This window comes from Chiloscyllium plagiosum, unplaced genomic scaffold, assembly GCF_037043375.1.
Source record: "Chiloscyllium plagiosum isolate Xiang-an unplaced genomic scaffold, Cpla_swu_hap1 HiC_scaffold_13, whole genome shotgun sequence".
In the NCBI taxonomy this organism is placed as follows: Eukaryota; Metazoa; Chordata; class Chondrichthyes; order Orectolobiformes; family Hemiscylliidae; genus Chiloscyllium; species Chiloscyllium plagiosum.
Genome location: NW_028270151.1, coordinates 16,519,323 through 16,580,270, shown reverse-complemented (window position 1 = coordinate 16,580,270; position 60,948 = coordinate 16,519,323). Strand labels below are relative to the sequence as shown.

Here is a 60,948-nt window from a genome sequence, read left to right as displayed (position 1 = left end):
GGAAGGTATAGAGGAGACGCCAGAGGTAGGTTCCTTACAAAGAGAGTTGTGAATGCATGGAATGCGATGCCAGTGGTAGTGGTGGAAGCAGTCATTTGGGACATTTAAGTAACTGCTATACATGCACATGGACAGCAGTGAATTGAGAGGTGCGTAGGTTAGGTTATTTTATTTTACATTAGGATTAATCCTCGGCACAAAATTATGGGTTGAAGGGCTTGTTCTGTGCTGTACTTCTCTATGCTCTATGAAATTGGAGATGTAGAGTAGAACTACTAAGGGGTACCACCTATGATCCATTTATAATATATATCAATGGTTTGAATGAGGAAAGTTTGATTAGTTTGGACAGGATGGGATGAAGGACCTTTTTCTGTACTGTAGAACTCTGTCTCTATGACTCTATGAGTGTGCTATAGCCAAATCTGCAGATGGCACAAAAAAAAAGATGGGGATGACACAAAGAGTCTGCACAGGAAAAGTATTTTTGATTTTTACAGGATACAATGCTTTTATGCACTATGAGTTCATGTTGATGAATAAGGGCAGGTAAGTGGAGCTGAGGCATGAAAACTTCAGCCATGATCTTTCTGAATGGTGGAGCAGGCTCAAAGAGTCAGATGGTCTACTCCTGCTTCTGGTTCATATGTTCTTTATGACTTATACACCTTGGTCAGTCTTCTCTCAGCCTTGTAAATTCAAGGAGAAAGTGAGGGCTGCAGATGCTGGAGATCAGAGCTGAAAATGTGTTGCTGGAAAAGTGCAGCAGGTCAGGCAGCATCCAGGGAACAGGAGAATAGAAGTTTCAGACATGAGCCTGAAGAAGGGCTCATGCTTGTAAATTCAAGTCAATACAAACCAAATTTAACCAACGTAACTGTTTTAACTTTGATATTTAGTTCACCCAAAAATACTTTGCAGTTTTCCATTTTAATGTTGGCATAAAGAGTGGATGAAGTCTCAGCTTTAGCACTATGACAGCAATGTGTTTTGATCTCAGTTTTAGTATTTTCACCTCCCCACCCACACCCTCCTCTAGCTTATCTCTCCACCCTTCAGGCTCCATGCCTTTATTCCTGATGAAGGGCTTTTGCCCGAAACGTCGATTTTACTGCTCCTCGGATGCTGCCTGAACTGCTGTGCTCTTCCAGCACCACTAATCCAGAGTCCCCAAGAGAGTAATTTTAAAAAAAATTGTGAACATCTTTCACAACATCATTCTGCTGTCACGATGCAGTGGACTCATGCAGGAAATCAAGCTCCATTATTCTTGGAATTGTCACAGCACTTGCTGTGTTTTTCACTTCCTTGCAGAAAGAACCTTGTGACGCGTTCACGAGTTACCAAGGTTCTGACAATTTGCTTAAAAACCACAGCTTACAGAAATGAGTGAGTACATTACTGAAGCGTGTGCCTGTTGGTGAACATTGAGAACTTTTGTCAAAAGGCCTTTTGCAAAGGCGCTGGTCAATTGTCCCTGACATCAAAAGATATCCATTCATACTTCATCACTAAATAAAAACGAAGGGTAGGATGTATGAAATCCAGAGCTTTCAGAAAGTTTCTGAGGGCGGTCCAATAAATTTAACCATGCCTGGCACTTTTGAGAGAGGCTGAATAGGCTGGGGCTGTTTTCCCTGGAGTGTTAGAGGCTGAGGGGGTGACCTTATAGAGGTTTATAAAATCATGAGGGGCATGGATAGGATAAATAGACAAAGTATCTTCCCTGGGGTGGGGGAGTCCAGAACTAGAGGGCACAGGTTTCAGGTGAGGGGGGAAGATATAAAAGAAACCTAAGGGGCAGTTTTTTTTCACACAAAGGTTGGTACATGTACGGAATGAGCTGCCAGAGGAAGTGGTGGAGGCTGGTACAATTGCAACATTTAAAAGTTATCTGAATGAGTATATGAATAGGAAGGGTTTAGTGAGATATGGGCCAAGTGCTGACAGGTGGGACTAGATTGGGTTGGGATATCGGGTTGGCATGGACATGTTGGACCGAAGGGTCTGTTTCCATGCTGTACATCTCTATTACTCTGTGATGCTATGACTCTACATAGGCAGGTTAATGGGCAACAACTTGGCATTTTGAATATAATGTGGGAAATATGAGGTCATGCACTTTAGTAGGAAGAAGAGATGTTCTGAGTTGTTTAAATGGAGAAACACTGCAGAAAGTGCAGAAGGGATTTGGGAGTACTCATCCATGAGTCACAAGATGGCAGCGAGACAGTGGAGGAGGCATGGTGGTGCAGGTGCCATTGATGATAAACTGGTTCAAGACAGATGGACTTGTTTTGAGTTCTTTTTTTTTTCTTATTCTTAAAACTATTCAAAATGGTGCCAGATCGTGGCAACAGTGGCAAAGCTTTTCACTGAATTTTACTGTTTTTCTTACTGTAAAATACATGTGACAAGAAAATCATTCATTCATTCATTGAAAAGCTAGCATCCAAGTGCAGTGGGTAATAGGGAAGGCAATTGGAATGTTGGCTTTTATTTCAAAAGGGATGGAGTATAAAAGTTGGGAACATTTTCCTAAAACTATACAAGGGACTAGACAGACCACAGTTGGAATACTGCGTACAGTTTTGAGCTCCTTATCTCAGGAAAAAATATAGAGTAGAGGCAGTATATAGCAGTAGAGGCAGCCAAAGCAGGTTGACCAGGCTAATACCAGGAATGGAGGGACAGTGTTATGAGGAAAGGTTGAGTAGTTAAGGCCTGTACTCATTGTAATTTAGAAGAATGAGGGGTGACCTTATCGAAATATTTAGGACTTTTAGGGTTTGTAGCAAGATAGATGCAGAATTAATTGAAATGGATAGATTGTTGCTGACAAGAATATTAAAAGATATGGAACCAGACATATATATTTCTATATATATTTATGTATGTGTGTGTGTAATATATCAACCATGAGCTAAATGAATGGAGGAACAGGCTTGAGGGAGTGAACAGCTTATTCCTGTCCTTAGGATTCTATGGGTTGATGATTCATTCTTTTACAAACAAATAAAGTACTTCTGTGTAATATGTCAGACCAAACAGCCATTATTTCACTGTGAATTTCAACTTTTACTCCAAATGAATGTCATTTTGCTCATCTGCTCATTCAGTAAGTGGGGAACAGGATCATTATTTGCACTTCCATGGGTCTGAATTAGTGAACCTGATAATTTGAAAAAAGCAAATTAACACTAACAGGAACATTTAGTTGCCATTTCTATGGTTACTGTCAATGATTGACAATGGCAATGCTATTTGGCTCCTTTAATGACTCTTAGGGTGTTCTGATGTATTGTGTGAAATAAAGAATAGAACTTGCATTTAGATAGAACTGTTCTTGATCTTGGACCATCTCAAGATACTTTACAATGAATGAAGTACTTTTTGAAGTACAGTCAACTTGTAATATATCAATTAATTTACTAGGAAAAAACGTAAACTTTTACATGCTATTCATTGTAATGTTGTAGTCATCTCTACTCTTTCTTAATATTCTTTCCTGAAATATAAGGTTCTCTGGGAAGGCCCGCATTTGTTCTCCATCCTTAACTGCCAAGTGAAACAGGTCTCTCCTGTCAACCCTATCTCCCCCCTTCACAATTGTGTACGCCTCAATCATGTCACTCCTCAGCCTTCTCTGTTCAAAGGATAAAACCCAAATCTCTCCAATATCGTCTCATTGTTGCAATTCTTCAACCCTGGCAACAGCCTAGTAAATCTATTCTGCAGTCTCTCAAGTGCAGTTACGCCCTCTCTATAATGTGGTGGTCAGAATTGTACACAACACTCCATTTGTGCCCTCACCTGTGTTTTAGACAATTTCATTATTATATCATGGCTTTTATATTCTACACCTCTGCCAGTGAACGGCAGCAATACACATGCCTTCTTTACAATCTTATCTACTTGTAGTGCTATCTTGAGGGACTTGTGCACTAGTATACCAAGATCAATCATTTCATCTGCCCCTCTCAGTATATTCCTATTTATTGTGTATTGCCTTTCACTGTTTGACCTTGACAAATGCATTACCTCACAATTTTCAGAGTTAGTACCCATCCATCAATCGATCTGTATAATTGCACCTTAAATGCGTTATCTGGGCCGACATGACACCAACTGTTAAAGTTAATTTTAAATGCTCTGCTATTTACATATGAAAGAACTGAAACCAACATTCTCATTTTTAAAAATGAGAGACTTAACAAACAATCCAGGTCTTTTTCGATATATAATTTCAATTCCATCACAATGTAAACTTTTGCTATGCATTCTGTGTCTTACAATCTTATACTTGATGAAGGAGCAGCACTCCGAAAGCTAGTGCTTCCAAATAAACCTGTCAGACTATACCCTGGTGTTGCATGATTTTTAACTTAAATCTGTATAATTTGGAGCCTACAGCTATCCCCTACACAATCCATGAGACAGCGTGTTTTTGTGTCGTCTGTAAATTTTCCAATTGTACCCTAACATTCAAATTCAAAATGTTAATGTATAAAACAAACTGCAGGGGTCCCAACACTGAGCCTCTAATTCCCCACTTCAAACTGAAATAACTCCACAGAGGCTGGTATCCTGTCACCAAGTCACCCTTTATTTACACATGGAGAGTTCTTGACACAGCTCCAGCTCCCTCAGAGCCAACTCTCAGAGTGAACAGAACCTTTGACACTCCTGTTTATATCTGTCATCCACGGATCTCTGAAAGGACCAGATTAACAGCCCAATCAGGGAACTCAAATATATAAGGTCCACCTGGCTGACCTTGTTACAATCACCACAGAAACAACATTTCATTCTCAAGCATCGACCAATACTCTTTGTTTCCTGTTAGTAAGCCAACTTTGGATCTAATTCAACACATTACCCTGTATCCCATGAGATTTTAGTTTTTTGACCAGTCTGCCATCTTTTCAAATGCCTTACTAACAACCATGTAGACAATATCCACTGCAATACCTTCAACGGTCTTCCTTGTCACGTCTTCAAAGAACTCAATCAATTTATAATGCATGACCTTTCCTTACTAAAGCCTTATTGTTGATTCCTTTCTAGTCCATGCCTTTCTAAGTGACAGTTTATCTGATTTTCCAAGATACTAACAACTAGACCACAACCAAAGGAAGACTAACTGGCCTATAATTGTTTGGTATCTTATTTGAACTCTTTTTAAATAACAGAACAACATGTGCATTCCTCCAGTCCTCCAGTACATCAACTGTGTCTAGTAAAGATTGGAAAATGATCCTCAGAACATCTGCTGTTTCCTCCTTCAACATCCTTGTGAACAACCCATCTGGCCCTGGTGGCTTATCACTTTCAAGGATTTCAATTCCTCAAACACTTTTTTTTAGATTAATTTAGATTCCCTACAGTATTGAAATAGGCCCTTCAGCCCAACAAGTCCACACTGACCCTCCGAAGAGTAACCCACCCAGATCCATCCCCCTACCCTACCCCTGACTAAGGCACCTAACACGATTGGGCAATTTAGCATGGCCAATCCACCTGACCTACACATCTTTGGAAATGCGAGAGGAGACTGGAGCACCTGGAGGAAATCCACACAGATACGAGGGGAATGTGCAAACTCCAAACAGAAAGTCGCCCGAAGTGGGAATCAAACCTGGGTCCCTGGCGCTGTGAGGCAGCAGTGCTAACCACTGAGCTACCGTGCTGCCCGTAAACTCACTCATTATGAGTATTTTGTCCACTATTTCACAGTGTGCCTTTTGAATTACTTTATCCCATCATCCTTTGTGAATATGGAGATGAAAAGCTCATTTAAAATTCTTCCATATCCTCTGCATTTTCATGCAAGCTCCTTTCTTTGTTTCTAATAGGTCACACTTTGTCCATAGCTATACTTTTGATCTTTGAACACTGGACTTGCCATTATCTTGCTTGCTAATATTTTTTCATGCCCTTTCTTTGATTTCCTTACTTTTTTAACTTAATCCTGGGAGTCAATGGCCTAGTGGTTTAATTCTAGACTATTAATCCTGAGACCAAGGCAGTGTCCTGGGCACCTAGATGCAACTCTCATTACTGCAGATGGTGGAATTTGAATTCAATAAAACTCTGGATGTAAGAGTTGAATGACCATAAACTGATATTAAGGGAAAACCCATCTGGTTTATTCATATTCTTGAGGGAAGGAAACTGTCATCCTTTTCTGGATTGACCTACATGTGACTCCAGACCCACAGTAATGTGGCTGAGTCTTCAACTGCCCTCTGGTGAATTAGTGATGCGTAATAAATGTTGGCCTAACCACTGATGCCCTCATCCTGCAAATGAATTCAAGTCCTCTACTTTCTAAATTCCTCAAGTCAATCTGCAGTATTGAGTTTTTGTGACTATCACGAGCTTTCTTTTTCTGTGTAATCTTCCTTCTAGGCAACCATGGGGGTCTATATTTGCCAGTACTATTCTTATTTTTGGAGGCGACACGTCTGCTTTGTGTCCATAGGATCTCACTTTTTAGCGCTTCCCATTGGTTTTACCACAGATTTGTTTTTTAGCAGTCCTGTCCAGTCAACTCAGCCAAATCATTTTTTCAGTTTTGTACAATATGCCCCTCCTGCCACTCAGTTAAAAAGTTTTACTCCTGATTTATCTCTATCCTTTCCCATAATAACACTAAATTGAACCAGATTGTAGACATTATCTCCGATATGGTCACCCACCGTCAGTTCACACACTTGCTCATCTTCATTTCACAAAAACTAAATCCAGAATTTCATCGTATCTCATGGGGCTTGTCGCATATTGGTTTTTTTTAATTCTGGTACAGTATTTTATTTTTTCACTTTCCTTGCCCCTTACATTGTTTGAAACTCATTTGCTATTGGGATAATTACAGTCTCGGCTGAAAATGTGTTGCTGGAAAAGCGCAGCAGGTCAGGCAGCATCCAAGGAGCAGGAGAATTGACGTTATGGGCATGAGCCATTCTTCAGGAATGATTCCTGAAGAAGGGTTCATGCCCGAAACGTCGATTCTCCTGCTCCTTGGATGCTGCCTGACCTGCTGCGCTTTTCCAGCAACACATTTTCAGCTCTGATCTCCAGCATCTGCAGTCCTCATTTTCTCCTATAATTACAGTCTCCTCCTATTATTGCCCTTTTATTTCTACAGGCAAATATTTATTTACATATATGTTATTCTACCACCCCTCACTATTTGGAGGTCTGTAGCATGATTCGAGTTGTGTGATTGCCCCTTCTTAGTTCCTACCCTCAATTCATAAAGCTACATTTGTCAACGTGTTTAATACATCTTCCCTTCTCACAACTTTAATCAATTCTTAAACCAATACTGCTGCCCACCCCTCTTTATTTGCAGAATTCTGATTAGAATCAGTCTGACCATTGTGGCACAGACAGTCTCACACAGGACAGCTCACACATTAAATACATTATCTGGGCCGACATGACACCAATCGTTAAAGTTCACTTGAGAATGTAACTTTTAAAAAAGTTCTGCGATTTACATCTGATAGAACTGAAACCAACATGTTCATTCTAATAGATGAGAGACTTAACAAGCAATCCAGGTCCTTTTTAAAATATAATCTCAGTTACATCACACTGTAAACTTTTGCTCTAAAGTCTTCATCTTACAATCTTATACTCCACAACCACCTGATGAAGGAGCAGCGCTCCAAAAGCTAGTGCTTCCAAATAAACCTGTTGGACAATAACCTGGTATTGTGTGATTTTTAACTTTGTACACCCCAGTCCAATACTGGCATCTCCAAATCATGACCCATCTAAGCCTACATATCCATCTGCCATACGAGTTTAAGACCTCACTATTTCTGTGAAAATTAGCATGTTAAATTATCTATTCTTTCCTCCTATCTGCTGGGCTCTTTTAATCACTTGCAATGTCTGACATATTCCCAAACAAAGTTAGTTTTAGTACATAGGACCTGTGTTAGCGACTCATAATGTGATCAAAGGGCTTTGGTGAAAAGACATTCAAGCCCCTCAGCTGAACCTATTCTGCACTGAGGAGAACCACTTGATCCTTCCATAGGGACAATACAGCACAATTTTGATCTACCGAAGATAGGTGATTAATGAAAAATCCTTTTAAAGCAGCTTTGCACTCAGAAATCACATTCATTAACAGAAAACAGATTGTATTCTTGTCAGCAATGAGATACAGTTGGATTTTTTTTTCATCTTTCTGTCTATAGTTGAATCTCTTGAGGCCATTTCCTTCCTATTTCTGTCCACAGTTTTTAAGAGTGCCTTGTCAAAGTAAATACAAGTTGGTTGAATTAAGTTTGGAAACTTAAGTTTGGAAAGGTCAACAATGACCTAAATCTGGGCTAAAAAAAGGTCAGGGTTTTTAGGTTCATAGGAAGCTATTCACTCATACAAATCCACTCCATCATTTATTTCGATCACTTCAGATCTGAATCTCAACTTCATTTACTCACCTTTGACCTGCAATAGACTTGCCTAATAAAATTCTCTCAATCGCAGCTTTTAAAGTTACAAATTAATTTTATTGATTCATAGTACGTGGGTCTCGCTGGTTTGGCCAACATGTATTGACCATACCTGATGACCCTTCAGAAGGACTTAACACACTAGTTTCTTTAACTGTTGCAGTCCTTCAAGTGTAGGAACTCTCCCAGTATTGGTTGGAAGGAACGGTAATATATTTCCAAGTCAGGACAGTGGGTGGCTTGGAAGGGAACTCGCAGGTTCCCATGTATTTGCTGCCCTTGCCCTTTTCGATGGCAGAGATTCTGGGTTTCGAAGATGGTGTTGAAGGAGTCTGGTTGGCTTGGCAGAGAAATTTGCAGATGACACACTTATGGATGTGCATCATTAGTGAGGCATGATATTTTGAATGCAGTGGATAAAACATTCCTAAAGTGATGTACTGAAAATAGGTTGATTGACCTCCAACAATCCATCATCCTCTTTAGTTTGGTAATGAAAACCTACAGAGAGTTCACCCCTGATTCCCATTGACTCCAGTTTTGCTAGGTCTCCTTGATGCTCTACTCAGACAGATATTGCTTAGATGCCAGGGCCAGTGGCTCTCACCTCACATCTGAAGTTCAATTATTTAGTTTGGACCAGGATTGTAATGAGATCAGGAGCTGACTGTCATTGGTTCAACCAAAATTGAAGACCTGTGAGCTGCTTGCTGTTTGAGAGCAGTATTGATGACCCCTTACATTATACTGACCCAGTTGGCAATCTTGGACCAGGTTGGCATGGTCTGTTCTCATGCCATTGCTGCTGGTCCTGTGGAGGTGTGGACTGCACTCCTCTGCACCATCTACACTTTGGTAACAGTTTCCCCTTAAGTATGTAAGTTAGCTCACTGAGCTGGAAGATTTGGTTTCAGACATTTCGTCACCACGGCTAGATAACATAATCACTGAGAGCCTCTGGTGAAGCAGTGAAGTTTTCCCTTCTCTGCATCTCAACACCAAATGCCACAAAACACGTAGGGCAGCTTCAGAATGCCAATGTTTTTCTGGGATCAATGTGGCGCCTGACACTAGGGATGAGAATCCATTCCGGATATCCTGGCAGTGCCGAGTTCTTCCAGTTCTTGCATTTGGTAGAACTGAGCTAACATTGGATGTGAGGAGTACCATGGTGGTGTGGTAGATAGGTATTAAGGTGAGTTTAGGATGAACATAGAAGAAAAGCTAGACCGCACAGGGAGAAAGCCTTCATGAAACTTAATGAAAAAAATTACACTTTGCAAAAATGTGGTAAGATTTAAAATGAAGAGCCTTTTTACGTTTAACAAGATATAATTCCTTGAAGCTAGCAACCATTTACATTGATATGTTGGACGTTATTTTGGAGACACTAAAGCGTGTTAGGTCTCACTCCTTCAAAGATCTAATTTTTTCTCCCACAGCTTCAAATTATGTCATCAATGCGGCTGACGTTTTTACATGGAAACGTAGAGACGAGAAGCATTCAATATGATCACTACTTAGTATTTATATTTTCAAATGCCTTCGTGCTCATATGGAGCAATTGAGAGCAGTTGGCTGGGTTGGATTTGTCCTGCTTTTTGTGGGTACAGCATAGCTGGGTGCTTTACAAATTTTATGCATTGATGCTTAGATGTCAATGTTGCAATTACATTGGAGCCATTTGGCTAGGGACTTAGCTGGCTTTGCAATGCAAGTCTTCAGTGCCATTGCCAAAATGTTGCAAGTGCCCATAGCCTCCATTGTATCCATCATCTTCAGCCATTTCACAGAATCACAAAGTGTTATGGTGCAGAAAGAGGCCATTTGGTCCATTACATTTGAACCAGCTCTTCAAATAAGCATCATTATCTACTGCCAATCTTCTGCTTTTCCCCAATATCCTTGTTTCCATCCAAATAATCATCCAATGTCCTTGTGAAAGCCTCAAGTAAACAGTTTCTTGATATTGTGTGGAGTGAATCAAGCTGTTGAAACTTGACATATGCAAGTCTGGGACCTCAATTCCCAGTACACCAGCTTTTTGGGGCAGACAGAGATTGAGATTTTCACTATTTTTTGTGTGAACAATTGTCCCCTGGCATCATTCTTAAAAAGCCTAGCTCTAATTTTTAGCCAAACAAAATCAGAAACTGCTGGAGAAACTCAGCAAGTCCTCAGCATCTGTAGAGAGGAATCAAAGTTAACAGTTCAGGCCCAATGACTCGTCTTCTGAAGGTGCATTTCAGATTTCCAGCATCTGCCAATTTTTGGGGTTTTTTTCTCCAATTTTAATCCTCCTGTTTCTAGATTTCCCGTCAGTGGGAATACCTTCTTTCCTTCCCACGCCTTTGATTTTCTTGCAGCCATATCTAAGATAATATAACATCACTTCTGCATGACAAGGTTCCAGGCTTAGTTTCATACAATCCTAATAGTGTGGAAACAGGCCATTCAGCTCAACCCTACCCTTCGAAGAGTATTCCACCCAGAACCATTCCCCCACCATTCTACATTTCCCCTGACTTTGCACCTAACCAACACATCTCCGGACATTATGGGCAATTTAGCATGGCCAATCCATCTAACCTGCACATCTTTAGACTGTGGGAGCACCCGAAGGAAATCCATGCAGACACGGGGAAAATATGCAAACTCCACACAGTCAGTCACCCATGGGTGGAATTGAACCTGGGTCCCTGGCGCTGTGAGCCAGCAGTGCTAACCACTGAGCCACCGTGCTGCTTAAGTCTCAGCTCAGGACTCAAAACACAGAGACTGACATTCCAGGGTAGTATTGAAGGAAAATTGCACTTTTGGAGTTGCTATCTTTTTGATGAGCCATTAAAACTAAAGTAAAAGCAAAATGAAATAAAACTAAATAGTGGGCAGGAGGGGATGGAGAGAGATCACATGAAGGAAAATGTGGTAGATTAAAGGGAAAAGCCAGTCTGACAGAGCAAGGTAGAAAAAACAATAATGTTAACAGAGTGTGCAAATACAGCATATAAACTTAAGAATGTACCAGCAGATATGGCCTGAGTGGATTTAAAATTTGTAAACGCAAATAGACAAATTGATAGGGGCAGCACGGTGGCTCACAGCGCCAGGGACCCGGGTTCAATTCCCGCCTTGGGCAACTGTCTGTGTGATGTTTGCAAATTCTCCTCGTGTCTGCGTGGGTTTCCTTTGGGTGCTCCAGTTTCCTCCCGCAGTCCAAAGATGTGCAGGTTAGGTGAATTGGCCATGCTAAATTGCCCATAATGTCCGGAGATGTGTTGGTTAGGTGCAAAGTGTTAGGTGGATTAGTCAGGGGTAAATATAGGGGGATGGGTTTCTCTTCGTAGGGTCGGTGTGGACTTGTTGGGCCGAAGGGCCTGTTTCCACACTGTAGGCAATGTAATGTAATAACCTAAATAGAAATAAATATATCTAAACTGATCACCGCTATAGACACGTAAATGCCAGTGATAAACGCTGGAACCTAAATATTCAAGGATTTTGGAAAGTTCAGAAGACAGAGACATTGATGGGGTGGCTCTGTTAATTAAGGATGGCATTAGCATAATAATGAAAGATAAAAACCAAAAGAACTGCTGATGCTGGATGATTGGTTCTGAGGAAGGGTCGCTCGACCAAAAACATGAACTCTGATTTCTCTCTACAGGTGTTGCCAGACCTGCTGAGATTTTCAAGCAATTTCTGTTTTGGTTCTTGACGATGAAAGATAACCTTAGTTCTAAAAATCAAGATGTAGAATCAATGTTGGTGGCAGCAAGATAAAGCAAAAATACAAAGTTATTTGTTGGAATAGTTGATAGGTGACGAAACAGGAACTATACTGAAGATGGGATATTCAGGAAGGAAGCGTTGTGGCTTGAAGATAGGTTTTGTAATGATCAAGGTGGTTTGAATCTGCATTAACACTGGTTAAATCAATTTGATGAAGATAGCCTAGAAAATGAGCTCAGAAGGTACTTTGGGTCAATTTTACAGAACAGCACGTTCGAGAGCCGACTAGAAAACTCTAGTAGGATATTTTAGATTTGGTTCTGTGCAATGAGACACAGCGACACAGGAACGTATAGCTAGGGATGATCACAGTATGATTGAATTTCACAGTCTGTAGTGAGAAGAGTGAATCTGAGACTAGTGTTATTTTTACCCTCAGGTCTATATCCAATTCCCTTTGAAAGAGAGTTTAAGATTGAATCTACGTTGCCATCCTCTCAGCAATACATTCCAGATTGAAACCAAGGCTATAACATGAAATTGCTTCTCCTCACAACAACATTAAGCCCATTGTCAGATACTTTCAATAACTTTGCTCTTGTTCTCAACCCTTTCACCTAGAAAGCACTGATCTTTGTGTCACTGCACAGGGACAGTTTGTAGATAGGATCACATAATACTCACCAGAAGCATCACATCCATTTCCTCTTATTGGGTGTCATATACTCTTTGCTTCCTCTCTTGTTCAGACGCACTGTGAAGACTGAACTTAAACGCAACGGGACTGTAATAGGAGCTGATCTGCAGCGATCCTGGAGTAACCTGATAGTGCAGGGATCCTCTTCTGGAGTAGTGAGTAACCCTGTATTGCCTGTTCTACTTGGTTGACTTTACATTTAAAGTACTGAAAGAGACATGGGAATGATAATTCTGCTGGAAATCGGGTGCAGAATTCAAACTGTTGAAGACTTTTAATGCAACTTGCTGGAAAGCAAAGACTTGCATCTTCCACAACCTCAAGGCACTCTTTGTAGCCAATGAAGTCCTTTGAAAACTGAATCATGGTTGCCATTATGACAGAAATATTCTATAAACAGCATTGCAATCATAATAGACAATAGACAATAGGTGCCGGAGTAGGCCATTCTGCCCTTCGAGCCAGCACCACCATTCATTATGATCATGGCTGATCATCCTCAATCAGTATCCTGTTCCTGCCTTATCCCCATAACCCTTGATTCCACTATCCTTAGGAGCTCTATCCAACTCTTTCTTGAAAGTATCCAGAGACTTGGTCTCCACAGCCTTCTGGGGCAGAGCATTCCATACACCCACCACTCTCTGGGTGAAGAAGTTTCTCCTCAACTCTGTTCTAAGTGGCCTACCCCTTATTTTTAAACTGTCCTCTGGTTCGGGACTCACCCATCAGCGGAAACATGCTTCCTGCCTCCAGAGTGTCCAATCCTTTAATAATCTTATACGTCTCAATCAGATCACCTCTCAGCCTTCTAAACTCAAGCATACACAAGCCCAGTCGCTCCAATCTTTCAACGTAAGGCAGTCCCGCCATTCCGGGAATTGACCTCGAGAATCTATGCTGTATTCCCTCAATAGCCAGAATGTCTTTCCTCAAATTTGGAGACCAAAAATGCACACAATATTCCAGGTGTGGTCTCACCAGGGCCCTGTACAGCTGCAGAAGGATCTCTTTGCTTCTATACTCAATTCCTCTTGTTATGAAGGCCAGCATGCTATTAGCTTTCTTCATTGCCTGCTGTACCTGAATGCTTGCTTTAATTGACTGATGTACAAGAACACCTAGATCTTGTTGTACTGCCCCTTTACTTAACTTGAGTTAATTTAGGCAGTAATCTGCCTCCCTGTTCCTGCCACCAAAGTGGATAACCACACATTTATCCACATTAAACTGCATTTGCCATGCGCCTGTCCACTCACCTAGCCTGTCCGGGTCACCCTGTAATCTCCTAACATCCTCCTCCCCATATCATTTCCCCATAGTGATGTTGAGCAAGTGATGCAGTATTTAAAACATTAATTTATGGGATGTGGGCATGGCTGGCTATGCTATTATTTACTGCCCATCCCTAATTTCTCAGAGGCAACCATAAGTTTGAAGTCAGATGGAGATCAGACAAGGTAAGGATGGAGAGTTTCCTTCATAAAGGGCAATAATTAACCATGTATTTTTGTGATGATTGACAGTGGTTACAGGGTCAGTTAGACCTGCTTTATTTTCTCTTGTTCAATTCTGAATTTTAAATCTGCACCTCATCAGTTCAGGGTTTAATCCTATCTCCCAAGCCTATTAGTTCTGGGTTGCTATCGCAATAACATTACCACTGTACTACGCCACCCCATGTTATATATGAGATTTAGAACCATAGGGTCACTGCAGTGTGGAAGCAGGTCATTTGTTTCAACAAGTCCACACCAACTCTCCGAAGAGTATCCTACCCAGACCCATTCCCCTATCCTATTAGTCTACATTTTATCCCTGACTAATGCACCTAACCTACACATTTCTGAATACTATGAGCAACTTAGCATGGCCAATTCACCTAACCTGCACACCTTTGGACTATGGGAGGAAACTGGAGCACCCAGAGGAAACCCAGACAGGTACGGATGGAATGTGCAAACTCCACACAGACAGTCGCCCAAGGCTGGAAACCACCATGCCATAATTTAGAGGGGTCAGAGAAATTCAAAAACTGTTTCAAACTCTGAGAATTTTGGAATTGCTCTAGTGCACCTGAAGGCCATTCAGCCCATTCTGAGCATGGTACAAGAACTGGGGGAATAGTGACGGGATAGACTGAACATTTTGGAGCTCTTCATATAATTGAGAAAAAGGCCAAAGGTTGATTGAATAGAGAGCTGAAAGTTGATGAAAGCTTTCAATAAAATAAAAATAGGGATTATGTTTCCACTTGGAGAAGGGGTTGGGTGACAGCAAAAACAGACCAAGGGCCTTTAGTCATACACAATGATCACGAATGATTAGGAACTAAAGGGGAATATATTTACAAACAGAGCCATTAGACTGTAGAACTCAGTATCACAAGAAATAGATAAGGTAGCACAGATACTGTTGTGGGGAAGTTAGATAAACAAATGAAAGAGGAAGGAAGACAAGGATATGTTGTCAGGGTGAGATAAAAAAAATGGTTGAGAGGTGGCTTACGTGGAAATAAACACTCACAAGGAACTGGGAGATAGTGAACACTGCAGATGCTGGAGAGCAGAGTCAAAATGTGTGGTGCTGGAAAAGCACAGCTAGTCAGGGAGCATCCGAGGAGCAGGAGAGTCGACGTTTTGAGCATAAGCTCTTCATCAGGAATGTTCCTCAAGGAGCTGTAGGGCTGAATGGTCTGTTTCTTTGTAACTTTTTACCAAAATGCTGGTCATCTACTGACATATTGCAAGTAAGATCAAACTTATCCAACATGACATCAATATAGAGAACCTCCTGAAAACTGTGCATCTTAACCCCTGATTTCATCATCTCCAGCTAATCACTGTTATTATCTCTAATGGTGCACAAGCTTGTTGTTCTAAATGATACTAAGCTGAACTTCAACAGCCACATGCTAGACACTATAAGATGATCCATTTCCAAACCACAGTTTGATTTATTCCAGCAAAATCCCACGTGCACCAGCACTGACACCCTTGTTAATCTTTATTCTGGGTTTAGCTCAAATGCCCTTCCCTGTTGTAATTCTGAGCTCCACCCCATATAAATACAACAGTCAATTCAAAAGTTGATCATCCCATACTAACCCACATAGGGTACTCTCTTCCCATCAGCCCTGTCCCTGTTGTGCCGTCTAGCTGCGTTTCTGTCGAAGTATTACATTCAAAAGCCTCCTTGTCATTAACAAGTCTCGAAGTGTCACACTACTCTCTGCCTGCAATTCACCTCCAGTCCTATACGTTATCAAACACACTGAGCCAAGCCAGATTCACTCACTTTAGCATCACTTCACTCTTCTGGCATGGGCATTTCACTGTTTAAAACCAAACCCTCTAGAATTCCACCCCCACCTGTCTCCAGACTTTTTAAAACCCTATCACATCGACCATACTTTCAGTCACTTCCCAGTGATCATTTCCTCCTGTGGTAGTTTTACATCAATTGTTTAGCCTCTGCAAAATGCGTTGCATTTTTCACTACATTAAAGGCTTGTTACTTGTAATTGTAGAAGCCACTCAGTTTAGCTGATGAGACAATTTGCGTATGGACCAGATTCATGCCAACACGACAGAGTTGGATCTGTGTCCCAGCTGATATAGACCCAAGGTTTGCTTTCTCACTGCATCTGTTGTAAAATTCAACACTAATCAGTGACTCACCCTATTTGGGATTAAAATTAATGAATATGTGTGATGATTGGTAGGACTGCCATTGTGTATCAGAGGATAATGGTTATTGGATGTGCTTGTTGATTGTCTTAAGACCATAGCTATAGGCAGATATCACATGACACCAGATTACTGTCCAACAGATTTGTTTGAAGTCACAAGTTCTTTTGTCACACTTCGAGGTATGGCAACTAGTATCATTTTGCCTGCTATGTAGATGAACCATAATTCAATATTCCACCACTCGTGTCTTAATCTCTGAAACCTCCTTATTGTATTGATGCACCAACATTTCCTGTCAGATTTTCTCTGATGTGGATGCAACACGAAACCACTATGTGCTCTTCTGGTGAGACCATGGAGAGCATGATCTGTCATGGATCTGACAGCAATTTTTATTTAGCAGCAGGAAGAGTGGGAGGGATGACCAGGGGATGCTGGGAAAGTGAATCACTGATTTGAGAACTTATATCGTGAATAGACAGCATACACACTGAGCAGGAGTGGACACCGGACCGCTGGGTAAGTGAAGCAATATATTTGGGTGGTTGTGTTACCCAAAACACTAGTTAGGTAGTGTGTCCCGCCCATTCTTCTCACATAACCAAGATAAAGATTCTGTGCACAGGATTAGTAAGGTAACTAGATTCTTATTTTTTTTATTTTTCAGTATCTCTTTGGGAACTTAGAATTGTGGGAATGGAGGTGAGGGCAGTTGAATGTTCCTCCTGTAGAATGTGGGAGGTAAGGGTTACCACTAGTGTCCCTATTGACTTCATCTGCGGGAAGTGCACCCAACTCCAGCTCCTCGAAAACCATGTTAGGAAACTGGAGCTGGACCTGAGTGAACTTCGGATCATTCAGGAGGCGGAGAGGGTTATTGAGAGGAGTTACAGGGAAGTAGTCACATCTCAGGTACAAGAAAGAGGCAGATGGGTTACAGTCAGGGGAATAGAATGGGAACCAACAGACAGTGCAGGTATCCCCTGTGGCTGCTCCCCTCAATAACAAGCGTACCATTTTGGATACTGTTTAGGGGGCAACTTACCAGGGGTAAGCCATGGGTATAGGTCTCTGGCACAGAGTCCAGTCCTGTTGCTCACAAGGGATGGGGGGACGTGAGCATAGCTTTAGTCATTGGGGGCTCCATAGTTAGGGGGACAGATAGGATGTTCTGTGGGAACGAGAGAGACTCACAGTTGGTGTGTTGCCTCTCAGGTGCCAGGGTTTGTAATGTCTCGGATTGTGTTTTCATGATCCTTGAGGGGAAGGGGGAGCAACCCCAAGTTGTAATCTACATAGACACTTACAACATAGGTAGGAAAAGGGATGGGCAATTAAGGCAGCAATTCAGGGAGCTAAGGTGGAGGCTTAGAGCTAGAACAAACAGAGTTGTTATCTCTGGTTTGTGACCAGTGTCACGTGCTAGTGAGGCGAGGAATAGGGAGAAAGAGGAGTTGAACATGAGTCTACAGGGATGACGCAGGAGGGAGGGTTTTGGATACCTGATAGTTGGGACTCATTCTGGGGTGAATGGATTTCTACAAACAGGATGGTCTTCAACTGAACCAGAAGGGTATCAGTATCAGGGGTGGGGGGAGATGTGGATATTTGCTAATGCTCTTCGGGAAGGTTTAAACTAATTCAGCGGGGGATGGGAATCTAGGTGTCCAGGAGGATGACAGTAGTGAGGTGTCAGAAAGAAGGCTTCAAGGTCACAAGAGTGCACCAGCAAGCAGGAAGGTGGTTTGAAGTGTGTCTACTTCAACGCCAGGAGCATCTGGAATAAGGTGGGCGAACTTGCAACTTGCAATTGGGTTGGTATCTGGGACTGCGATGTTGTGGCCACTTCAGAGACATGGATAGAGCAGGCACAGGAATGGTTGTTGCAGGTTCCAGTATTAAGATGTTTCACTAAGAACAGGTTAGGTGGTAAAAGAGGAAAAGGTGTGGCATTGTTAATCAAGGACAGTATTACAGTGGCAGAAGGGACGTTTGAGGACTTGTCTACTGAGGTAGCATGGGCTGAAGTTAGAAACAGGAAAGGAGAGGTTACCCTGTTGGGAGTTTTCTATAGGCTTCCGAATAGTTCCAGAGATGTAGAGGAAATGATAGCAAAGATGATTCTTGATAGGAGCGAGAGTGACTTTAACTTTCCAAACATTGACTGGAAATATTACAGTTCGAGTACTTTAAATGGTCAGTTTTTGTCCAATGTGTGCAGGAGGGTTTCCTGACACAGTATGTAGACAAGTGAGGTCTGCAGATGCTGGAGATCAGAGATGGAAATGTGTTGCTGGAAAAGCGCAGCAGGTCAGGCAGCATCTAGGGAACAGGAGAATCGACGTTTCGGGCATTAGCCCTTCCTGAAGAAGGGCTAATGCCCGAAACGTCGATTCTCCTGTTCCCTAGATGCTGCCTGACCTGCTGCGCTTTTCCAGCAACACATCTCCATCACAGTATGTAGACAGGCTAATAAGGGGTGAAGCCACATTTGTTTTGGTACTGGTAATGAACCAAACCAAATGATAGATTTGTAGGTAGGTGAGCACTTTGGTGATAGTGACCACAATTCGGTTATGTTTACTTTATTGATGAAAAGGGATAGGTATACACCGCAGGCAAGACTTATAGTGGGGGAAAGGCAATTATGATGCAATGAGGCAAGATTTAGGATGCATAGGATAGGGAAAGAAACTGGAGGGGATGGGCACAATTGAAATGTGGAGCTTATTCAAGGAACAGCTACTGTGCGCTCTTGATAAGTATGTCCCTGTCAGGCAAGGAGGAAGTGGCCGAGCGAGACAGCCGGGAGGGGACATGAGAAGTCATTGGCAGATAGGATCAAGGAAAACCCTAAAGACATCAGGAATAAAAGAATGGCAAGAGTAAGATTAGGGCCAGTCAAGGACAGTAGTGGGATGTTGTGCGTGGAGTCAGAGGAGATGGGGAAATGCTAAATGAATATTTTTCATCAGTATACACACTGGAAAAAGGCAATGTTGTCGAGGAGAATACTGAGATACAGGCTACTAGACTAGATGGGATTGAGATTCATAAGAAGGAGGTGTTAGCAATTCTGGAAAGTGTGAAAATAGGTAAATGTGGCCAGATGGGATTTATCCTCAGATTCTCAGGGAATTAGATTAGATTAGATTAGATTAGATACAGTGTGGAAACAGGCCCTTCGGCCCAACAAGTCCACACCAACCCGCCGAAGCGTAACCCACCCATTCCCGTACATTTACCCCTTTACCTAACACTACGGGCAATTTTAGCATGGCCAATTTACCTGACGTGCACATCTTTGGACTGTGGGAGGAAACCGGAGCACCTGAAGGAAACCCACGCAGACACGGGGAGAACATGCAACTCCACACAGTCAGTCGCCTGAGGTGGGAATTGAACCCGGATCTCTGGCGCTGTGAGGCAGCAGTGCTAACCACTGTGCCACTGTGCCGCCCACTAGTCAGGGAGGAGATTGCAGAGCCTTTAGCTTTGATCTTTATGTAGTCATTGTCTACAGGAATAGTGCCAGTAGACTGGAGGATAGTAAATGTTGTCCCCTTGTTCAAGAAGGGGAGTAGACACAACCCTGGTAATCATAGACCAGAGAGCCTTAATTCGGTTCTGAGTAAAGTGTTGGAAAAGGTTCTGAGAGATAGGATTTATAATAATCTAGAAAGGAATAAATTGATTAGAGATAATCAACATGGTTTTGTGAAGGTTAGGTCGTGCCTCACAAACCTAATTGAGTTCTTTGAGAAGGTGACGATACAGGTGGATGAGGGTAAAGCGGTTGATGTATATCGATTTCAGTAAGACATTTGATAAGGTTCCCCATGATAGCTATTGTACAATGTACGGTGGCACAGGATTGAGGATGATTTAGTGTTTTGGATCAGAAATTGGCTAGCTGAAAGAAGGTGTTGGTTGATGGGAAATGTTCATCCTGGAGTTTAGTTACTCGAGGTGTAGCACAAGGATCTGTTTTGGGGCCACTGCTGTTTGTCATTTTTAATAAATGACCAACATGAGGGTGTAGAAGGATGGATTAGTACATTTGCATATGACACTAAGGTCGGTGGAGTTGTGGATAGTGCTAAAGGACATTGCAGGTAACAGAGGGACATAGATAAGCTGCAGAGCTGGACTGAGAGGTGGCAAATGGAGTTTAATGCGGAAAACTGTGAGGTGGTTCACTTTGGAAGGAGCAACAGGAATAAAAAGTACTGGGCTAATGGTAAGGCTCTTGGCAGTGTGGATGAGCAGAGAGATCTCGGTGTCCATGTACATAGATCCCTGAAAGTTGCCACCCAGGTTGATAAGGTTGTTAAGAAGGCATACGGTGTGTTATCTTTTATTGGTAGATGGATTCGAGTTTTGGAACGATGAGGAGCTGTACAAAACTCTGGTGCGGCCACACTTGGAGTATTGTATACAGTTCTGGTCATCACATTATAGAAAGGATGTGGAAGCTTTGGAAGGGGTTCAGAGGTGATTTACTAGGATGTTGCCTGGTGTGGAGGGAAGGTCTTATAAGGAAAGGCTGAGGAATTTGACGCTGCTTTCATTAGAGAGAAGAAGTTTGAGAGAAGTTTAACAGCCTTTTTTCCTCGCATGGACATGGCTAACACGAGAGGACATAGCTTTAAATTGAGGGGTGATAGATATAGGACAGATGTCAGAGGTAGGTTCTTTACTCAGTGAGTAGTAGGGGTGTGGAACGGCCTGCCTGCAACAGTAGTAGACTCGCCAACGTTAAGTGCATTTAAGTGGTCATTAGATAAACATATGGAGAAAAATGGAATAGTGTCGGCTCGATGGACTTCAGATTGGTTCCACAGGTTGGTGCAACATGGATGGCCAAAGGGCCTGTACTATGCCTTAATGTTCTATATTCTATGTTCAATGTCTAATGTTCAGTGTCTCGGCCATCTTACCACTGTTCCTTCACTTCCTTCACAATTTACTCATTGCATATCCTTCTTTACTTGCGCAGTCATAATTATTTATTTTGCCTCACTCAATAGAGCTAGATTAACACATTTCCGCCTTTCCATTGTATCGCTTACTGCTTGTTAAAATGCTAATCTCCATTGACTAGTAATAAATTGGCCTGCTCTCTATCAGCAATAACACACACACTGGCTGGATGGGAGCCACAGTCATTTACCTTGATAAAACTGTTTAAAATCATCCACAAAGGCAAACATCATTTGTGCTCCACTTTCAGATTAGTCACGTCCTGTGAAAAGTGCTGACTGTCAGTTCAGAAAAACACAGAACTGCCAATGCTGGAGGACCTTGCAAAGGAGGAGAGGCTGCTCGTGAAATTTGTTAGGTTTGGTTGCATGCGCAGAGAGAGACCCAGAGTCTTCTAGGAGCCTGAATGGTATAGGTTACAGTGGGAGGAGTGGCATTATAGAGTGAGAAGTGAAACAATGCTGGGAGCGGCTTGCTGCAGCTTTTATCAAGATTCTGGGCGTCGAGGTGATATTCTCACTCAGCAGTGGTGAGTTGCCCATTAAGGGATTATCGCTTGTTTATGACCTGACTTACTGCAGTTCTCACCTTATTCATATGTAGCTTTCTACCTTGCATTCTGCCAGCAGAAAACTAGATGCTGAGAATGCTTGACATGGGAGTCACCGCTTGCTCCAAAGGACCTCCAAAGGTACTAACATCTCTGGAGGTACTCCATGAGCACTTGCTATATGCATCCTATGTCTATGGAGACTGGTATCTGACATGTGCTGGTCTCTGAACCTTCTTGGCACATCTTCACTACTGTACAGGTTCTACTCTTCAATGCTACATCTTATTGAGGTGTATAAAATCATGAGGGACATTGATAGGATGAATGCATGTAAGGCTGGCATGGTGGCTCAGTGGTTAGCACTGCTGCCTCACAGCACCAGGGACTGGGGTTCAATTCCAGCCTTGGGTGACTCCTTGTGTGGAATTTGCATATTTGCCCTGTGCCTGCATGGGTTTCCTCTCACAGTCCAAAGATGTGTAGCTTAGGTGAATTGGTCATACTAAATTGTCCAGAGTGTTCAGGGATGTGTAGGTTAGGTGTGTTAGTCAGGGGCAAATATAAAGTAGATTAGATTAGATTACTTACAGTGTGGAAACAGGCCCTTCGGCCCAACAAGTCCACACCGACCCGCCGAAGCGCAACCCACCCATACCCCTACATTTACCCCTTACCTAACACTACGGGCAATTTAGCATGGCCAAATCACCTGACCTGCATATCTTTGGACTGTGGGAGGAAACCGGAGCACCCGGAGGAAACCCACGCAGACACGGGGAGAACGTGCAAACTCCACACAGTCAGTCGCCTGAGGCGGGAATTGAACCCGGGTCTCTGACGCTGCGAGGCAGCAGTGCTAACCACTGTACCACCGTGCCGCCCACCCTATCTAACCCAGGTAAGGGACTGGGACTGGGTGGGATACTCTTCAGAGGGTCAGTGTGGACTTGTTGGGCCAAAGGGCCTGTTTCCACACTGTAGGGATTCTAATTCTAATTCTTTTTCCCAGGATAGGGAATTGAAAACTGGTGGGTATAGGTTTAAGGTGAGAGGGGTAAGACTTAAGAAGGTGCTGAGGGGCAGCTTTTTCACATAGAGAGTGGTGAGTATATGGAATGGGCTGCCAGAGAAAGTGGTTGAAGCAGGTACATAAAACATAGAACATAGAACATTACAGCGCAGTACAGGCCCTTCAGCCCTCGATGTTGCGCCGACCAGTCTGAAGCCCATCTAACCTACACTATTCCATGTACGTCCATATGCTTATCCTGTTGCTCCTTCCAATGACGACTTAAATGTACTTAAATTTGACGAATCTACTACAGTTGCAGGCAAAGCATTCCATACCCTCACTACTCTCTGAGTAAAGAAACTACCTCTGACATCTGTCCTATATCTATCATCCCTCAATTTAAACCTATGTCCCCTCGTGCTCGCCGTCACCATATTTGGAAAAAGGCCCTCCCTGCCCACCCTGTCTAACCCTCTGATTATCTTATATGTCTCTATTAAGTCACCTCTCAACCTTCTTCTCTCCAACAAAAACAGTCTCAAGTCCCTCAGCCTTTCCTCGTAAGACCTTCCCTCCATACCAGGCAACATCCTAGTAAATCTCCTCTGAACCCTTTCCAAAGCTTCCATATCCTTCTTATAATGCGGTGACCAGAACTGTACACAATACTCCAAGTGCGGCCGCACCAGAGTTTTGTACAGCTGCAGCATATCCTCATGGTTCCGGAACTCGATCCTTCTATTAATAAATGCTAAAACACTGTATCCCTTTTTAACAACCCTGTCAACCTGGGTAGCAACTTTCAAGGATCTGTGTACCTGGACATGAGATCTCTCTGCTCATCTACACTACCAAGAATCTTACCATTAGCCCAGTACTTTGCATTCCGGTTACTCCGACCAAAGTGAATCACCTCTCACTTGTCCGCATTAAACTCCATTTGCCACCTCTCAGCCCAGCTCTGCAGCTTATCTATGTCTCTCTGTAAGCTACAACATGCTTCGTCACTATCCACAACTCCACTGACCTTAGTGTTGTCTGCAAATTTACTAACCCACCCTTCTACGCCCTCATCCAGGTCGTTTATAAAAATGACGAACAGCAGTGGATCCAACACCGACCCTTGCGGTACACCACTGGTAACTGGACTCCAGGATGAACATTTCCCATCCACCACCACCCTCTGTCTTCTTTCAGTAAGCCAATTACTGATCCAAACTGCTATATCTCCCACAATCCCATTCCTTTGCATTTTGTACAATAGCCTACTGTGGGGAACCTTATCAAATGCCTTGCTGAAATCCATATACACCACATCAACTGGTTTACTCTCATCTACCTGTGTGGTCACCTTCTCAAAGAACTTTTTTTTTTAATTTTCGAGTTTCCCAATTACTTTTTAATTGGTTTTACACAGACACATTTCCATCAAATTGTCATTAAATTTATATTAAATATAAAATAAAGTGCAGGGTCATCTTGCTAATAATTAAAGTCTGCAAATTTTTGAATAATCTTACATGAAAAAATGTTACAGGAGATTGAACTGTAACTATGTTAATCACACACAACTTGGAAATCAATTCTTTCAACAGCCTTCAGCTTTTGTGTAGTTTGATACAATATTAATTATTTCAATAATCATTCCCTCCTTTTGTTCTTTATTGATTACTTTGTGGAAGAACTTCTTGAACACCTGGATACTGAACTCAAAACACTCTCTTGATCATGCTCTTCGAAGTATTGTTGCTCTATTCTTCTGCAAAACTTGATGAGATTTTCATAATTTTTTACTTTTTCACAAAGTGTATCATCGATCAGCTGAATTGTAAGGATGGTGAACAGATGACCAAACACCAATGCATCCAGTTCTGTTGACTGTTTAGTAAAGAGGTAAGGTTGGGTTCCCAGCCTTTGGGAGAGAGCTTGACAGCATTGATCCACATCTTCGAGCACTTGCTTTAGAGATTTTCCACCCCATCCAATTGCTTTCATCTTGCGCCTTACCTCCCATTGTTTCTGATAGGCTAATATATGGTTTAAAGGCCAAGGATATGGTGAACCATATCTAGAATGAGTTATTTTTGCCAATGTACTATCATCACACCACTGAATGTAAAGCTCTGCTGTCAACAGCATATTATTATACAGTAGCAACATGCAAAAATCATTTAGATAGGTAGATGGATGGGGAGGGTTTAGAACGATATGGACCAAATGCAAACAATTGGAACTGAGTGGGCACCATGGTCAGCACGGAACAATTTGGGCTGAATGGCCTGTTTCCATGCTGTATTACTTTATGACTCTCTGACTCTATCTCAGGGCATAACAGCAACTATCATCGTAAAGCTGCAATATGGGCACTTTGTACTCAGGGACAAAGAAAGGTTGGAAGGGCATTTAAAGACAAGACAAAATAGCATATATAATTCTAAAAGGGGTGCAGAAGGAGAGGGTCTGTATTTGCACAGATGATTAAAGGGCACAAAATAGGTGGAGAGTGTAGCTAATAAAGCAGCCAGTGTTCTCAGCTTTATTAATGAGTACAAGAGCAAGAGGTGAAGTTTATTTGGTATAAGACAGTCGTTAGACCTCAGCAGCATACTGTGTAAGGTTGTGGGTGCCATGTTATAGGAAAGATGTTCATGGATTGGTGAGGGGGCAGACACAGTTTGCAAGAACACTTTTAAGAAAGAGAAACCTCAACTATGAGTGCAGATTGAAGGGGTTAATACTGTTCTTCTTGGAGAGAAGGCAGTTGAGAGGGGATTTGATAGAGGTTTTCAAAATCATGGCTGAATAGTGTAAGTAGAGAAAAGCTGTTCCTGCTTGTAAAAGAAAAAAAAAGAATGAGAGGGCATTGATTTGAACTGATGTGCAGACAAAGCAAGAATGATGTGAAAACAGCACTCAGTGAGTAGTTAGGGGAAAAGTAATGGAGGCAGGTTTATCTGAAGCACTCAAGAGAGAATTGAATGATTATTTGAACAGAAACGAAAAGCAGAGCTTTGGGGGAAAGGTAGGAGATTGGGTAATAGAACTTGTGCAGGCACAATGGGCTGAATGGCCTTGTTCTACAATGTAACAATTCTGTGAGTCTTAGTCATTCTGTGACAATTGCTCAGCTCATGGAATGGACCAGGCTGGTCACTTGCACTCTCAGTATTTAATCATTGTGAACTGACCTCGGTGTACTGAGCAAGGATTGGCTCAATTTTAAACTTTAAATTTTAAACCCTCGATCAGGGCACCAAACTCGTGGTACTGTTGTCTTGCTATGGCTTTTAGTGCCACCTCAAAAAAAGGGAGATTGCCATGGTTGCCACCTCATTCAAGTCAAGGCAGATAGTCTTCAGATGGATGTCCAGCGGGGGTAAGTCAAGGGCAGCCTGTGATACCTGTCCATGGGCTTGGACGCAGTCAGTCAGCCTATTGGGGCACTCACTGTCAGGGATGAGAAGTCAAATGTTGTCCCTCAGCTGGCATTTAGAATCATATAGTCATAGAGATGTAGAGCATGGAAACAGACCCTTCAGTCCAACCCGTCCGTGCCGACCAGATATCCCAACCTAATCTAGTCCAAATTTTCATTCCAAATTTCTGTTGAATTCAAGCCCATACACCCTGAACATTAGCCTGAGGCAATTGGGTCAATAACCTTCCACTTTGAGTCCAATCTGATTCTCGTTCAGAACTGAAGGGGACTGAAGAAATGGTTGGTTTGTTGCTGTAGGAAAAGAGAGGGAAGGGGGAACAAGTGGAACAGATGGTATGGTCTGTGCTTATCTCCTTTCTTCATGGTATCTATGCTGCTTATCTGCTGATACTGTGCTCAACCAGGTCTGCTGTGAGCCACTGAACATTATAATCTCTAGCCTTTTTGCAGAGATGCAGCGTGGAAAATTTCCCAGTCTTTATCTTGTAACTTGGCAGCAGGTTCAGGGAAATTCCACTCTCACCGGGAGTCCATGATTTAAAAAAAATTCCATTTTATTGTCTGCATTATATATTATAGTCAAGAAGGGAGTTAGGTATTAGAAAGGTGTACTATGCTTTTAGTCATACATATTTCTGAAATGAGGACACAAACCAATAATCGTATCAAATTTTAAAAATATTCAGCTTTTACTGAAGAAGTTTAGATTTCATGAACTCATCTCCACCTCCCCCAATAAATGTTTTTGGCAGAGGCGCATAGTAACTATTGTTGGCAGCTGGCCCATTGCCCTTTACACAAATCCCCTGCTCAGTTCCTATGATATAGACAGCAGGTTAAACTCCCACGCACCAGCCAAACCCTCAGCTTATTGAGAGCTCTTATGGTCCTCAAGCTGCATTTACTGGTGTAAAATACTACGTAGTGAAAGACATGCCAGGGTGAAAAGGCTTCTTGTCCATCCATATTGGTGAAAAGGTGGGAATGAAAGGTGGCACATTCTTTACAGGGTGTACTGTATGCATCAAGGACAATCCTAACTCACTCTGTGCCCCTCCTGCTCTGTGACCTCCCACCTGGACTCGAAAAACCCTCAATTCCTTCGCTGAAGCACTCAATCCCTCTGTACTCTACAAATTGAGAGATACCTCAATCCAGTCACCGCCATCTCATTCTCAGGGCCTCCTTCAAGTCTCAGCAGGATGGCTGGTGCTGACTGTCAAGAGCTTTCAAGGAAAAGACTCCCTTCCATGATGAGAGAGTGACCTGACCCCCAGCTCATCACTGTCATCGACAGCAAGTTAATGCTGGGGGTGGGGGTAGGTGGGGGGGGGGGGGGGCGGCCTTATTTAACACTCATCAGTTTTTCCACTAGGGGTGGACAAAGAACATGTATCTTGCTGTCCCCAATCCTTGTACAATCCAGTCCATTATTTCAGAATAGAGTGGTTTAAGATTCTCTACAGCATGGAAACAGTCCTTCAGCCCAACAAGTCCACACTCACCCTCTGAAGAGTGACCCACCTAGATTCATTTCCCTACATTTAACCCTGACTAATGCATCTTACACCGTGGGCAATTTAGCGCAGCCAATTCACTTGGCCTGCACATCTTTCTGGAATGTGGGGGGAAACCCACGCAGACACGGGGAGAATGCGCAAACTTCACACAGCCAGTCACCCGAGGCTGGAATTGAACCTAGGTCCCTGGTGTTGTGAAGCAGCAGTGCTAACTACTGAGCCACCGTGCCGTCCTACACGGTGTTGCTTGAGATTATACATCGTGACCCAGTCCTCAAGCAGCATGACTTGTGTGTCAGATTGTCCAGAAAAATTTCAGCCTGTACAGATGTAAGAAATGCACTTTCAAAAAATCCATGCACTCCAAGATAACGTGACCCTGACCTCGAATATGGCTGTAATGAATGCTTTTGTTCACTTCAACTGTGTATTGACTCACTCACTGACTCCAAATATTAGTAATACAGAAAAGTAAGTGCAATTACATGGCTACTTCTCTGAGTAGGGATGTAACATTCACTGAACCTTTCATTCTTGTTAGCCTCTACAAATTGAGAAAGAAAGGTCAAGATCTTTATAGTTCTCTAGTCATGAACACCGTCCTAGATACCTCATTATGGCATAAGTATTATTGAGCGTAAGACCTCCACAGATGGGGTCATTCCTATCAAACACCAGATGTTCATTTTTGTCTTGTTAAACAAGTAACTAATCACCTCGGATCTATTATTCTGTCTCCTAGCTCAAGAGCTCTCAAAGTTTTCCAACACATTCACATTGTTATCAGACGCTATGCAAACAGGCATCAAACTCAGTTACATTTCAAATTAATGCTTTACAACATCATAACATTAAACATCAGGACAAAAATTCACCATGATGCCCATCAAACCAGGTCCACCATTCAATCCAATCACGAAATAGGTGAAAGGTCACATTGGTGCATGGAACAGTCAGAATTCTTGAGGAACTGTTCCTCCAATCACACGCTGTAGCTCTCCTGTAACTCTTCCATCTCTCCCATCTTTTGCACTGATGTATTGGGCTCCCCTGTCACTGAAGATAGAGATATTTGTGGAACCTCCTCTTCCAGCTACTTGTTTAATAATCCTTTGCCATCCATGACCAGTTGCTACAGGATATTAGATCTGATCCATTGGTATGGGATCAATTAACCCTGTCCATTTCTTTTTTCACCTATATATCACCCTTTTGATTGACCCTTGTGTATTTGAACTCTAGAGTGGATGATCCACCTAGTCTTCGTCCTGAAATACCCAGTCTTATAGATGACAGGGAGAAGGTGATGGCCCAGTGATATTAATCAATAGACCCAGATAATATTCTGAGGACATAGGTTTGATACCTGCCATGACAGATGATGGAATTTGAAGTCATCTAAACAAAAAATCTGGAATTAAGAATCTAATGATGACCCTGAATACTTTGTCGATTGTCAGAAAAGTCCATCCGGTTCACTAATGTCCTTTAGGGCAGGAAACTACCATCCTTACCTGTTCTGGCTTACATGTGATCCACAGCAATGTGGTTGGCTCTTAACTGCCCCCTGGGAAATTAGGGATGGGCAATCAATGCTGCCTAGCCAGCGACACCTTCATCCCGTAAATGACTTTAAAAAAACTATCTTCAGCAAATTTAATTCGCTGTATGTGATATCAAGAAATGATTGAAGACTCTAGACACTGAAAAGGCTGTGGGCCCTAACAATATTGCAGCATTCGTCATGATAATTGTGCTCCAGAATTAGCTGTGCCTGTTGACAAGCTGTTTCACAGTTTCTACATTGTTGGGTATGCCAGTGTTGTAGCTCATAATGTACCAAGCAATGTGGCAAAATTGCCAAGTTATGTCAGTGCTTTTGACAACATAATACAAATTTGACCAGTTTAAAAACCATGCTATCTGTGTACTCTTGATCATTATCAAAGTGAAGCAAGGGGCCACAGACAATGCTGTATTTGCTCAGCAAAAACTTAGTTTGGATTCCACCAGAGTCATTTCTTTCTGTTTTCTTTATTCTTTCTTGAGATTATGATCATCATTTTCAAATCCTGATTTGTTACATATCCCTAATTGCCCTTGAAGCTAAATGGCTTGCTGGATCACCCGAAACTTCTCCATCTCCTGATGCTGCTTGGCTTGCTGTGTTCTTCCAGCCTCCTGCTTGTCTATCTTGGCTTCCAGCATCTGCAGTTTACTTTTTTTGTCTCGGACCAGGTCAGGGGTAACCACGTTGTATGTAGGTCAGCAATCACATGGACACAAACCAAGTAAGGGAAGCTGATTCCCTCCCTAAAGGACTCTGGTGAATCAGATGGGTCTTTATGCCAGTCAAAGATAGCTTCCCAATCACTATCTGAAATCCAGATTGGTTGATTAGTGGTTATCAGCAGATATTTCTATATATATGTTGCTCATGTTTGACGTGAAACCTTGGGAACACATGCAGATTAGACATGAATATTCAGGATGCCTCAGGCAACTCCTTCCCAAATGTTTACCAGTGTAATGACACATCTAGTCAGTCTGTCTTGCTAGGGAGACAAGATGTACCCAGACACGGTGAAGTTGGTGTCAGGAATATTGTCTGCAAGGTATGGATTCCATGATTGTGATTATGTCAAGCTGTTTCGTGATTTGTGTATTGGACAGTTCTCTCAACTTTGGCACAAGAAGCGCAAGGTTATCAAGGAGATCTTTGCTGTGTATATAGGGCTGTATACCTTCATTTCTTTCTGACATTGGTCCAGTAGTTTGATACAACAGAATTGTTCTGAATACCGAGTACAGGAGTTGGGAGGTCATGTTGTGGCTGTGCAAGACATTGGTTAGGCCACTGTTGGAATATTGCGTGCAATTCTGGTCTCCTTATCGGAGAGATCTTATGAAATTTGAAAGGGTTCAGAAATATTTACAAGGATGTTGCCAGGGTTGGAGGGAGACGTTGAATAGGCTAGGGCTATTTTCCATGCAGGCTATGGATTCAACTGTTGTTTACTTTCCACTCTTCCAACAAGCTTGGCTGTATTACACACATATCTCAAAGAACAAAGAAAATTTACAGCCCAGGAAATGGCCCTTTGGCCCTCCAAGCCTGAGCCGATCCATATCAACTGTCTAAACCTGTTGGTCAATTACTAAGCATTTGTATCCCTCTGCTCCCAACCTACTCATGCATCTGTCCAGACGCATCTTAAATGAATCTACCATGCCTGCCTCTACCACCTCTGCTGGCAACACATTCCAAATGCCCACCACCCTCTGTGTGAAGTACTTGCCGTGTGTATTCCCCTTAAACTTTCCACCTCTCACCTTGAAAGCGTGACCTCTCATTATTGAATCCTTCACCCGGGGAAAAAGCTTATCTCTATCCACCCTGTGTATACCCTTCATGATTTTGTAAACCTCAATCAGGTCCCCCCTCAATCTCCTTTTTTCTAATGAAAATAAACCTAACGTACTCAACCTCTCTTCATAGCTAGCACCTTCCATACCAGGCAACATCCTCATAAACCTTCTCTGCACCCTCTCCAAAGTGTCCACATCCTTTTGGCAATGTGGTGACCAGAACTGTACATAGTATTCTAAATGTGGCCGAACCAATGTCTTGTACAATTTTAACATGACCGGCCAGCTCTTATACTCAATACCCCGTCCAATGAAGGCAAGCATACTATATGCCTTCTTGACCACTTTATCCACCTGTGCAGTAAACTTCAGGGTATAATGGACCTGCACTGCCAGATCTCTCTGCCCATCAACTTTTCCAAAGGCTCTTCCGTTCATTGTATAATTCACTCTAGAATTAGACTTGCCTAAATGCATCACCTCACATTTGTCTGGATTGAAAACCATCTGCCACTTTTCTGCCCAACTCTCCAGTCTATCTATATCCTCCTGTATTCTCTGACAGTCCTTTATGCTCTCTGCTACTCCACTAATCTCCTCATCACAGTTATTGATTTTATACTATAGATAGCTGAACCCCAAGTACTGATGCTTCCTGTACTCCACCAGTTGAAGCCCGCTGCGTGGAGTTTGCATGTTCTCCCCTTGTCTGCATGGGTTTCCATCGGGTGCTCTGGTTGTTTCCCACAGCCCATAGATCTGTAGGTTACACATATTGGCCATGTTAGATTGCCCAGTAATGTTCAGGAATGGATGGATTAGCCATGGTAACTGAAGGGTCATGGGGATAAAGTAGGGGGTTGTGTCTGGTGGCGTGGTCTTTAAAGGGTTGGTGCAGACACGATAGGTCAAATGGTCTCCTTCCACATTGGAGCCATTCTATGAATCTATTTCAGAATTGAGCCATTTATTTCTTCTCTGATTTCTGTAGATTAGTTAATCTTTGATTCTTGCAATGATGTTACTCCTAATATACTGCCTTTCCTTGGATTGCCATCTCGGTATGGTAGAGAGGCTTGAGTGTCCCATTGATCCCGAGAGTGATGCTGTCAGGAGTTCTCAACTCCTGTCAGGCCCACCATGACGGTTAGACCAGAGATGAGGAGCCAGACAAAGAGCAATTTGAAACAAGTCCTCAATGATGATTGATGTGGAAGATGCCCATTGACATAAATATCTGTGGTGGCAGATGAAGACCTCAGCAGTAGGAAGGTCCCCACTGATTGAAGTTTCTTTGCTGTTGCAACCAGATGTACCTGTGTTGGCTGCTATGCAACAACATTCCCACGTGAAAAGATATCCCCTATATGGTGTCTATCTAGAGGAATTCAACACCCTCCACCCTCCCACCAAGCAACACAAGCCCTACAGTGATCAGTGAAAGTTGATACGAACAGGATTATGATCTCTGGAAGTCTCTAGCCTCAGACTGGCTCTTAGGTGGTAGAGTTTGACTCAATCATTTCTCTCTTGAAATTAGCACGGGAGAGCTTTCTTCAGGATGCACTCTGCTCATCTCTGCACTATCCCTCACCTTCAACCCCCAACCCCCACATTGGAAAGGAGCTGGAAAAGGTATCTTAAAAATAGTCTTAAAAACCACGTCCAACAGGCTCATCTACCTATGATCTGAAAACCAAAGTAAGACTCAATCTCAGAACCTAGGAATGTATGAACCTTTATGCTAACGAGCAAGACAAGTATCTGGTTGGAGAACTGCCTATTGCCCGTGAACTCAGGTATATCAACATTGATATTGCTGCCCTACAGGAGACTCGAAGACCCGCCAAAGGACAGCTGAGGGGAAAAGGGTGGTATTAACTGGAAAATCAACCCAGGATCCATGGATTTAGTTTGCCATCAAGAACTAACTTGACAACCAACTCTTGGAGCTTTCTGTTGGTATTAACAATTGCCTCATGACTCTACATCTGCAATCTGCCAAGAGCCAGCAGGTAATGGTCATGTGCGTCAATGTCCCAACCCTTGATGCCATTGACGAGTCCAAAGAAGATTTTTATTCCACCCTGGATACCATTCTCATCCCTAAGGATAATCCTCATTACAGACTTCAATGCCAAGGTTGGAAAGGACTCCAAACTCTGGAAAGGAACCACCAGAAAAAGGAGTCCGGAATTGCAACTCCAATGCGATTCTCTTGTTCATCAAATGCACAGAACACCAGCTGGTCATCACTACCACACTGTTCTGCCAAAAGACAACTTCAAGACTTCTTGGAGGCATCCATGATCAAACTACTGGCACATGATCATTTGATCCCAAGAACAAGGAGATGATGTTCTCATTATATTGAATGGCGGTGCAGGCTCGAAGGGCTGAATGGCCTACTCCTGCACCTATTGTCTATTGTCTATTGTCATTACCAGAGTGATGACCAGTGCAGATACTGCTGGAAAGATCATGGCTCACCCAACCAGTGTCACTAGAGGCAGTTGAAGATAAAGAAGCTACTTGGAAAAATACTCAATGCTGACCAGGTTCAAGAGCAAACCTCCAACAATGTCTTCACAAAAATCTTCAAAGAGTTCATATAAATGGAGTGAAGGAAATCTGGAAAGAGCTAAAGACAGCCACCATCTCACGTTGAGAAGAAAGCATCAGCTACAAGACCAGGAAACACCTTCTCAACAAGAATGACCACATCATCCAAGACCACATTGACAATATAAGGAAATCTCTCCGTGCCTGGAAAAGTAATGTTACCAGTGAGACAAAGTGGAGAACTCATCAAACTATGAAGGAGGAGAGTCTTCGATGACCATGACACTTGTGGTAATAACAAGATCCTTGTGTGTAAAGCAGTCATAAGGTTGACTCTTCTACAAAGCTCCAAAATGTGCACTATATATAGATACCGTCATGGCCCTGGAGAAATACCATCTGTTTGAGGCAGATTCTTGGCATTGGCTAGGAAAGGAGGGTTACTAACGTTATCCTTGAAGCAGCCAATAGCACCTGCAACCAGGCCATGATTATTTGAAATCAACTCTGCTGAACTATCTACATGCTTAAGATGTCTGAGTTCCAACTCCCAAAGCAAACCTTTCTCACCAGCTCAAAGGAAGCACTCAAGCAAAACAACCACGAAATAAATGCTTCAAAGAATCCCTGAAGGTTGACCTCAAAGGATGCAACATAGATGTCAACATATGGGAGACCATCACTTAGTAGAAACTGATTTGGAATTTCCAGCTTCCTGTGTGAAAAGACATAATTCTATGAGAACAAGCATCGACATGAGGAAGTATGGATAGGAATCCTGAGAAAGAAATGCCAGCAATACCAAGGGTATGGACCAATTCTGCTTCCTGGAAACACCTACAAATGTGCAGATGGAGATGTGACTCTAAGATTGGGCTCTTCAGTCACACAAGGACCGCCAGAACCCATGACTAATGACACGGAATTTCCTAGGAAGACAACTGTACTTGTTAGTGAGTGATTGCTGACAATTACCCTGAATGCCATAAGATTAATCTTGTGTAAGGAAAGCTTTGGTTTCTCAGGGGATTAGTGCATCAGACAGTTGACATGGACTTTATGGGCGACATGGCCTCCTTCTATTCTATAAGCTCCAAGTGTTCTGTGACTCGAAGTTGATTAAGCTGCTTGTGGGGATGGAACGTCTCTCAATTGTCCTTCTCTCCATCACATGAATCTGTCAGTTGAGTAATGACAAATAAATGGGACATTGTTAACACTGATATAACAAACATAGGTTAACATAATTTTACGTGTAATATCACAACTATTCCTCTAAAAATGTAAGATGGTCTTCTTATTAGGGGGAGTCAAGATTAGAGTGATTCTGGAAAAAGCGCAGCAGGTCAGGCAGCATCCAAGGACCAGGAAAATCAACGTTTCGGGCAAAAGCCCTTCATCAGGAATGGCTTGATGAAGGGCTTTTGCCCAACACATCGATTTTCCTGCTGCCTGACCTGAGGTGCTGTTCCAGCACCACTTTAATCTTGACTCTGATCTCCAGCATCTGCAGTACTCATTTTTGCCTTATTATTAGGGGGAAGCAATAGCCAAATGACATTATCACTAGATTATTAATCAAGAGACTCATGTAATGTTCTGAGGAGCTGGGTACGAATTCTGCTATGCCAGATGGTAGAATTTTAATTTAAATGTTAAACATGGCAGTGAGCCCTTCTGTTAATTAAACCAAACACCCAGAAAAGCTCACCACACCTTGTAATCGGTTAAAATGAGTGAGAGAGAACTCCCAAAATCCACAACTTAAAGAAAATTTATTCCTTAACTCTAAAAGTGAATATTAAACAACATCTTTTCACAAGACTAAGTGCCCTTTCTCTTAACTGCTTATCTGCCTCCAACTCTCTAACAATATACTGTTCCACTAAAAAAAATACATATTAAAATTACATCAACTTAATTTCAAAATCATACAGCGGTTGTCATCATTGGTGTCTGTCTTCTTTCAGCTGAAGATCCCCCGAAGATGTTTCATATGAGAAAGACCTTTGATAAAGAATATTTTTGAATGGCAATCTTTCTCAATGTTAGTTACTCTCTCGATGGTAGTTGCTCTGTCTGACTTCCAAATGTTTTTTTAACAGAGGAACCTCGATTATCCGAATACCAATTATCTGAAAATTGGATTATCCGAAGAGATCTTGAGGTCCCAATAGAAACATTACGTCAGAAACGTGTTTCCAACACTGATCGCATCTTTTGTTTACAGTGATTAAACAGGCACCGTCTCCAAATGACTGACCTCCCCGCCCTTTCTCTCTCCCCACACTTTCCCTGAGTTCTACAGAGGGGTGTACACTAAAGCCCCCTTCCCCAGATAATCTCTCCAACATTGTCCTGTACAGAGCAAATGTGGAACCTCTGTAAATGTTGCAGTAAAAGGGTGTGTGTGTGTGTGTGTGTGTGTGTGTGTGTGTGTGTGTGTGTGTGTGTGTGTGTGTGTGTGTGTGTGTGTGTGTGTGTGTGTGTGTGTGTGTGTGTGTGTGTGTGTGTGTGTGTGTGTGTGTGTGTGTGTGTGTGTGTGTGTTGGAGACTTACCACACAAAGGCAGCTGCAGCAGCAGTCTTGTTGTTGGTGTACAGTCAGGCTGCCCTGGAGAGGGGGCAGGGATGGTGTTGGACAGGGTTGGGGGGTGCAGAGTTGGATGAGTTTAGGGGGCAGGCAGCGGAGTTGTACGGGGTCAGAGTGGGGGCGGGATTGGACAGGGTTTGGGGGCAGGGAACAGGGTTGGACGGATTGGGGCGGTTGTGGACAGGGACAGAGCGGGATTGGACAGGGTTGGGGGGCAGGGTCAGGGGGCAGTGTTGGATGGGGATGGAGCAGGACTGGAGGGAGGCAGGGCAGGGTTGAACGAGGATGGAGGGCGGGAGGCATTGTTGGACAGGGACGGGGGTAGTGTTAGACGGGGATGGGGACAGGGGCGGGGTTGGACAGGGATAGGGCGGGGTTGGACGGGGTTGGGGTGCGGGTATGGGGTTGGACGGGGTTGGGGGTAGGGAGTGGGGTAAGACTGGTTTGGGGGGGTGGGTGGGCAGCTTTGGCCGAGGACGGGAAGAGGGGTGGGGATGGATTTGGAAGGGGTTGGGGGGGCAGTGTTGGACGTGGTTGGGGGCATGGGTGGCAGTGTTGGGAGTGGGGTCTCACGCACCGAATAATTGATTATCCAAATGAAATAGTGCCCGCCCGACTCATTCAGATAATCGAGGTTCCCCTGTATACACCAACATCAGATCACCTCATTGGTTCAAAGTTGGCAAAACAATAAATTCAAACACAATTGGGTTTTAGTATCCCAGGGCATAATTTAAATTGATTGGTTAAATTTGAATTGTTGTCAAAACAGCAACTAACTCAGGTATCTATTTCACAACCAAGTGTTACATTTTTCAATTTTCCAGTACACTCTGAGACTGCTAGCTAGTCATACGACAGGTAAGCCCTCAGTGTAAAACAGCATTCACTCTCTTTTAAAAGTACAGTACATGTTGTCAACTTCATAACAAATATCTGGAATTAAGCACCTAATGATGACCAGGAAACCACCGTCAATTGTCAGGGAAAAAAAAAACAAACTAGATTACTAATGTCCCTTAGGGAGGGAAATCTGCATTCCTTACCTGATCTGGCCTACATGTGACTCCAGACAGTGATGAGGATGACTCCTAAGTGCCCTCTGGGCAATTGGGGATGGACAATAAATGCTGGCCTAGCCATCAATGCATTCATATCATGAATGAATAAAAAAAGTATATATTACGAACTCTTTTGCTGTGCCCCTATTGTGTTACCTTTGTTTGTTTTTCAGTTTCTAGGAAATGAATAACACATGTTTGGACATCAACCCTCAGCTGGAGAAGTATTACCTTCCAACCATGTATGCAATAGAGTTCCTTTTAGGACTGGTCGGCAACCTTTCTGTGATATGGGGCTACTTATTCTGTCTGAAGGAATGGAAGTGCAGCAACATCTACCTTTTCAATCTTTCCGTCACCGACCTGACTTTCATTTGCACCCTTCCCATGCTCGTCGTCTACTACGCCAAAGGCAACAAGTGGGTTTTTGGTGACATCATGTGTACAATAAATAGATACATCCTACACGCGAACATGTACATCAGCATCTTGTTTCTCACCTGCATCAGCATCGATCGGTACCTGCTGGTGGTGAGTCCAGTGAAGCTTCACCATTTTCAGAAAAAGTGGAACGCTGTTGTAATCTGTCTCAGCATTTGGGTTTTTGTAACACTGGAGTTGGTGCCTCTCTTCATTTTTATTGATGTTCATGCAATAGGTAAGAAGTCCTCCTTCCAGTGTTTGGATTATGCCAGCTCAGGAAATCCCTCCCAGAGTCTGATTTACAGCATCTGCCTCACAGTTTCTGGTTATCTCTTACCGCTCTGCGTCATGTTTTTCTTCTACATCCAAACTGCACGCAGCCTTAAGAAAATAATGCAACAGCGCACCAAGGTTCAGGTGGAAAAGCCGCTTACCTTGGTCATATTGGCCATTGTCATTTTCTTGATATTCTTTACTCCTTATCACATAATGCGCAATGTTCGTATTGCTTCCCGAGTGGAGAACAGCACCATGTCAGAGTGCAGCAAATTAGCTGTAAAGGCTCTGTACACTATCACAAGGCCCATAGCTTTCCTCAACTCCATTACAAACCCCATTTTCTACTTCATGTTGGGGGATAAGTTCAGGGAGCAGTTTTTCAGCAGGTTGAGAAGCATCTTCTTAAGAAAGCCTGAGGTAACCAATCAGAAAGAGGAAGGTTTCAACAGGTCAACTGGGTTAAACAAATGCTGAGACCTGATAATTCTGTAAATAAGTCAAATAATTCATAAATCTCTCCATTACAGTGGTTTTCCCACTTCATGTTTGGGAGTGATGCTTTGATGTGTCAAAAGTTGTCTTTGATTTGTCAAAAGTTGTCTTTGATGTGTCAAACATTGTGTTGCTGTTGTATCAGGATGGCAGAAGACAAATGTGATTTTTAATTGATTTTAGATTATTTTTTCCCCTGTATTCATTCCTGTACTGCTATTCATTAACATTTAAAAATAATTGCAGCTCGAAGCTGTAAATGGTAAGAATGTTTAAATATGATAATAGCATCCACAGCATTGCTATAACATTATGATATGTGTAGTTAAATTATGCCTGTATAGCTTTGGACGATTACTGTGTGCATTATGACATTCCTTCCTCTCCACGTGGAAGTCACAGCTTTAGCTGTGAAAAAGGTCAGGAATGTTGAAAGCAAGAAATGCAGCCTTGGACTCAGGATTGCAAATACAACTTGGCTACCAGCTCAAATGCAAGAGATCTTATTCATCTCATCAGCACATCACCATCGTGTATTCCTTAAAACTGTGCCCAAAATTGTGGAAATACTCAATGATTTTCAATGTTATGATCAATGCATTGAGAAAGTCGAACTCATGTTTAAAGTGGAATCATTTTGCAATGATTTGAAAATTACCCTTCATCAGTTTGACACATGGAGGACTGTCTTTCTAAGCATAATGTAATTGCTGTCACAAACAGTAAAAACTGATGAAGAATCGTCCAGGTTCGAAACGTTAGCTTCTTGTCTCTCCACAAATGCTGCCTGACCCACTGTGATTTCAAGCGCTGTTTGTTTTCAATAAAAGCACCAGGTCATTTTAAGAATTGCACAGTCTTGCTTCTCATTTTAATTTGGCCTCAGTATTTTTTGCAACTTTCTCTTACTCCTGTGCCAGACACTCTTCACACTGACAATGACTCAGTTATGCTGGTATTAAGCAATCACAGTTTCAATGCCCTCCGAAAATGTCAATCTGGACAGATTCACATTCTACAAAGCCAAAGACTGAAATCTTGGGTGTAATTCCATGTGATAATTTTAGTCTCAAACTTACAGACTGAAGCACACCTTCATTGAGATCAATGGCACAAACTATGCACAATAGTATCCTTCCACATATTTTACTGGATTTTGGCAGATTGAGTGATGCTGTCATAGTCCCCAGATCAACACATCAAGCCTCCATATCCCCCATTTCACAAAATACACAATAGAATAAGGTATCCTTCAGAAATGGAATTAATTGAATTTAATCAGGATCTATGTTGTTTTAAATCACACAACACCAGGTTATAGTCCAACAGGTTTAATTGGAAGCACTAGCTTTCGGAGTGCTGCTCCTTCATCAGGTGATGAAGGAGAGGCGCTCCTAGAGCTAGTGTGCTTCCAATTAAACCTGTTGGACTATAACCTGGTGTTGTGTGATTTTTAACTTGTACACCCCAGTCCAACACTGGCATCTCCAAATTATGTTGGTTTAAATCAGTAGTTACTTGGAGGTATTGAGCATAAAACAAAATTATGGTGGTGTTTAGTACAGATTCAAATTTCAAAATGGGTTTGCATGTTGCTAAAAAATTCTAGGATATAAATGCAGTTTGGATTATATGAATTTTTTGACTGAGGGTTAAACTGAGAGAGCAGCAGATAAATTGAATATAAAAATGAAGACAGGATTGCAAAGGGATGACGTGATTCAAGAATTTTGAAATAGAGGTGAAAACTGAACTTGAAGTCTCTTCACAAGAACTAGTTCAAGAATGAGAGGAAAAGGAAAAAAAAATCATTTGATTTTTGAATGGACCTTTCAGATTTTTAAAGTTGATCTTGCTCTTTATGCACCTTCTCTGCAGCCATTACTTTGTATTTCTCACTTTGTTCTATTATCCTAATGCTCACTGTATGGTACGATCTGCCTGTACTGCACACAAAAGAAAACTTTGCACTGTACCTCGGTACATGTGACAATAATGAATCAAATCAAATTAAATCAAATTAAGTCAAGAAATGGTCAGTAAGTTTGCAGATGACACCAAAATTGGCAGTGTAATGGACAATGAAGGAGGTTACCTCAGAGTACAACGGGATCTTGATCAGATGAGTCAGTGGACCAAGGGGTGGCAGATGAAATTTAATTTTGATGAAGGTAGGTCCTGTATTTTGGAAAGGCAAATTAGGACAGGACTCATATACTTAATGGTAAGGTCCTGGGAGAGTTGCTGAACAAAAAGACCTTGGCGTGCAGGTTCATAGTTACTTGAAAGTAGAGTTGCAGGTAGATAATATATTGAAGAAAGCATTTGGTATTCTTGCCTTAGTTGGTCAATGAATTGGGAGGTCATATTGTGACTGTACAGGACATTGGTTAGGCCACTTCTGGAATACTGTATGCAATTCTGGTCTCCCTGTTATAGGAAGGACGTTGTGAAAATTGAAAGAGTTCAAAAAAGATTTGCAAGGATGTTGCCAGGATTGGAGAGGTTGAGCTATATGGAGAGGCTGAATAGGCTGTTGCTGCTTTCCTTGGAGCATCAGAGGCTGAGGGTTGACCTTACAGAGGTTTGTCTGGCACTTATGAGGGACATAGTGTGAATAGACAAGCAGTTTTCCCTGGAGTGAGGGAATCCAGAACTAGAGGTTTAAGGTGAGATGGGAAAGATTTAAAAGGGACCTAGGGGGCAACTTTTTCACACAGAGGGTGGTGCATGAATGGAATGAGCTGTCAAAGGAAGTGATGGAGGCTGGTACAAATACAACATTTAAAAAGACCTCTGAATGGGTGTATGAATAGAAAGTGTTTTGAGGGATTTGGGTCAAATGCTGGCAAATTAGACTAGACTGTTTGCTTTGAACAAGTTGGACCGAAGGGTCTGTTTCCATGTTGTGCAGCTCTATGACTCTCGGGGTCTATAACAGATCCATACTGTTCTTTATCTCTTACATTTTGGGAAATATTTTAGCCATGATCGAATTGTGAAAAGTCTCCTATATCTTATGATGTTATTCTTTTACTTTGTTTCACAAATTAGAGTTCTTTCTGTCTTTGTGTGAAAATGTCGCCCCTCAGGTCCCTTTTAAATCTTTCCCCTCAATTTAAACCTATGCCCTTTAGTTTTTGACTCCCCTACCCTGGGAAAAAGATCTTGATTGTTCACCTTATCTATGACCCTCATGACTTTATAAAACTCTATAAGGTCACCCCTCAGCCTCCAACACTCCCGGGAAAATAACCACAGCCTATTCAACCTCTCCCTGTAACTCAATCTTTCCAAACTCAGCAACATCCTTGTAAATCTCTTTTGAATCTTTTCAAGGTTCACAACATCTTTCCTATAGCACAGAGACCAGTTGTTTCGATCACTAGAGTTAGAGAACAAAATTGAGATGGTAAGGGAAATCATTTTCATGGAAGACTTCCAAAATAATTTTCCAAGTCAACCCGGTTGAATGCCAAAACTCTGAAAGAAAGCAGTTCTTACAGATGCCAATGATATCTCACATGAACAATAAAGAAGAATGACTGAAACCTAAATCTGATGCAAGAGATCACATTTTACCATTCTTTCAGAATGGGCATACTAAAGCCAATTGGTGAAAGTTATTTGGGAGACCAATTGCAATTTTAGAAAGAAAACCTCAAAAAAGTGGAGAAAAAAAATCACTGCAGAAAGCTACAGCAAAGAGGAATTTTAAATCACAAAAAGCTCGAACACACGTTCAACAGGCAGTGTGGAAGTTAAAATGAATTTGGAATAAAAACAGAAATTGTTGGAAAAACTCAGGTCTGATAGCTTCTCTTGAGAGAAATCTGAGTTAGTGTTTTCGATCCAATGACCTTGCTCAGAACTGATGGCAGCTAGGAAGATAAAAGTAGAAATTTCTGGAAAAGCTCAGCAGGTATTGGGGCATCTGTGGAGAGAAATTAGAGTTATCATTTCGGGTTGACTGACCCTTGCTCAATTTTTATTTTTGTCTCTGATTTACAGCATCCACAGTTCTTTCAGTTTTTGTTTAGCTAGGAAGACGTTGGGCCTTTAGACTTTTGGCCAAATAGAATTTGGCCTTTTGTCCAAAGGGATGTCGTGTAAAAATAGGGAAGTCCTGCTAAAACTATGCAAATCTCTCACCTCGAACATGGTGAACAGTTTTGGGCCACTAATCTAAGGAAAGTTATAAAGGCATTGGAGGAAGTCGAGAGACGTTCACTACCTTGATCAAGATGTAGAGGTGCCAGTGTTGAACAGGGATATAGAAAGTTAAAAATCACACAACACCAGGTTATAGTCCAACAGGTTTTTTTATAAGTACAAATTCTTGGAGTGGTGCTCTGAACGTTGTACTTATAAAAAAACCCGTTAGACTATAATCTGGTGTTGTGTGATTTTTAACTTTGTAAGCTGATCAAGGGTAAAGGGGGAGTTTCTTGTGAAGAAATGTTGAGTAGGATGGGTCTGCACTCATTGCAGTTTAGAAGAAAGAGAGGTGACCGTATTGAAATATTTAAGATTGTTAGAGGGCTTGAATTTGTAGATGTTGAGATATTGATTCCCCTTGAGAGTCCAGAAGCAGAGGATAAGAATCTCAGAATATGCAATCGTTCAGTTAGAACAGAGATGAGGAGGAATTTCTTCTCTGAGAGGGTAATGAATCTGTGAAATTATTGTCTGCTGAGGCTGTTTATTCATGGTTGAGATAGACAGGTTTTGATCAATCGGGGAATCACTGGGAAAAAGTGGGAAAATGGAGCTGATCAGTCTGGTCAGCTGAGATCCCATCTTCTGGTCTTATATAAGATGGTATTGAACTGTCTTAGCAAACCATTGCAGTCTGTCTGGTGTAGGAATATCCCCAGTGCTGTGACTTCCAAGATTTTGGCTCATTGTCTGTGAAGGAAAGGCAATATATTACCAAGTCAAGATCGTGAGTGGCTTGAAGGGGGCTTGCAGGTGATGGTATTTCCATCTATCTTTTGCCCTTGTCCTTCGAGACGGAAGTGGTTATGGGTTTGGAAGGTGCTGTGTCAGGAGCCTTGGTGAATTTCTGCAGAGCATCTTGCAGATATTTGCAGCAGCATGTGCTGTTAGTAGTGAGAGGAGGGAGTGTTTGAAGATACGGTGTCAGTCAAATGGGCTGCTTTGTCCCAGATGGTGTCAAGCTTCTTGAGTGTTGTCAGAACGGCAATCATCCAGGCAAGTGTGGAGTATTCCATCACACTCCTGACTTGTGCCTTGTTGCTGACAGTCAGGAGGGGAGTAACTCACTGCAAGGCTCCTAACCATTGACCTGTACTTAATGCCACAAAATTTATATGGCTAGTAATGTTCTTGTTCCTTAAAAAGGCTGCCCTCATGTTTACAGCTGCTTACCTACAATTTAGCTTCACTTTACTCAGTGACCCATACTAACTCTTGACTAATCACACACAAAGAAAAGAGAAAATACTATACACATATTATCAAACACAGAGCAAATGAATGATTAAACGTTATATCTCTCTTGCAAAACTGAAGTCTTACATTAACATAATGTATCCTAAACATAAAACAAACATGGTTCAAGTCATTTCTGAGATTTCAAGCTGTATGGCACAGTAGCTCAGTGGTCAGCACCAGTACCTCACAGCACCAGGGTTCCAGGTTTGATTCCAGCCTTAGGTGATTGTCCTTGTAGAGTTTGCACATTCTCCCCATGTCTGTATGGGTTTCCTCCCACAGTACCTCCCATGATACCATTTCCAATGAGCAGCTGTTATGTTAATCAACTGCTTCATTATCCGATTTGGCCATGCATCGGTAGAGACTTCAATTCATAACTCTCAGCATTGTCATCCAAGACCTGCATATTTCATGGAAATCATATAATCCCTGCAACACAGTAAGAGGTCATTTGGCCCATAGAGTCTGCACTGGCCCTCCAAAGAGCTTCCCACCTAGACTTCACCCTATCCCTGCAATCCTGCTTTTACAATGATTAATAGATCTAGTATGCACATTCCTAGACACTGTGGACAATTTAGCATGTCCAATCCACTAAGCCTGCACATCTTCGGACTGTGGGAGGAAACCGATGCAGGCACAAGGAGAATGTGCAACCTTCACAAGGACAGTCACCCAATGCTAGATTTGAACCTGGGTTCCTGGCACTGTGAGTCAGTAGTGCAAACCACTGAGCCACCGTGTCATACAGCCTGAAGATTCAGAAATGACTTGAACCATGTATGTTTTATGTTTAGCATACCTTAAGTTAATGTAAGAGTTCAGTTTTACAAGAGAGATATAATGTTTAATCATTCCTTTGCTCTGTATTTGATTATGTGTGTCTAGTATCCTCTCCCTTCTTTGTGTGTGATTAGTAAAGAGTTAGTATGGGTCACTGAGTAAAGTGAAACTAAATTGTAGGTAAGCAGCTGTAAACATGAGGGCAACCATTTTAAAGAGCAAGAAACAAAGAGAATAAAGAACATTCCTGTATGAGAAACAGGCCCTTCGGCCCGCCAGGAATCTGCTGACATATGATGCCTTTCTAAATGAAGAGAGTTTTGTCTCTGCACAGTCCATGTCCCTTTATTCGCTGCCTATTCATATTTCTGTCAAGATGCCTCTTAACTGTGGCTATTATATCTGCCTCCACCACCTCTGGCAGCGCAATCCAGGCACTTATCATCCTCTGTGCAAACAAATTGCCTCTCGCGTCTCCTTTAAACTTTTCCCTTTTACCTTAAAAATATGTCCCCTAGTAATTGATATTTCTACCCTGGGAAAAATCCAACCATCCATTCTATCCATATCTCTCATCATTTTGTAAACCTCTATCAGACCTTCCCTCATCATTTGACATTCATGTGAAGACAAACCAAGTTTGTCCAATTCTCCTCATAACTAATACTCTCCAAACTAGGCAACATCCAGGTAAGCCATTTCTGTACCCTCTCCAAAACCTCCACATCTTTCTGGTACCATGGCAACCAGAACTGTACTCATATAGAGTCATAGAGTCATAGACCCTTTGGTCCAACCCGTCCATGCCGACTAGATATCCCAACCCAATCTAATCCCACCTGCCAGCACCCGGCCCATATCCCTCCGAACCTTTCCTATTCATATACTCATCCAAATGCCTCTTAAATGTTGCAATTGTACCAGCCTCCACCACTTCCTCTGGCAGCTCATTCCATACATGTATCACCCTCTGTGTGAAAACGTTGTCCCTGAGGTCTCTTTTATATCTTTTCCCTCTCAATCTAAACCTATGCCCTCTAATTCTGGACTCCCCCACCCCAGGGAAGAGACTTTGTCTATTTACCCTATTCATGCCCCTCATAATTTTGTTAATCTCTAAAAGATCTCCCCTCAGCCTCCGACACTCCAGGGAAAACAACCCAGCCTGTTCAGCCTCTCCCTGTAGCTCAAATCCTCCAACCCTGGCAACATCCTTGTAAATCTTTTCTGAACACTTTCAAGTTTCACAATATCTTTCCGATAGGAAGGAGACCAGAATTGTATGCAACATTTCAACAGTGGTCTAACCAGTGTCCTGTACAGCTGCAACATGATCACCCAATTCCTGTACTCAATACTCTGATCAATAAAAGAAAGTATACCAAATGCCTTCTTCACTATCCTATCTACCTGTGACTCCACTTTCAAGGAGCTATGAACCTGCACTCCAAGGTCTCTTTGTTCAGCAACACTCCCTAGGACTTTACCATTAAGTGTATAAGCCCTGCTAAGATTTGCTTTCCCAAAACGCAGCACCTCGCATTTATCTGAATTAAACTCCATCTGCCACTTCTCAGCCCATTGGCCCAGCTGGACCAGATCCTGTTGTAATCTGAGGTATCCCTCTTCGCTGTCCACAACACCACCAATTTTGGTGTCATCTGCAAACTTACTAACTGTACCTCTTATGCTCGCATCCGAATCATTTATGTAAATGACAAAAAATAGAGGACCCAGCACCAATCCTTGTGGCACTCCACTGGTCACAGGCCTCCAGTCTGAAAAACAACCCTCCACCACTACCCTCTGTCTTTTACCTTTGAGCCAGTTCTGTATCCAAATGGCTAGTTCTCCCAATTTCCGTGAGATCTAACATTGCTAATCAGCCTCCCATGGGGAACTTTGTCGAATGCCTTACTGAAGTCCATATAGATCACATCTACTGCTCTGCCCTCATCAATCTCTTTGTTATTTCTTCAAAAAGCTCAATCAAGTTTGTAAGACATGATTTCCCACGCACAAAGCCATGTTGACTATCCCTAATCAATCCTTGCCTTTCCAAATACATGTACATCCAGTCCCTCCAACAACTTACCCACCATCGACGTCAGGCTCACTGGTCTATAGTTCCCTGGCTTGTCCTTACCACCCTTCTTAAACCGTGGCACCACTTTAGCCAATCTGCAGTCTTCTGGCATCTCAACTGTGACTATTGCTGACACAAATATCTCTGCAAGATCACTTCTCTAGCTTCCCAAAGAGTTCTAGGGTACACCTGATCAGGTCCTGGGGATTTATCCACCTTTATGCGTTCCAAGACATCCAGCACTTCCTCCTCCGTAATATGGATGTTTTACAAGGTGTCACCATCTATTTCCCTACAGTCTATATCTTCCATATCCTTTTCCACAGTAAATACTGATGCAAAATAGTTGTTTAGTATCTCCCCCACTTTCTGTGGCTCCACACAAAGGCTGCCTTGCTGATCTTTGAGGGGCCCTATTCTCTCCCTAGTTACCCTTTTGTCCTTAGTTTATTTGTAAAAACCCTTTGGATTCTCCTTAATTCTATTTGCCAAAGCTATCCCATGTCCCCTTTTGGCCCGCATGATTTCTCCTTTAAGTATACTCCTAATACCTTTATACCCTTCTCAGGATTCACTCGATCTAAACTGTCTATACCTTACATATGCTTCCTTCTTTTTCTTAACCAAACCCTCAATTCCTTTAGTCATCCAGCATTCCCTATACCTACCAGCCTTTCCTTTCACCTAACAGAAATATACTTTCTCTGGATTCCCGTTATCTCATTTCTGAAGGCTTCCCATTTTCCAGCCGTCCCTTTACCTGCAAACATCTACCCCCAATCAGCTTTCGAAAATTCTTGCCTGATACCTTCAAAATTGGCCTTTCTCCAATTTAGAGCTTCAACTTTTAAATCTAGTCGATCCTTTTCCGTAGCTATTTTAAATCTAATAGAATTATGGTTGCTGGCCCCAAAGTGCTCCCCCACTGACACCTCAGTGGTCACCTACCCTGCCTTATTTCCCAAGAGTAAGTCAAGTTTTGCACCTTCTCTAGTAGGTACATCCACATACTGAATCAGAAAATTTTCTTGTACACTTTGAACAAATTCTTCTCCGTCTAAATCTTTAACATTATGGCAACCCCAATTTATGTTTGGAAAGTTAAAATCCCCTACCATAACCACCCTATTATTCTTCCGGATAGCTGAGATCGCCTTACAAATTTGTTTCTCAATTTCCCTCTGACTAATAGGGGGTCTATGATACAATCCCAATAAGGTGATCATCCCTTTCTTATTTCTCAGTTCCACCCAAATAACTTCCCTGGATGTATTTCCAGGAATATCCTCCCTCAGCACAACTGTTAAGCTATCCCTTATCAAAAATGCCACTCCCCCTTCTCTCTTGCCTCCCTTTCTATCCTTCCTGTAGCATTTGTATCCTGGAACATTAAGCTGCCAGTCCTGTCCATCCCTGAGCCATGTTTCCATAATTGCTATGATATCCCAGTCCCATGTTCCTAACCATGCCCTGAGTTCATCTGCCTTCCCTGTTCGGCCCCTTGCATTGAAATAAATGCAGTTCAATTTATTAGTCCTACCTTGTCCCTGCCTGCCCTAACTGTTTGACTCACTTCTGTTCTCAACTGTACCAGTCTCAGATTGATCTCTTTCCTCACTATCTCCCTGGTCCCAACCCCCCACCTCACTGTTTAAATCCTCCTGAGCAGCTCTAGCAAATTTCCCTGCCGGTATATTAGTCCCTTCTAATTTAGGTGCAATCCGTCCTTCTTGTACAGGTCACGTCTACCTCAAAAGAGGTTCCAATGATCCAAAAATGTGAATCCTTCTCCCATACATCAGCTCCTCAGTCATGCTCTATCCTCCTATTCCTGCCCTCACCAGTTCATAGCACCGGGAGTAATACAGATATTACTACTCTCGAGAACCTCCTTTTTAAATTCCTGCCTAACTCTCTGTATTTTCCTTTCAGAACCTCAACATTTACCCTTCCTATGTCGTTGGTTCCAATGTGGACAATGACCTCTTGCTGGCCCCTCTCCCCCGTGAAAACATTCTGCACCCTCTCTGAGACATCCTTAATCCTGGCACCAGGGAAGCAACACACCATTCTGCTTTTTTGCTGCTGGCCACAGAAACGTCTGCCCCTCGGACTAGAGAATCCCCTAACACAATTGATTTCTGGCAACCCGGCATACCCCAATATTCCAAATGTTGCCAAACTAAATTTCTATACAACTGCAACTTGACTTGCCCATTTGTACTCTATGTCCTGACCGATAAAGAAAAGCATGCCATGTTTCTTTATAACCACTTTATCCACCTGTGTTGGCTCTTTCAGGGAATTGTGGACCTGTATGCTGAGATGCCTCCACATATTGATGCTAACTGCATAGTTCTCTCCTGGATCAAATCTTCCAAAATACATCATTTCACATTTGTCTGGGTTAAACACTATCTGCTATTTCCCCACCCAAGGCTCCAAACTAACCATATTCTATGGTATCCTCTGGCAATCCTCCTCACGATCTGCTGCGCCCCCAATCTTTGTGTCATCTATAAACTTGGTAATTCGACTTCCTACATGCTACTCCAAATCATTCATATACATTCCAAGCAACAGGGGCACCCATGTGGAACAACACTGATCATAGATCTCCAGTCAGACAAATATACCCTTCCACCATGACTCTCTGTCTTCTTTCAGTAAGTCAGTTCTGTATCCATCTTATCAATTCACCACAAGTCACATATGACTTTAACTTTTGTATCAGCCTGCAATGCAGGACCTTGTCAAAGGCTTTTAAAAAATCCATACAGATGACGTTACCATCCATCTTTGTCACTTCCTCAAAAACTCAATCCATTTTGAGACATGACTTTCCCTGCACTAAGTCATACTGCCTATTGATAGTAAGTCAAGGTCATATGAGAATACTGTTCACTGTCAGTTGCTCATCATCTCCCTCCCCTCAACTGGCCCACCATGCCTTTTCAACAAATTGCTTTGAGCACCAATTGTTGCTGAGAAGAACCTCATACCAAATGAAGTGGATTCTCCTTGTTCTGTAACATGCTGAACATCCTATAGGATGCATCTGTATGGCTTGTATGGATTGGCAATCCTTACTATTCCCTGTGAGTGTTGCATGAAGCAAGTACTCCAGACGATATTACTCTGAATCACTCTTGTTGCAACAGAGTCATAATTATTGCAAAGAAAGGACCAAATAGTTTGTTTCTGGGCTGCATATCCTTTGCAATTTCCTGCTCTGGTATTATTGAGCAAGGAAATCCAGAGTTTTAAATAACACAGGACAGCTTCTCCATGCACAAAGTTTTCTTGGAGCAGGAGAAAGTTACAAGGCCCCTCAAGACTGATCTGCCATTCAATAACATCATGACTGCTGATTGCAACTCCAATCCCACAATGCCGCATTTACCAGCCAGCCTCTTGCTTGTCAAGAATCTATCCACTTCCATCTTAAAAACAGTCAAACTCTTCTTCCACTGCCTTTTCAAGAAGAGAATTCCAAAGACTGAGCCCACTCTGTGAGAAAACATTTTCCTCGTTGCTGCCTTAAATGGACAACTACTTATTTTTAGACAGTGATCCCTCATTCTTGATTCTTCTATAAGAGGAAGCATCCTTTCGACATCTCCCATGTCAACACCACTCTAAATCCTACATATTTCAAATCAATCCACTCACCATCCCTGACTTGGAAATGTATCGCTGTTCTTTCACTGTCACTGGGTCAAAATCCTGGAATTCCCTTCCTCATGGAATGGTGGGTCAATCCACAGAAGGTGGTCAGTTGTGCTTCAAGAAAGTAGCTCACCACCACCTTGTCAAGGCTAACTAGGGATAAGTAATAAATACTGACCAGCCAATAATGCCCACATCCTAGAAATGAATAAACAAGAGTCAAGTTGCCTCCTACTATTCTAAACACCAGCAGGTACAAGCCTTGGCTTTCCAACTTTCTCTTGAATGACAATCAGTCCATTCCAGGTCCAGCCTAGATAACCTTGTGTGACCTACTTCCACCTCATTTCTATCCTTCCATAAATAAGGAGACCAATACCCTGCACCACAATCCAGAAATGGTCTCACCAATGTGCATAACTGAAGTATAATATTGTTCACAATTACTCACATAATATACTGTTCTATGATTTGCTACCTCTGCATGCTGACCTTATGTGATTCATGCACTAGGACCTCCAGATCACCCTGCAGCTCAGAGTTCTGCAATCTCTGACTATTTAGACAATAAGCCTCTTCTTTACTCTTTTTGCCAAAATGGGCCATTTCACATTTTCCACTGTTATGCTCCATTTCCCATAACTTGGTCCTCTCACTTAAACTATGACCCTTTGTGGCCTCTTTACATCCTTGTCACAACCCAGGTTTATCATATGAATCTTGAAGTGATTTCTTTCCTAATTCTGTTCGCAGAATTAAAACTTAAGTAAAGAGGCAATTTGCTTCAAAATATAAATAGACAAAAATCTGTTGTAAAAACGCCCAGGGTGTTAGGAATATAGGAAGAGGAGTCAGCCATTCAACTTATAATACATGCGGTCTGATGGTGGCCTAATAATCAGAAAGGTCGCTGGTTTTAGTAAGTCTGTCTTTTATTGAAGGAATATGTGTCTATTTAAATTAGATGATAACTTATTAACTTTGGAGAATGCTAATGTTTGCTAATGCTCCTAAATTAAACAGCCGACCTCTAGTTCTTCCAGCTTTTCTGAAACCAGCAGCTCAGAGAAAATAGGATATAGAACATTACAGCGCAGTACAGGCCCTTCGGCCCTCGATGTTGCACCGGCCTGTGAAACCAATCTGAAGCCCATCTAACCTACACTATTCCATTTTCATTCATATGTCTATCCAATGAGCATTTAAATGCTCTTAAAGCTGGCGTGTCTACTACTGTTGCAGGCAGGCCATTCCATGTCATTATTACTCTCTGAGTAAAGAACCTACCTCTGACATCTGTCCGACATCCATCAGCCCTCAATTTAAAGCTATATCCCCTCGTGCTAGCCATCACCATTCGAGGAAAAAGGCTCTCACTGTCCACCTTATCTAACCCTATGATTATCTTATATGTCTCAATTAAAACACCTCTCAACTTTCTTCTCTCTAACGAAAACAACCTCAAGTGCCTCAGCAATTCCTCATAAGACCTACCCTCCATACCAGACAAGATCCTAGTAAATCTCCTCTGAACTCTTTCCAAAGTTTCCACATCCTTCCTATAATGCGGTGACCAGAACTGTATGCAATACTCCAAGTTCGGCCACACCAGAGTCTTGTAGAGCTGCAGCATGACTTCATGGTTCTGAAACTCAATCCCTCTGCTAATAAAAACTAACACACCGTATGCCTTCTTAACAACCCTATCAACCTCGTGACAACTTTCAAGGATCTATGTACATGGACACCGAGATGTTTCTATTCATCTACACTACCAAGAATCTTGCCATTAACCCAGTACTCTGCATTGTTGTTACTCCTACCAAAGTGAATCACCTCACACTTTTCTGCATTAAACTCAATTTGCCACCTCTCAGTCCAGCTCTGCAGTTTATCTATGTCCCTCTGTCACTAGAACATCGTTTAGCACTATCGACAACTCTACTGACTTTAGTGATATCTGTAAATTTACTAACCCATCCTTCTACGCCCTCATCCAGGTCATTTATAAAAATGACAAACAGCAGTGGCCCCAAAATAGATCCTTGCAGTACCTCACTAGTAACTGAACTCCAGGATGAACTTTTCCCATCAACCACCACTCTCTGTCTTCTTTCAGCTAGCCAATTTCTGAACCAAACCACGAAATCACCCTCAATCACATGCCTCCATATTTTGTGCAACAGCCTGGGGAATTTTATCAAATTTCTTACTGAAATCTATATACACCACATCAACCACGTTACCCTCATCCACCTGTTTGGTCACCTTCTCAAATAACTCAATAAGGATTGTGAGGCATGACCTACCTTCACAAAACCATGCTGACTATCCCAAATCAACTTATTCCTTTCTAGATGATTATAAATCCTACCTCTTATAACCATTTTCTACACTTGACCCACAACCGAAGTAAGGCTTACTGCTCTATAATAACCAGGGTTGTCTATATTCTCCTTCTTGAACAAGGGAACAACATTTGCGATCCTCCAGTCTACTGGCACTATTCCTGTAGAAAATGATGACTTAAAGATCAAAGCCAAAGGCTCTGCAATCTGCTCCCAAGCTTCCTGGAGAATCTAAGATAAATAGACAAAAGTGAAGACTACAGATGCTGGAAATGTGAGTCTAGATTAGAGTGGCGCTGGTAAAGCACAGTAGGTCAGGCAGCGTCTGAGAAGCAGGAAAATCAACTTTTCGGGCAAAAGCCCTTCATCAGGAATGAGGCTGGGAGCCTCCGGGGTAGAGAGATAAATGGAAGGGAGTGGGGCTGGGGAGAAGGTAGCCAAGAGTACAATAGGTGGATGGAGGTGGGGATGAAGGTGATAGGTCAGAGAGGAGGGTGAAGCGGATCGGTGGGAAGGAAGATAGGCAGGTAGGACAGGTCATGAGGGTGGTGCTGAGCTGGAAGGTTGGAACTGGGATGAGGTGGGCGGAGGGGAAATGAGGAAACTGGTGAAGGCCACATTGATGCCCTGGGGTTGAAGTGTTCCAAAGCAGAAGATAAAGCGTTCTTCCTCCAGGCGTTGGGTGGTGAGGGAGCGGCGGTGGAGGACGCCCAGGACCTGCATGTCCTTGGCAGAGTGGGAGGGGGAGTTGAAATGTTGGGCGCCAGGGCGGTGGGGTTGATTGGTGTGGGATCCCGGAGATGTTCCCTAAAGCGCTATGCTAGAAGGCATCCAGTCTCCCCAATGTAGAAGAGACCACATTGGGAGCACCGGATATAATAAATAACATTGGTGGATGTGCAGGTGAAACTTTGACGGTTATGGGGCCTTGGATAGAGGTGAGGGGGGAAGTGTGGGCGCAGGTTTTGCAATTCCTGCGGTGGCAGGGGAAGGTGCCAGGAGGGGAGGGTGGGTAGTCACGGAAGGCATGGTATTTGTGGAAAGGGGTAGGGAGGGAAATATATCACTGGTGATGGGGTCCGTTTGGAAATGGTGGAAATGTTGGCAGACGATGCAGTTTATGTTGGTAGGGTGGAAGGTGTGGACCAGGGGGGTTCTGTCCTTGTTGCAGTTGGAGGGGTGAGATTTGAGGGCAGAGGTGCAGGACATGGATGAGATGCGTTGCAGGGCATCTTCAATCATGTGGGAAGGGAATTTAAGTTCCTTAAAGAAGGAGGCCATCTGGTGTGTTCTGTGGTGGAACTTTTCCTCCTGGGAGCAGATATGGCTCCAAAACACTCCATCCAACTGGACACAATGTGCTGGCCTATTATCCGCCCTCGATCTCTTCATTTTCAACTGCCACCAAGACATTAACCTCCTCAACCTGTCTACCCCCTCCCCCACTCCAACCTTTCACCCTCACAACGCGCAGCCCTCCACTCCCTCTGCTCCAATCCCAAACTCACTATCAAACCAGCAGATAAAGGGGGTGCATTGGTAGTTTGGCGCACTGACTCTACACCACTGAAGCCAGACGCCAACCCAAAGACACCTCTTCCTGCTGCCTCCTCGACCATGACCCCACCCCCTATCACCAAACCATCATCTCCCAGACCATATAGAACCTCATAACCTCAGGAGATCTCTCATCCACAGCTTCTAACCTCATAGTCCGGGAACCCCGTACCACCCAATTCTACCTTCTTCCCAAGATCCACAAGCCTGACCACCTCAGGCGACCCATTGTCTCAGCCTGCTCCTGTCCCACCGAACTCATCCCCAACAGTACCCTTCCACTGACACTCTCATTCGTTTGGCTGAACTGGTCCTCACCCTTAACAATTTCTCCTTCGAATCTTCCCAATTCCTCCAGACCAAAGGGGTAGCCATGGGCACTTGTATGGGCCCCAGCTATGCCTGTCTCTTTGTCAGCTACGTAGTACAGTCCATTTTCCGTAGTTACACCAGCACCACTCCCTACCTCTTCCTCCGCTACATTGATGACTGCATTGGCACCACCTCGTGCTCCCGTGAGGAGGTTGAGCAATTCATCAACTTCACCAACACATTCCACCCTGACCTTAAATTTACCTGGACCATCTCTGACACCTCCCTCCCCTTCCTGGACTCTCCATCTCCATCAATGACGAGAGACTCAACACTGATATTTTTTACAAACCCACCGACTCCCACAGCTACCTGGATTATACCTCTTCCAACCCTACCTCCTGCAAAAATGCCATCCCATCTTCCCAATTCCTCTGCCTCCGCTGTATCTGCTCCCAGGAGGACCAGTTGCACTACAGAACACACCAGATGGCCTCCTTGTTTAAAGACCGTAATTTCCCTTCCCACGTGGTTGAAGATGCCCTCCGACGCATCTCATCCACATCCCACACCTCTGCCCTCAAACCCCACCTCTCCAACAAGGATGGACCCCCCCCCCCCCCCCCCCCCCCCACCCCGGTCCTCACCTTCCACCCTACCAACATCTGCATAAACCGCATCATCCGAAGACATTTCTGCCACCTCCAAACGGACCCCACCACCAGGGATATATTTCCCTCCCCACCCCTTTCCACTTTACGCAAAGACCATTCCCTCTGTGACTACCTGGTCAGATCCATGCCCCCCAAAAACACACCCTCCCCTCCTGGCACCTTCCCCTGCCACCACAGGAATTGCAAAACCCGCGCCCACACCTCCTCCCTCACCTCTATCCCAGGCCCCAAAGGAGCCTTCCATAACCGTCAAAGTTTCATCTGCACATCCACCAATGCCATTTATTATATCCGGTGCATTCGATGCGGTCTCCTTTACATTGGGGAAACTGGACGCATTCTTGCAGAGCGCTTTAGGGAACATCTCTGGGACACCAGCACCAATCAACCCCACCACCCCGTGGCTGAGGACATGCAAGTCTTGGGCGTCCTCCACAGCCGCTCCCTCACCACCTGATGTCTGGAGGAAGAACACCTCATCTTCCACCTCGGAACACTTCAACCCCAGGGCATCAATGTGGACTTCACCAGTTTTCTCATTTCCCCTCCCCCACCTTACCCCAGTTCCAACCTTCCAGCTCAGCATTGTCTTCATGACCTGTCCTACCTCCCAATCTTTCTTCCCACCTATCCACTCCACCCTCCCCTCTAACCGATCACCTCCATCCCCACCTCCATCCACCTATTGTACTCTTTGCTACCTTCTCCCCAGCCCCAACCCCCTTCCATTTATCTCTCCACCCCGGAGGCTCCCAGCCTCCATTCCTGATGAAGGGCTTTTGCCTGAAACGTTGATTTTCCTGCTCCTCGGATGCTGCCTGACCTGCTGTGCATTTCCAGCGCCACTCTAATCTAATCCTAATATAAATCCCATCCAACCCAGGGGGCTTATTTTCATACTTTCCAGAATTGCTGACACCTCCTCCTGTGAACCTCAACCTCATCTCGACTAGTAGCCTGTATCTCAGTATTCTCCTCGGCAACATTGTCTTTTTCCAGTGTGAGTACTGATGAAAAATATTAATTTAGTGCTTCCACTATCTCCTCTACTGTAAGCACAACTTTCCACTCCTATGCTTGATCGGCTCTAATCTTACTCTCGTCATTCTTTTATGCCTGATATATCTTTAGAATGCCATACGTTTTTCCTTGATCCTATCCATCAATGATTTCTCATGTCACCTCCTGGCTCTTCTTAGCTCTCTCTTTTGGTCTTTCCTGGCTAACTTGTACCTCTCAAGCGTCCTAACTGAGCCTTCACGTCTCATCCAAACATAAACCTTCTTCTCCTCTTGACAAAAGCTTCACTTTTTTTAGTAAACCACAGCTCCCTCACACGACCATCTTCTCCCTGTCAGACAGCTACATACTTATCAAGAACATGCAGTAACTGTTCCTTGGATAAGCTCCACATTTCAATTGTGCCCGTCCCCTGCAGTTTCCTTCCCCATCCTATGCAGGTTGCCTTACTGCATCATAATTGCCTTTCCCTCAGTTAAAACTCTTGCCCTGCGGTGTGTACCTATCCCTTTCCATCAATAAAGTAAACATAATTGAATTGTGGTCACTAACACCAAAGTGCTCGCCTACCTCCAAATCTAACCTGGCCGGGTTCATTCACTAGGACCAAATCTAATGTGGCCTCGCCCCTTGTTGGCCTGTCTACACACTGTGTCAGGAAACCCTCCTGCACATATTGGACAAAAACTGACCCATTTAAACTATAGTATTCTCAGTCAATATTTGAAAACTTAAACACCCCATAACAACTACCCAGTCACTCTCATTCCTATCGAGAATTATCTTTGCTATCCTTTTCTCTACATCTCTGGAACTATTCGGAGGCCAATAGAAAACTCCCAGCAGGGTGGCCTCTCCTTTCCTGTTTCTAACCTCAGCCCATTCAACCTCAGTAGATGAGTCCTCAAGCATTCTTTCTACAACCGTAATACTGTCCTTGATTAACAATGCCACACCCCTCCCCACTTTTACCACCTTCCCTGTTCTTACTGAAACATCTAAATCCCAGAACTTGCAACAACCATTCCTGTCCCTGCTCTACCCATGTCTCCAAAATGGCCATAACATCAAAGCTCATCTTCCATCAGCTTCATTTTGGCTGCTCTAATGCTTCTCTCCTCCATAATCTGGTCCTTAGTTGTGCAGTCACAGCGTCATAGAGTTATACAGCACAGAAATGGACTATTCGGTCCAACCCATAAACTCCAGACATCCTAAACAAGAGTGTGGGACCTTTTCATGTTGGAGGGCCGCATTACGTTAATTGTAATCTAATAAGGCCGCACCAAAAAACTTCAATTATATATTCTTCAAAATTCACATTTTTTAAATTGTGGTGGTCAGTCTGTAAGGATTATTTCGTTGAATTTTCTTTTACTCTCTAGTATTTTAAATACCCTCATTTTAAGATTAAAATAAAAATAATAAAGGACGAGAAAAACGTATTCATAAAAAATAAAAGATTTGTTCTGCAAAATTTGGATTCATTCAAAAGGCCACACACAATGACCTAGAAGGTCACATGCGACCTTAAGGCAACAGGTTCCCCACCCTTGTCCTAAATTGATCCATTGCCATATGCCAACATTTGAACCCTTTCTACCTAAACCCTTCCTATTCATATACTCATCCAGGTGCCTATTAAATGTTGTAATTGTACCCACCTCCACCACTTCCTCTGGCAGCTTCTTCCACCCTTGGCATGAAAAGATTGCTCCTCAGGTCCTGTTTAAATCTTACCCCGTCGCCTTAAGCCAATGCCCTGTGGGTTTGGATTCCCATTCTGTAGTGATTATAACGGGGTCAGCCAAGTGGACCTCGCAGAATATGAGTTCCCCTAATTGGGGCTGTTATTCTGGTCCAATCAGAGAGCCCTGGGCTGACAGATATAAACAGGAGTGTATTATGAATAGAGTTTTGTGCACTCGTTGTTCACTGTGTCTTACACCTTCACACATACGACATGGGTGCTGCGGAGAAATGAGCACTGTTGCTGTTTGGCAGTAGTGTGGGAGATAAAATAATAAAAAATATATATAGACAGGAGATTTAAAATCTCCTCAGTGCAGGGGGCTGACTCTGAGAAGGAAAAAAATATATATAAACAAGAGTGTCAGCGGCTCTGTTCACTCTAAGAGCCAGCTCGGAGTTAGCTGAGTCGGTGTTGTATACCATGCACATGTAAATAAAGAGTGAATTGGTGATGGGATACCAGCCTTCATGGAGTTACTTCAGCAACAACAAGAGAATTTACACGCCCCTAAAGAGATTCTCTCGCAACAGTCAGCTTTGAGCTGGGGTAAGCATTTCTGGCATCATTCCAGACTCATTCGATCCTGGCCTCGAAGACTGGGCCCAGTATATGGAAAGGATGTGTAAATCTTTTCCAGGCAAGTGATATTATGGCAACAAGTAAGTCTCATGATAGTGTGTGGACCCACAGCTTTTTTTGGTTATTAGGAACCTAACTTTCCCTTAAGCACTAGATACTAAAACCTTTTAAGAGTTGACCTGATTTGAGTAAGGAATTTTACAACTCTAAGCCTCCTCTAATTTTAAGACTCTATTCGTGTTCCTCGACAGTTTGACAACCAGGGGACAGTATGGAATTTTTGCTGAGATCAAGGCAACAGTGGCAGAGGCATGTGATTTTGGGTTAACACTAAGTGAGATGCTGAGAGACCATTTGGTATATGGGATTAATGATGTGACCATGCAAATGCACCTACTAGCTGAATCCCAACTGGACTTCAAAGAAGTATAGAGAACAAATACACAAAGCTGGGAGTGGGGTGTTGTCCTTCATGAAGCTGGACAAAAGCCAAGTGTAGCTGCCTTTGTGATTAGATAAGGATTTCGAGAAGTATTTTACAATTGTAGCTTTGCACAAATACACAAGACTGCTTTGAGGGATCATCAGCCTGAGCTATTTTTTTTAGCAGATGATGCAAGGTCTACCCCCAGTCGCCACTTAGCTGATTGACATGCTAATAATTGGGAAGATCAACAAAGAGCACTTTGAGAACTTGGGCATAGTGCTTCAACATTTCTCCAAGGTGGGGGTACATCTTAGGAGGGAACAATGTGTGCTCCAGGACTCCAAATGACCAACATGAGCTACAGAGTTGATAAGACTGGGTTACACCCATTGGAAGATAAAGTGAGGGTGATCAAAAGTGTCCCAGCTCCCACACCTTTACCAGAACTTAGGTCTTTCCTTGGGTTGGTGAATTATGATGGAAAATTCCCATGTGACCTGGCTTCCATCCTGGCACCCTTACTTTTGATGTTGAAAAAGGGTCAGCCTTGGAAATGGGCTCGTAGCGAAGATGTAACCCCCAGGGTGGCTTTCATTGTCTATGGTGTTGGCTCAATGGGATCCCAAGTGAGATATGATGCTGGCACGCGAAGCCTCCCTGTATGGTATTAGCATTGTGTTGGCTCACCAGTGACCCAGTGGAGAGGAATGCCTGATAGTGTATGTTTCCCAGACTTTGGCTGAACAGCCAGAATAATGTATGCGCAGATAGAGGAAGAAGGTTGGTAGTCATTTTTGGTGTGTTAAAGTTCCACCAATACCTTTACAGAAGGAAATTGTAATAATAATGGACACAAACCCCTGCTAGGGCTACTTAAAGAGGACAAGGCCTTGCTGCCCATACCTTCAGGAGAAAGTAAGGACTGCAGGTGCTGGAGATCAGAGTCAAGAGTGTGGTGCTGGAAAAGCACAGCAGGCCAGGCAGCATCCAAGGAGCAGGAGAATCGTTGTTTCATGCATAAGCCTTTTGTCATCATTCCTTCAGATGCTACCTGGCCTACTGTCCATACCTTTAGTTTGAATTCAGCAGTGGCCCTTTATTCTGATTGTGTACAATTACAAGTTGGAACACTGACTGGGAGGCCAAGTGACAAATGCAGATGCTTTGAGGCACCTCCCACTGGTGGATACACAACCGGTGGTACTGGCGCTTGAAGAATTGACACCCTTCCAGTCACCACTGACAATATCTGACAGCAGACACGAAACAATCCCATCCTGGCAAAACTAAAAGAGAAGCTTTGTCGAGTGGCCAGGATTGGATGCTGATACAGCCATATTGGGAGCTTACAGTCCCAGAGTGTAAACGTGACTAAAATTGGGAATGGCCCGGTAAACCCT

At 43.0% G+C, this 60,948-nt stretch overlaps 1 protein-coding gene and 1 pseudogene across 1 annotated transcript; one reads left to right on the top strand and one right to left on the bottom strand.

Moving 5' to 3' along the window:
* Positions 1-21,950: 21,950 nt before the first annotated feature.
* On the top strand, positions 21,951-39,729 carry LOC122547407 (succinate receptor 1-like). Its single transcript, XM_087993216.1, has 2 exons — positions 21,951-22,107; positions 37,860-39,729. The coding sequence occupies exon 2, from the start codon at positions 37,870-37,872 to the stop codon at positions 38,860-38,862; it is 993 nt and encodes a 330-aa protein (XP_087849342.1). The 5' UTR covers positions 21,951-22,107; positions 37,860-37,869; the 3' UTR covers positions 38,863-39,729.
* LOC148148253 (metaxin-2 pseudogene) lies at positions 24,812-25,303 on the bottom strand (annotated as a pseudogene).
* Positions 39,730-60,948: the final 21,219 nt, after the last annotated feature.

Bases quoted from the DNA above. Each gene is read 5' to 3' on its own strand.
- LOC122547407 (XM_087993216.1), top strand. From the start codon at position 37,870: ATGAATAACACATGTTTGGACATCAACCCTCAGCTGGAGAAGTATTAC.